General features: G+C 43.5%; 3 protein-coding genes across 6 annotated transcripts; 2 read left to right on the forward strand and 1 right to left on the reverse strand.

Moving 5' to 3' along the window:
- The first annotated feature begins 2,632 nt into the window (after positions 1 to 2,632).
- On the forward strand, positions 2,633 to 6,335 carry LOC121531381 (coiled-coil domain-containing protein 34). Of its 3 annotated transcripts, none has more exons than XM_041836617.2 (7): positions 2,633 to 2,713; positions 3,801 to 4,065; positions 4,321 to 4,483; positions 4,672 to 4,779; positions 4,920 to 5,078; positions 5,477 to 5,603; positions 5,783 to 6,335. In XM_041836617.2, exons 2-7 carry the CDS (start codon positions 3,809 to 3,811, stop codon positions 5,989 to 5,991), a joined length of 1,023 nt encoding a protein of 340 aa, XP_041692551.1. In that variant the 5' UTR covers positions 2,633 to 2,713; positions 3,801 to 3,808; the 3' UTR covers positions 5,992 to 6,335. The 3 variants fall into 3 exon arrangements, with proteins under 3 accessions (XP_041692551.1, XP_041692553.1, XP_041692552.1); XM_041836619.2 differs by having other exon boundaries at positions 4,342 to 4,483; XM_041836618.2 differs by having other exon boundaries at positions 2,643 to 2,697.
- Positions 6,336 to 10,355: 4,020 nt separating this feature from the next.
- On the forward strand, positions 10,356 to 14,189 carry LOC121532060 (ras-related protein Rab-19). 2 transcript variants are annotated; one of them, XM_041837723.2, is made up of 5 exons: positions 10,356 to 10,467; positions 10,881 to 10,967; positions 11,746 to 11,934; positions 12,645 to 12,828; positions 13,079 to 14,189. In XM_041837723.2, exons 2-5 carry the CDS (start codon positions 10,917 to 10,919, stop codon positions 13,342 to 13,344), a joined length of 690 nt encoding a protein of 229 aa, XP_041693657.1. In that variant the 5' UTR covers positions 10,356 to 10,467; positions 10,881 to 10,916; the 3' UTR covers positions 13,345 to 14,189. The 2 variants fall into 2 exon arrangements, with proteins under 2 accessions (XP_041693657.1, XP_041693659.1); XM_041837725.2 differs by lacking the exon at positions 10,356 to 10,467 and having other exon boundaries at positions 10,679 to 10,967; positions 11,611 to 11,934.
- Positions 14,190 to 37,106: 22,917 nt separating this feature from the next.
- On the reverse strand, positions 37,107 to 40,687 carry LOC121531200 (coiled-coil domain-containing protein 77). The gene is made up of 11 exons (XM_041836464.1): positions 40,646 to 40,687; positions 40,220 to 40,362; positions 40,021 to 40,117; positions 39,822 to 39,869; positions 39,607 to 39,679; positions 39,404 to 39,495; positions 39,145 to 39,293; positions 38,541 to 38,802; positions 38,259 to 38,384; positions 37,857 to 38,009; positions 37,107 to 37,760 (listed from the first exon to the last, which is right to left on the reverse strand). The coding sequence occupies exons 1-11, from the start codon at positions 40,685 to 40,687 to the stop codon at positions 37,614 to 37,616; spliced, it is 1,332 nt and encodes a 443-aa protein (XP_041692398.1). The 3' UTR covers positions 37,107 to 37,613.
- Positions 40,688 to 51,124: the final 10,437 nt, after the last annotated feature.

Here is a 51,124-nt window from a genome sequence, read left to right on the forward strand (position 1 = left end):
ACCCGTTACTGAAATGGTTGTTCCAATTTAAATGGTTAAGATAGACTCCATACATTAGAAAATGTAAGTCGCTTTGGATAAAAGCGTCTGCTAAATGGCATATTATTGTTATTATTAATATTTCAAACCCTGATAGTCTTTCTGAATGCAGGTTGTGGGTGATTAAAAATTCTAACTGTTGGATGTCCTGGCTGGTTTCCAGTTGGTATAACCCATCATTTTGTAAACCAGCATAATGTGATTTGCAGGCCTGGTGTGCCCTGTAAACCAGGAACTTCCTAACACAGCTATGTTAGGGTAAAACTTGGCCATCAAAGTAAGGTCTTATGATATGTAATTTCATAAACAATTTGATAATGAAAATATTGGCCTACAGTAGGAACTCACTTTGTGAAGTCCACTGGATTGAAAGTGAATGATTTTCAACAATGATGTCTCTATCACTAACAAATACAGTCATGGGTTGTAACTATAATTCACTTGAAAAGGCAAGGCACACTGGGAAATTATTGGAGGTGTGGCTTAGTATTTTTTCCTAGCGTTATAAATACTATATGAGATGTTATTGGATAACACTAAAAGTGTTAATTCCCTACCACTTGCAAAGTGTACTAAGCATAGTGTTAATTTAACACTCAAAATTGTGAACTTGTAAAGACACTGGCCCAGTGTTAAATTTAACACTGTCAGTGTTGATTTAACACTTTTTGTTGTTGTTGTTGGATTATGTGTGTATTGTTATTGTATTGCTAGATATTACTGCACTGTTGGAGCTAGAAACATAAGCATTTTGCTGCACCTGTGATAACATTTGCAAATCTGTGTACGCAACCAATAAACTTTGATTTTGTGTATCTTATCACAGCACTGGCAAATTTATGGTTGACCAACTCCCTGACCAAAATGGCTGACCTTTATAAGCTACAGACCCCCTGGTTCGATTCCAGGCTGTATCACAACCGGCCGTGATTGGGAGTCCCATAGGGCAGCACACAATTGGCCCAGCGTCGTCCGGGTTTGGCCGGTGTAGGCCGTCATTGTAAGAATTTGTTCTTAACTGACTTGCCTAGTTAAATAAAGGTCAAATAAAAAAAGAATAAAAAATGTCCATTCTAGTATTCTAATTCCTAATTCTGTCTTCCTCCATCAACTTTTTAATGTCTCTCCTCTTGTCACTAGTTACCACAGCCACAAAGTCAAAATTGGCTATATCATAAACATAAAAAAATTGTTTGCTTGAACGTTAGGGTTAGGCATAAGGTTAGCAGTGTGGTTAGGTTTAAGGTTTTATTTATTAATTAAGGATCTATCCGGGATCCTTGGGACGTCCGTCCCTACACTAAACCCTAACCCTAACCTTAACCCCTACCCTTACCCTAACCTTCACCCTAACCTTAACCGTTTTAAATTTCAACTTCAATTGGGTAATGTCAGAGTTTGGGAGTCCTAAGGGTCCCATTTAGATTTTTTTTAATAAAAGCCATAATTAGGACTTTGTGGCGTTGGTTCTGGGGCTCTGTTCACAAACACAAACAGACCCCACAGAACCCCAGGACAGCAACACAATTACACCCAACCAAATTATGAGAAAACTAAAACTATTTGACACACTGGAAAGAATCAACCAAAAAACAGAGCAAACTGGAATGCTATCTGTCCCTAAACAGAGAATACACATACCAGAATACCTGACCACTGTGACGGACCCAAAATTAAGAAAATCCTTGACTATGTACAGACTCAGTAAGCATAGCCTTGCTATTGAGAGAGGCTGCCATAGGCAGACCTGGCTCTCAAGAGAAGAAAGGCTATGTGCCCACTGCCCACAAAATGAGGTGGAAACTGAGCTGCACTTCCTTACCTCCTGCCAAAGGTATGACAATATTAGAGACACATATTTCTCACAGATCACACAGACTCACAAAGAATTTGAAAACAAATCAAAAATTGATAAACTCCCATATCTGTTAGGCGAAATATCGCAATATGCAATCACATTTGTCAGTGACCCGTTGCCATGAAAACAGGGCAACCAGTGGAGCACAAACAACATTGTAAATACAACCAATATGTATCTGTTTACTTATCTTCCCCTACTATTCCTACTACAACTATTTGCACATTGTTAAAAACACTATAGCTGATAATATAACAATTGAAATGTCTTTACTTTTTTGAAACCTTTTTGAGTGCAATGTTTACTGTTAATTTATAATTGTTATTTTGTTTATGTTGTTTTTTGTTTCTTGTTTATTTCACTTGCTTTTGCAATGTAAATATATTTCCCATACCAATAAAGCCCCTTTGAATTTAACTATATAGTTATGAACGGTCACGGCTAGAAGGGATCCAGCTTTTGTCAAATTAACATTAAAATTATATATTTTTTGCATTTTAGATAACCCTAACCCTTTTTTTAACCTTAACCTAATTATCCTAACATGCTACGTTAATCCTAACCTGCTGCGTAAATTCTCTTCACCTACTACGAAAAGTCAAATCTGACATTAATTTGACAAAAACTGGATCTAATTTAGCCATGACCGTGACTACCCTCTTCTCCATGATGTCGCCATGGTTACCGCCCAGCGTCTACTAGGAGCGTCGCGTTCGGTTGGTGATTGGCGAGAGATGTGTGGTGTATCATGGGAAAATAAAGTTGTTTGCAATCACAACCAAGTAAACAGAAGGAAAGAGGTGCGTGAAGACCTAGGTAAAAATATTAATATAAGCTAAATGTTTATTGAATTGCTAATAATAAGCAAAGCAGAAAATTGCATGAGAATCTAACGTTAGCTAGCTAACAAACAAGCTAGTAACTAGCTAATTTGCTGTCTAACAGCTACTTCATACAGTGCTACGTAACGCGTTAGCTAGCTAGTGCCAAGGGAGGCTATTGCCAGAGGATTAGCTAGCTGTCTTGGCCTTTTAACGTAATTGATCTGAGCTGCAATAACAGTCTGCTAGGCTTGCTAGGGCTGCTCGGCCTTGCAAATAGCTAGGATAACTTCGAACCAGTATCTAACGCCCAGAAAGCTCCGATTCAAACTCCCATTCACCACCTGTGCAAGCGTTATAATGTCAAAATACGTTCGTTGATCACGAAATATCGAGTTTCGCTTTGCAACTATCGTCATTTAGTCCCGTTACGGCCGGTATGTACTTCCCAAAAAGGTCTAAATACAAAATGTACAAGCAACTGAAAAAATGCTTATTCGGCACCTCCAACGTAAATCACTCTTTACTGCCACGCACAGGTCAGAAGTCTACAACAGCTCAATACAGTACATTGGAGGTGCCGAAGAGGCATTTTTTTTCGGTTACTTGTACATTTTTATTTATACCTTTTTTGGAAGTACATACTGGGCGATACGGGAGTAAATGAAGATAGTTGCTTAGCGAAACTTCATAAATGGAGATCAACGAACGTATTCTGACGCTTGCAGAACTGGTGAATAGGAGTTAGAATCGGAGCTTCATGGGCGTTCGAGAGGTATCTAACGCACAGATACTGGTTCACGATAACTTTAGTAAAGTGTGGTCAAGCTGGTGGGTCTTCGCAGCTCTGCGTTGGTTGTCTGGAGTCAGACCTTCAGTAGCCGTGCATGTTTATCATAATGCTTGTTCATCATAATGCTTGCTCATCATAATGCTCGCTAGATAGCTAGATAGGTACTGCTGTTCAACGCTGACTCAATTCCTTCTTTGTGACTGCACAATACGTCAGTGTTAGTATCCACAAAATAAAAAATGGCTTGTGCTCGTTTTTAAACTTAATTCACATGTTTGTATGATAACAGGGGGAAAGATGTCAAGCTTTCCTGCCTCCGCCTCCAAGAGTTTCAGCTCGACTCCTCTGAAGACGTACCAGGACAGCGGCAGGGAACTGCACCGATCCAAGAGTGTGGACTATGACTCAACAGGCGACTCCACCTACTCTCTGCTCTCCCCCATCTACCATGACAGCTACGAGAGTGATGAGGACCTGGCTGCAGCTCACCACGTACATCAGATAGACACCTCAGCCACACAGAGTGATGACGCCAGACCCCTCTCACCCATCAGGTATGGTTGGTGTACAAGAGCAGTGTTACCCAACTGGATTCAGCAGACAGTGGAGCAACATTTGTGTTAGCGCCACTTGCTGTTTAGTTAGGGTCCCCTCATCAACAAGCAATTAAAAAGGGTTGATGAAGCTCAAATTTGATTAGACTGTTTCAATGGAAGTGCCACAGACTAAATTAAATATATGAATGAAGGATACACAAAATTAGCTCTAGTAGGCCTAACTGTAGGGGTCGTGCTCAATGTTGTGCTCAGAGTTGAGCATGTGTGTTTCAGAGATGATCCACCACAGAAGCCCCCAGAGAGGACAGCAGTAACTGAGGCGGAGGATCCAGAGGCATCTCTTTCTGCCTGGGAGAGGTGGCTGGTCTGCAAAGCCAAAGAGGAGAGACTCAGAATAGAAAAGAAAGCAGAGGAGGTGCGCTGCCATTTCTCTTTTTTGTTTCTTCTTCGGTTTGGCAACTCCTGTTTGTATGAGTCAGAATGTGATCATTTAGTTGTTGTTTTTCTAACATTGATATTTTCCCTTCTGTAAATTAGGGTTGCAAATGTCTCTACATGAAGCAATTGAGGATGACTGTGGGACTGACAAGTGTTATTTGATAGGAGCGCCTACTGAGGGAGAGGAATGAGGAACAGGAGAGAGAGCAGCAGAAGAAGAAGATGGTAGTGGAGGAGAAGATCCATTTGTGGCTGCAGATGAAGAAAGAACAGGTTAAGAACCCCCTTCTTTTGACTCTGTTATTAACAAAGTCCCAGAGAGGAACCGTGCAGTTTGAATGATTTCTCATGCGTACGGTATCTCTGCACCTAAAGGGGTAAGTAAGGTTTGTGTGATTGTTTGTCATCTCCAGGAGAAGCAGGAGAAATTGCTGAAGGAGAGCAAGGAGCAGGAGGAGATGCAGAGGCAGCAGCAGAAGCAGAGGGAGATTGAACAGAAAGCAGAGGAGAAATACAGAGAGTGGCTACGGAGGAAGAATCTGGAGAAAATGGAGAGAGAGAGGAGAGCGAAGGTAGGTTCTTTAACAGTAGGCTTGTGGAATTATTCCGAGATTTATTCAGGACAGTAAACAAATTAAAATCTCTGAAATGTTTTGTTGCTTTTCTCTCTACATTAGAGTGCAGTTGGAAGAGATCGACATACTAGCCATTTGCTAAATATTCCTGTGCACTCTCTCTTCTCTTATTGCTAACTAATCAGCAACAACACACAACTAAACCATGTAATTGAATTATACAGCAGTTTGTTACTCTGAATACAAGTTCATGTGAGCAAGTTCATGTGGCAAATTCCTGTAAATGTCAATTTGAACATGAGTTTCAATGTTTCTGACAATGACGGCTTTGGTTTAGCTGGAAACTAGTTGTGAGGTGTTCAGGTGCTGAGATTGGGGCAATTGTGTTGTAACAGGAGGAGGCAGCCAGCAGAGAGGCTCAGGAGAGGGAGCGCAGACAGAGAGCAGAGGAGAACTTTAAGGAATGGCTTCGTGCCCAGGACAAGAGCCGACCCAGTCCCAATGCAACCGGCTGCCCACAAGGTAACATAACGGTCTTCACCTTGTTGTTTAATCTCATATTCACCTTCTGGAAAATGGCAATAAAAAAATTAAACAATACTATTTTTTATTGTCACACACATGTAGTTGTACAGTCGTGCATGTATATTTAAAGCAAGTTTTGATATTATAAAGTAATTGTATTTTGTTTCTTTTCCCAGGTGGCTATGACAATGTAACGTACCCATCTCCCAGCTTCTACAACCCAATCCCATGGAAGCCCATCCACGTTCCGCCACCAGAGAAACCACCAGTGAAGAAGACTTCCCGCAGGAAACAGCCGAGTCAGCCCAAGTACCAGAACAGCCCCAGCATCCCATTCAGACTCCGAGACACTGTAAGCTCAGCAGCTCGCCTGCAGAGGAGATGACCGCTCCAGTAGAGGTTCACCTTGGACACAGATCTAGGTTCAGATCTACAGTACTATCCTCAGATCTAACCTCGGGGGAAACCACAAAACTGACCTTAGATCAGTGTTTAGGAGCTTCAAGGTACTGTGAGAGGACACAGGGGAGGTGATTATTCTACTGTACATACCAGGGATCATCAACTAGATTCAGCCGCAGGCCGTTTTTCTTTTTTTCTTGAGTGGATGGTCAGGGGGCCGGAATATAATGACAAATAATTTGGAGACTGCAAACTGACCGCAAGAAGCCCAAACAGATATAACATTTGACTAAAAACATAATAATTTACATTTACATTTACATTTTAGTCATTTAGCAGACGCTCATATCCAGAGGGACTTACAGTTAGTGAGTGCATACATTTTTTTCATACTGGCCCCCCATGGGAAACGAACCCACAACCCTGGCGTTGCAAGCGCCATGCTCTACCAACTTGCTTCCAGTTGTATTCGATCACATACAGTATATCTCTCTTTTATGCGTGGGAATACTTTGAAACAGATTTCCAAAATTAAAATCAGTTGGAGCTGATTTGCTGATGTTTTTAGTCTTTTATGTACAACAATAATAAAATAATCTGCGGGCTGCCAGTTGGGGAACCCTGGTATACAGTGCATTCAGAAAGTATTCAGACCCCTTGACTTTTTCCACATTTTGTTAAGTTAGTCTTATTCTAAAATTGATTAAATCGTTTTTTTCCCTCATCAATCTACACACAATACCCCATAATGACAAAGCAAAAATAGGTTTTTATAATTTTTTAGCAAATTTATATGAAAGAAAATACTGAAATATTACATTTACATAATAAGTATTCAGACCCTTTACTCAGTACTTTGTTGAAGCACCTTCGGCAGCGATTACAGCCTCAAGTCTTCTTGGGTATGATGCTACAAGCTTGGCACACCTGTACAGTGGCTTGCGAAAGTATTCACCCCCGTTGGCATGTTTCCTATTTTGTTGCCTTACAACCTGGAATTAAAATGGATTTTGGGGGGGTTTGTATCATTTGATTTACACAACATGCCTACCACTTTGAAGATGCAAATTATTTTTTTACAATAAATAAAACAAAAAAACAGAACTTGAGCGTGCATAACTATTCACCCCCCCAAAGTCAATACTTTGTAGAGCCACCTTTTGTAGCAATTACAGCTGCAAGTCTCTTGGGGTATGTCTCTATAAGCTTGGCACATCTAGCCACTGGGATTTTTGCCCATTCTTCAAGGCAAAACTGCTCCAGCTCCTTCAAGTTGGATGGGTTCCACTGGAGTACAGCAATCTTTAAGTCATACCACATATTCTCAATTGGATTGAAGTCTGGGCTTTGACTAGGCCATTCCAAGACATTTAAATGTTTCCCCTTAAACCACTTGAGTGTTGCTTTAGCAGTATGCTAAGGGTCATTGTCCTGCTGGAAGGTGAACCGCCGTCCCAGTCTCAAATCTCTGCAAGACTGAAACAGGTATCCCTCAAGAATTTCCATGTATTTAGCGCCATCCATCATTCCTTCAATTCTGACCAGTTTCCCAGTCCCTGCTGAGGAAAAACATCCCCACAGCATGATGCTGCCACCACCATGCTTCACTGTGGGGATGGTGTTCTAGCAGTGATGAGAGGTGTTGGGTTTGCGCCAGACATAGCGTTTTCCTTGATGGCCAAAATGCTAAATTTTAGTCTCATCTGACCAGAGTACCTTCTTCCATATGTTTGGGGAGTCTCCCATATGCTTTTTGGTGAACACCAAACGTGTTTGCTTATTTTTGTCTTTAAGCAATGGCTTTTTTCTGGCCACTCTTCAGTAAAGCCCAGCTCTGTGGAGTGTACGGCTTAAAGTGGTCCTATGGACAGATACTCCAATCTCCGCTGTGGAGCTTTGTAGCTCCTTCAGGGTTATCTTTGGTCTCTTTGTTGCCTCTCTGATTAATGCCCTCCTTGCCTGGTCCGTGAGTTTTGGTGGGCGGCCCTCTCTTGGCAGGTTTTTTGTGGTGCCATATTATTTTCATTTTTTAATAATGGATTTAATGGTGCTCCATGGGATGTTAAAAGTTTCAGATATTTTTTTATAACCCAAACCTGATCTGTACTTCTCCATAACTTTGTCCCTGACCTGTTTGGAGAGCTCCTTGGTCTTCATGGTGCTGCTTGCTTGGTGGTGCCCCTTGCTTAGTGGTGTTGCAAACTCTGGGGCCTTTCAGAACATGTGTGTATATATACTGAGATCATGTGACAGATTGCACACAGGTGGACTTTATTGAACTAATTTTGGTACTTCTGAAGGTAATTGGTTGTACCAGATCTTATTTAGGGGTTTCATAGCAAAGGGGGTGAATACATATGCACACACCCCTTTTACGTTATTTATTTTTTAGAATTTTTTTAAACAAGTAATTTTTTTCATTTCACTTTTGGACTATTTTGTGTATGTCCATTACATGAAATCCAAATAATAATCCATTTAAATTACAGGTTGTAATGCAACAAAATAGGAAAAAAGCCAAGGGGGATTAATACTTTTGCAAGGCACTGTATTTGGGGAGTTTCTCCCATTCTTCTCTGCAGATCCTCTCAAGCTCTATCAGGTTGGATGGGGAGCGTCGCTGCACAGCTATTTTCAGGTCTCTCCAGAGATGTTCGATTGGGTTCAAGTCCGGGCTCTGGCTGGGCCACTCAAGGACATTCAGAGACTTGTCCCGAAGCCACTCCTACGTTGTCTTGGCTGTGTGCTTAGGGTCATTGTCCTGTTGGAAGGTAAACCGTCGACCCAGTCTGAGTTCCTGAGCGCTCTGGAGCAGGTTTTCATTCAGGATCTCTCTGTACTTTGCTCTGTTAATCTTTCCCTCGATCCTGACTAGATGCTGCCACCACCATGCTTCACCGTATGGATTGTGGCAGATTTCCTCCAGATGTGAGGGTTATGGGTTATTGTGTGTAGATTGATGAGGATTTTTATTTAATCCGTTTTACAATAAGGCTGTAACGTAACAAAATGTTGAAAAAGTGAAGAGGTCTGAATACTTTCCGAATGCACTGTAGGTATGGGATTTCCGAGACTAGCTGAGCGTCGTTCCGTAGCACATGCACAGAAAGTACGGGGTTTAGCTATTGGGAAGAGGTATCCAGAGAGTGGTCACGCAGCCACTCTGCCAAAACAGACTAAAACATGCTCCCTTGCCACATTGAAAAGGGTTAGATTAGCAGCCACAGGTGATCATTCTGAGAAGACGATTATCTCTGGTTTAATGAAATGAAACTTCAGCACACTGATGATCTTAATGCTACACAGATTAAGGATTTTATACCAATTTGGTCCTAATGTACCTTCAACAGGATTTTTTGTTGTTGATTTCTTACATTGTGACATCATGAGAATGGCAGCAAGTGTTCAGATAATCTTGAGATACCCTTTTTTCATCCTATTTATTGAATATCAGTTATTGGTGGAATTATCGACCAATATAGCGTTAAAATGCCAATATCCGATATGTAAATAAGGTATTTCATTATGTTTTTTGCAAAAATGTCTAAAAACCTGTTTTCGCTTTGTAATAGTGGGGTATTGTGTGTAGATTGATGAGGAACATTTTTATTTAATCCAATTTAGAACAAGGTTGTAACGTAACAAAATGTGGAAAAGGGGAAGGGGTCTGAATACTTTCTGAATGCACTGTGTACTGTGTAGACTCAGCTGCACTAGTCCATTGACTGTATGTTTTTATGTATTTCCTATCTAAAAGACATGTTGTGGTGGCGTCTGTTTTTTTTTATTGATGCCAGATTTGTATAGGTTCTTAATTCTGAAAGAATATGTGAAGAAAAATATATAGAAAAATCTGTTACTTTCACTGACAACAATTTTCTAATGACTTGTACATTTTTGCATAGTTCAGGATGTCAATAAAAACTGTTTATTGTACTGTTTAGTTGTGGTTATTTATATTATGGCTATGGGCTGGATATTTTTATTCATTTTAGATTTATCAACCTAAATGGATAGCAGACAAAGACATTATGCCCAACTATTTCTCAGATACAGTAAAAAATGCTAACATAACATGATGACATCAGTAGAGAGCTGTAGATTATAAGTCAATAACAGGAGATATGGTGTCAGTGGGTGAAAGATAAACATTCCTCAGGCTACAGTGCTTAATGTGGAACCGTCATGTGACCACACACCCACACACTCAGAGGAAGAACATGGTGGCTGGGGCCAGAGATAGGCCAGCCCTGGTGCACAGCGCCACTCACACTCACACACATTGTTCTGTGTCCAGCTGTGCCTTGTGCCTCTGTGGGCTGAGATGACGACAAACCAGTGTGTGGGTGGAGTGAGAGAAATGAAAAAAGAGAGGGAGAAGAGGGGGTCTCTGACTTCCAGAACAGTAGACTCTTCACTTCACTTTATCTCCTTGATAGGTCAATGTATGGCGCCTGAGGTAAAAATGGATTCATTACACAGTAAATTAAATTAACCCTCATTAACAAGATGTTTACTGAGAAATGCTTAAGCGTTGTCTTGTGTTTTTGCCTGCTCTATATTTAGCTGTGATTTTGAATGCACTGGAATGTGTTAGTTGACGGCAGTCAGGAGGTGGCAAATAGTGAGAGAGGGGCAGCCGTCTGTGTGTCTTCATGTGCTTGTTTCTGAGGATTTATATGTAGCTCTCTGGGGTCCAAAGGCCACCTGTCAAGACAAAAGTCTTGTGTTTACATTTCGCCACGAGCAGCTTAACTATAGGAGTGGCTCCCTCTATTGACTTAAGGAAGTGTACCTAGTGAGCCTTGCAAGCACCTAGAGACAAGTCTTAAATGTGACCGCTGCGACTGATCCCTCCTCCTGTCCTCACAGACCCTGGATCTTGCCTAGAAAACTACAATTCCCAAGATGCAGTGGTGCAGGTGGGCAGGCAACTGGAAATCACACCTGCCAGGAAAGGTAAGGGGTGTGCCTTAGCTGTCTGTGAACGAATGAGAGTGGGGAGAACAACAGAGTAGAGAGAGGAATATGGTATAAAGGGCATAAGTACACTAACTGTGCAGGGAAACAGTTGGAGGTTTGTGGACAAAGAATGGGAGTGATTTGATATATACAACCTATCAAAAAGGGTAAATAGGACTTGAAACGTGGCCTTCCAGAAGACCTTTAATTGTGATATTGTTCCTACTGTGATGTAATCTGTTGGAGGACGTTTTTGTGTGTGTAATGAGCTCACTTTGGGAGATGGACACCTGAGAAAATACCTGAAGAGGGGCTGAGTAGAGAACACCTGTAGAGGTAGAGGATATAGCCTATTAAAGCCTTATCTTCAATACATCTTCTGACAAGGAAAAATAATGAAGAAGAAACAGGCTCTGGTTATAAACAGGGGACTAACCAGCTGTGATACTCTCATTTTGGGCAGCAATTTCTTTTCTGCATAGCAACCCGTTTTTTAAAATTAAGTTCCTGACCTTTCCCAAGACAATCTGCATAGAAGGGACACGGTTTTAGTAGGAAATGGTCATGTACTTCTTTAGCTCCTCATGAGGAAGAGTTCTCTCCGTGTTTCTGACTAGGATGTGACCATCTCTGTCAACAGTTTCAACTGTTATTGACGCAGCTAACAACTTACACAGTAGAGAACCAGTTATATCGCTGCTGCAGGGCGTCTCAGCCTGGCCCTAGTATAGTGTTGTCGCTCAGACTCTCCCTGTGTTGACCCCTCACCATGCAGTCCTCTGGGCCGGAGCAGGACGACTCCTTCGACTTCCTCTTTAAGATCATCCTGGTGGGAGACTCAGACGTGGGGAAGACCTGCGTAGTCCAGAGCTTTAAGTCTGGTATCTTCATGGAGAAACAACAGAACACTATCGGCGTGGACTTCACCGTCCGAACCATGGACATTGATGGCAGGAAGGTCAAGGTAAGGAAATATGTGTACATTTCAGGGATGATTGTTTATCAAATGTTTCTATGATAACCAGTGTTAAGTACAGGACATTTTGTCTTTGTTCTTTCCGGTATTTAATTATTGTCAATAGGCCTAGCTAGCTCAATTGTGTCTTTACATAGTGTAAATCCTTCTGCCTCTGCTGTCTTCAAAAGCAAAGAATATTCAGCACTTTTTTGTTTGTTTTAAGGAACAGGAGTGTTCTTACTCTAACTTTGGATTGCCCCGCTGTGAATGTGTGTGTTTTCTGGGTGTGTATCAAGTGACTGTATAATTGTATGGACAGTATAAGTGTGTTTTCCTAGGTACATGTTTGTCTGTGGAGGGGTTGGATGTTCTTGGACCACCCTTAAAAACGTCTCATCCATAAATGTAATAAATGAAAACCTCCCTGTACCGGTTTCTCCTCCACAGGGATGCATAGACGTCCAACCCACAGTCCCTTCCCCTTTAGCGACTGGATAGTTGTAAACATATGGTGATGTCTCCAGCTAGCCTTTCAATGTGCTTAGGGGAACGTTCTCCATGTTTACACTTATCTTGTTCTACCAAAGGGTTGGTGAAAAGGCTACAGGTGGTTTTTCAACTGACCCTTTGTTATCCTGGCCTGAGAGTGTGTGTGAAAGAAATTGGTGTAGTGTGTGTACTCCAGCTAAAGTGTGTGTCGTTTCTTGTCTCCTCAGATGCAGGTGTGGGACACGGCTGGACAGGAGCGTTTCCGCACAATCACCCAGAGTTATTACCGCAGCGCCCACGGCGCCATAGTGGCCTACGACATCACACGGCGCCCAACCTTTGAATCTGTGACACACTGGATCCAGGAAGTGGAGCAGTATGGGGCTGCTAGCGTTGTTCTCATCCTCATTGGTGGGTGGGAGAGACACAGGCAACACGTGGCTTTAGTCAAACACTGTTATAAAGCCTACTGAACAGTTGTAATAATGACATAACAGATGTGGTGCTCATTGTCACTGGTGGGTGAGAGAAAATTGTCTGACACTTATCTTGAACTTGGAAATAGATTCTTCCAAACAATTAACATTCATCTATTTATCAAAATAAACTCAAATAGAAATAACAATTTCCTTCTCTAACTTTCTCTGCTCTTCTCTCCTAGGGAACAAATCGGACCTGCAGTCGGAGAGACAGGTGCTGTTTGAGGATGCCTGTACTCTGGCTGAGGGGAAGGGTGCGCTGGCCGCCATGGAAACCTCGGCCAAGGAGGCCCAGAATGTGGAGGCAGCCTTTATGCTGATGGCCCGGGAGCTGATGGTTAGGAACGGCCTGACCATCACAGACGAACACTCACAGGCCTCCCAACACTTCCCAAACTCCCATCCAATCCATGGCTCCGATTCCACGGACAGGAAATCATGTTGTTGAGAGAATTGATGGGCAAGGTGGGCGAGAGGTTGTTGTGCTGATGGAGCTGATAATTATATAATTAATCTATAGATAAACTATAATTGTCTGGAATCAACGTTGCCTACACACTATCCCTTGACACTTCCCCTTGTAGATGCTAAGCCACAAAGCCTGCTAGTTTTAGACTGCTACATCTAAAGGTGCTGTCAAGAAGTGTCTTGGGGTAGAGGCTAGGGGTTGGGGATGTGTGTGCATACTATATTGTGCGGTGGTGGGGATGGAATAGATACAAGTACTGTAGTGATGATTGATTGCCACTGAAAAGTGTTCAAATGTTTTACTTTCACAAGTCCCACTCCAGCTGTTTTCCCATTGAAAAACAATATTTCAACTATAAATACAGTACACACCTTTTTTTACACAATTGTGAAATTCAAGGGTTTGCCAATTCAAGGAGTTGGTCTGATGGTGCACTCTGATGTCATCGGCCTTCCCCCTTGCTTGAGGGAACAATAGAGGAGAAATTGAGGACAAAAGGGAAAGGCCTACACCCCCCCCTTTGTGCCTTGTCAGAGGACACCTAAACCACCTACTGAGATAATTGAGGTTCTAGGGAGGCTGGAGTGGGTCTTTAACTGTAGTTTTAAACTTGGCTGCCAGTAGTCACACGTACCTGTCCTCATCGTACTTAACATACTACTATTGTTTAAACATAACCAGTATTTAATAACCAAATGTGGTAAAAGTACCCTCTGGCCACCTGTGGTCTATTGCATGTGGCAAAATGACTGGTTTGATCTTTTACCTTTTTTGTTTATTATTGTCCTCCAGTTTGTCAAATACAGTGTTGCATTATGACAATTCCACAGTCTCACACTTCTTTCCCTTAAAACCATTGGCCAAATTGTACAAATGTTGACATCCCTGCATAAAACATTCAAGAACAATTTCCATAAAAATATAAATAATAATTCAGAAAACATCATAAAATGCTTACATCCCCCAATAGCATGTCTTCACATACAGTGAGGGAAAAAAGTATTTGATCCCCTGCTGATTTTGTACGTTTGCCCACTGACAAAGACATGAGCAGTCTATAATTTTAATGGTAGGTTTATTTGAACAGTGAGAGACAGAATAACAACAACAAAAATCCAGAAAAATGCATGTCAAAAATGTTATAAATTGATTTGCATTTTAATGAGGGAAATAAGTATTTGACCCCTCTGCAAAACATGACTTAGTACTTGGTGGCAAAACCGTTGTTGGCAAACACAGAGGTCAGACGTTTCTTGTAGTTGGCCACCAGGTTTGCACACATCTCAGGAGGGATTTTGTTCCACTCCTCTTTGCAGATCTTCTCCAAGTCATTAAGGTTTCGAGGCTGACGTTTGGCAACTCGAACCTTCAGCTCCCTCCACAGATTTTCTATGGGATTAAGGTCTGGAGACTGGCTAGGCCACTCCAGGACCTTAATGTGCTTCTTCTTGAGCCACTCCTTTGTTGCCTTGGCTGAGTGTTTTGGGTCATTGTCATGCTGGAATCCCCATCCACGACCCATTTTCAATGCCCTGGCTGAGGGAAGGAGGTTCTCACCCAAGATTTGACGGGTCCCGTCCATCGTCCCTTTGATGCGGTGAAGTTGTCCTGTCCCCTTAGCAGAAAAACACCCCCAAAGCATAATGTTTCCACCTCCATGTTTGACGGTGGGGATGGTGTTCTTGGGGTCATAGGCAGCATTCCTCCTCCTCCAAACACAGCGAGTTGAGTTGATGGCAAAGAGCTCCATTTTGGTCTCATCTGACCACAACACTTTCACCCAGTTCTCCTCTGAATCATTCAGATGTTCATTGGCAAACTTCAGACGGGCCTGTATATGTGCTTTCTTGAGCAGGGGGACCTTGCGGGCGCTGCAAGATTTCAGTCCTTCACGGCGTAGTGTGTTACCAATTGTTTTCTTGGTGACTATGGTCCAAGCTGCCTTGAGATCATTGACAAGATCCTCCCGTGTAGTTCTGGGCTGATTCCTCACCATTCTCATGATCATTGCAACTCCACGAGGTGAGATCTTGCATGGAGTCCCAGGCCGAGGGAGATTGACAGTTATTTTGTGTTTCTTCCATTTGCGAATAATCGCACCAACTGTTGTCACCTTCTCACCAAGCTGCTTGGCGATGGTCTTGTAGCCCATTCCAGCCTTGTGTAGGTCTACAATCTTGTCCCTGACATCCTTGGAGAGCTCTTTGGTCTTGGCCATGGTGGAGAGTTTGGAATCTCATTGATTGATTGCTTCTGTGGACAGGTGTCTTTTATACAGGTAACAAGCTGAGATTAGGAGCACTCCCTTTAAGAGTGTGCTCCTAATCTCAGCTCGTTACCTGTATAAAAGACACCTGGGAGCCAGAAATCTTTCTGATTGAGAGGGGGTCAAATACTTATTTCCCTAAAATGCAAATCAATTTATAACATTTTTGACATGCGTTTTTCTGGATTTTGTTGTTGTTATTCTGTCTCTCACTGTTCAAATAAACGTACCATTAAAAATATAGACTGATCATGTCTTTGTCAGTGGGCAAACACAAAACCAGCAGGGGATCAAATACTTTTTTCCCCTCACTGTACTATTGGCTCTGGTAAGGCTCCAACCCTTAATTGAACACAACCGGATATGTAGGACTAGTTTAGTTAATGGTAAATTGAACAACTAGTCTTGCATCAATTGTGGAGACCATCAACGAACATTCCTTGACTTAAACTAGTCACTTGCATGAAGATGTTACTCTGAAACTGTAACAAGCCTGGAAAACACTGGCCTATCAAACCACCCCTAATGCTGTTTCAAGTAGACTAAGAAGAATTTTAGTCGCTAAGCATTTCACTATACTTGTGCATGTGCCCCTAATAAACCCCTGACACCCCTCCCATCTTGGCACAGGTCATTTTGTGGGTATCCTCCAGGGGTTGGCTCTGGGGCTCCCCTCCTCCGATCCCTTTAAGCTGCATCTGGACCCGGACGTGGCGGCAGGCCTGTAGGTAGAGGTTGTAGAGGTTGGCACCATAAATGTCACTGTGAGGGAGTGGGAAGGCAGCGACTTAAGGGGGCTTGAGTTAAATAGTCAAGCTGGAATGCACAGATGTGATAGCCTGGCTGACGCGACCCACGTGACTACACAGCGAAGAGCTGTGACCCACTTGGTCTGGGCAGGAGGCCATGTAAAATGCAATATTTGCTCAGAATTTGAGAAAACGTTTTGATTGCTTCTCATAGGCACACAATTTCCTCATAAATGTGCTACTCCCCCTAGAGAGGTAAACATGCCAAGCTGTGGGGAGAATAACTCAGTGATGGAACTTTCTGAAAAGGAGATAGAGAGATGACACTGCCACATAGTAACAGCCAATTAAGGAATTAAGATAGGAGCAACTTGAAGCATTTCAAGATGTATTGACGGTCTTGCCAATGGGTTTGGGGAAAAGCCTCATTTTACCAGCTAGCTAGTTCTAGTCTTTAAGCTAGGAAAATAGCCTCTAATTCTGACAGTCGTGTACCCGCTAAAGGCTGTGGTGGACGGACTACCAAATCCGCGAGGCAACAGCCCTGGATCTCAGATCGGTGGTTGTGGAGGAAGACAAGAACGCTATATGGGAGGGTGCATGCGACCTTGTCTTCGGAAGTCCGGAGAGCTGGTTGGAGAAGACCGGGAGAGATGTTTTGTCCTCAGTCCTGTACAGATCCAAAATCGTCAGAGTCATTGTGGATTAAGTCCATTTGGCCTACAAATGGTATGTACAATGAGCTAGAACTGTACTTCGATGGTATAGAATGGCACTGGTGGGCAATAGCGATGGATGAAATGTCTAAATGGAAATTATAGTGATGACACACCAGTGAATGATTGTTTGAAAGTTGTGTATTTGTACAATCGTAATGAGTAAGAAGTATTTGTTTGCATAACATGTTTGCATGATAGGCCTATAAGATATTGAGTAGGCTAAATAAAGTAATAGAACTGCATCATAAATGACTGGGTGACAGGCAGCATAAGGGCTGAACGAGGCACTACATACTGGATTAAACTATGGGAACTCCACACATTGCTTATGCAAGACTACTAGAATAGTAATCAAATATGCTTTAATGACTTTATATTGTTACCAATGTTACATTTAGTCTGAATGAGGATGGGAATTAAGAATCTATAGCAACAACATTATCATCTTTCTGTAAGGGTCAGGGCTCAAAATAAAGACCTACCTTTTGGGAGAGTTTCAACAAGCTTGGAGAACTGCATTCTTTGGTGAAAGAAGGTGATATTACTATATATGAGCACATGATGTTCAAAAGTGGAATCATGCAACAGTATTTGAGTGACAGAGAGAGGTAAACATGAGGATCCATGTTGAGAAGGCATCACTTACACTATAGATTATAGCCCATGTCGACTGTCTACTTTACTAGGGGCCCTCACCACTCATAGATAGTGTCTTCAAAGTGAAACACAATGTAAAACAAAGAGCTCTAGGTCTGTTAATGAGGTGTTCATTTTGTGTCATTTCCCAATGCCAACATATAATACTGTTGGGAAAGGATGTCTTCTTAATGCCAGCATGACCTAGTGACATAGAGAGAGAGAGAGAGAGAGAGAGAGAGAGAGAGAGAGAGAGAGAGAGTCTCAACACTATCTAGTCTGGTTTAGGAAGGGCATGTCTTTGGAATGGTGTAGGGAAGTACTGCTAGAAGTAGTGGCTGTTGGACACAGAGAAGAAGGTAGTAACTGTAAGAGGGTGTTGTGGATGACGACAGACCATGGAAGAATTCAGGGAAGCCAGCCATCTGCTACTGCCATATGAGGTGTGCCACTATGCTGGCTAGGCTACCTAGACCTTATATGTTGATAAGGTTTGTATCACAACTAAAGTGGCCAAATAACTTCTTAAAATTAAGCACATTAATCCGCTTTACAACCGGTGTAACTGGCATACATAGGCGGCGCGTGAGTTTCAAGTTTGGGGAAGATAAGTTTCACCATAGAAATTCACCTTTATAATATAGCATGACATGCGTAATCACATTTGTGGTCACTTTTGAGAATGGTGTTTTCCCGCTATTGATTGCATTTTGGAACGTTCATGCTTATAGCCTACTGTCGTGTGCACATTGCTGCGCTTATAATGTGAAGAAATAGCCTAATAGTTTATTGACATTTTACGCTAAACGTCTGATCTGTTGCATCAGCCTCATTGCTTTTAAAAGGTTTTTTGATGCGAGGGGTTGTATTAATTTGGGATCTATCGCATCCCACAACTGTCCCAGAGTATGTTTGGAATATTTATTTCTCGCACAGAATGACAAGTTTACCAGTAGAATATGTCAACTTTTAAACTATGGGTGTTCTGATAACTGTACTTCTGTACAAAGTATTAGATTGTCCTATGTTTCCATCTAGTGGTGAAATTGGGTACTTGTTATGTATGGTACGACGTGCTGTACGTCGTACTGTACGTTGTTATGGTTTACGACAGTGTGCTGCGTTACGGATGAATGGGTTGTCAGAATGCGTGGCACATGTCATTAAACGACAGAGTGATGTTCAATGTGAAACTGTGCAGATGTCCGTTCTTCTACAACTAGGCTAGATATAACATTGGCGACGAAGATGGCTGAATTCAGTTTACCACCGCCAGCACCATTCCTCACCGTGCCTGGCGAACCTCCAGTCCCGTGGAATAACTGGCTTGATAGTTTTAACACTTATCTAGAAGCTATGGACATTTCTACAATCTCCGACAAGCGGAGGACAGCACTGCTCCGTCACTGCCTTGGTACAGAGGGACAGAGGATTTTCAGAGCGCTTGGATCGGCTCCTACATTCACTGCTGCAGTCAGCCTCTTACGGAACCACTTCGCCGGGAAAGAGCGAGTGCTCCTCCGACGCTACCGGCTACGGAAGAGACACCAACGGCCGGGTGAGTCCATTCAAAGCTGCGTGGCTAATCTGAGGGATTTGGCTAGCTCTTGTAACTACGGGACACTTCAGGACGAGATCATCAGGGATCAGTTGATAGAGGGGACGTTATGTGAAAAGACAAGGGAGAAACTGCTTTTGGAATCGGATAATTTACAACTAGATGGAGCTATTAAGATAGCACTCCAGGTTGAAGCGGCGTTGGAATGCTCTTCTATGCTAACAGACAGCTCTGCAGCATACACTCGGCCCCCAGCCATTCTCACACAGCAGCTTCAGCCCGAGCAGGCGCACTACAACGATCACGCGCTGCGCACGCCCTCCCGCGTCGATAGCTGCATGGACACAGACACCGACATGCCCGTGCAGCAGGCACACATACAAACAAACAGAACTAGCTGTGGCAACTGTGGGGCTATCTCTCACAATTCAAGGGCTTCAAACTGCCCAGCCCGTGGGAAAATATGCAAGAACTGTTCAAAATACAATCACTTTGCGAAAGTGTGTCGTTCTGCCCCTGCTACTAGCTCCACCCAGAACAGGCCCTTCGTTTCATCTCACTCTCAACATGAACACACGGAAATCCGAACCGTCTCCACCAACCATGTGTCATTCAGGACATGCACTGTGCAGCTGGGTGAGGTGGGTTTGCCTTTGCTGCTGGATACTGGCGCTGCGGTGTCGTTGCTCAACGTTGCCACTTACTACAAGTTTTTCAGTCACCTACCACTCCAACAGCCCTCCACTGCCCTGTGTGGGTACGGTAGATCTAAGATAGACATTGTAGGCACCCTCCAGGTCCCAGTACACTACGGCACCAAACATCTGCCATCATTCACATTTCATGTTGCAAAGCGGGGTGCCAACCTCCTGGGCCTCGACCTCTTCACAGGCTTGGGATTCACACTGAGAGATGACAGTGGGTCAGCTATCTACCAGGTTACCTGCACATGGCAACAGAACTGGCCGACTCTGTTTGATGGACTGGGCTGCCTCACAGCCTTTACTCACAGGCCCCTAGTGAATCCGGAAGTGACCCCAGTCATGCAGCCCCTGCGGCGCATTCCCTTTGCACTGCGTGATGACGTCACAAAAGATCTCCAGTCACAGTTGGATGCAGGCATCATTGAGCCAGTCAACGCTGCCCCCTGGATTTCAAACTTGGTCATTGCAACCAAAAAGTCAGGTGGAATCCGGACCTGTGTGGATCTCCGTGCTGTGAACAAGGCCGTTGTCCCGGATAAGTACCCCTTGCCTACAGCTGAGGAGCTGACCGCACAATTCCATGGCTCCACGATCTTCACGAAGCTTGACCTTCGTCAGGGTTATCTTCAGGTACCCCTCCATGCAGCTAGCAGAGACCTCACGGCCTTTGTCACACATGCTGGCGTGTTCAGATATACACGCATGCCTTTTGGACTTAGCTCCGCCCCCAGCTGCTTCCAGAAGGTGATGAGCACCATCCTCGCTGGAATACCTGGGGTGGCGGTCTATCTGGATGACATCGTGGTCCACGGCCCTGACCTCCACATCCATGATTATCGACTCCACAGAGTATTCAGTGCTCTACTGCGGAACAACCTGACCCTGAACGGTGGAAAGTGCACCTTTGCAGCTCCAGCCGTCGAGTTTGTGGGCTTCCGCCTGTCGGCCAAAGGCATTGCCCCACTCATGTCGAACATTGAAGCCGTCCACCGGATCCCGGAACCGACCTCAGCCTCTCAGGTGGCCTCATTCTTGGGCATGACAGCTTACTACCTCCGGTTTCTGCCCCACTACTCTCAGACCACAGCGCCCCTTCGCCAGCTCCTCAAGAAGGATGAGCCATGGGCCTGGACGGCAGCCTGCTCAGACGCGGTCCGCTCACTGAAGAGTCAGCTCACCACAGCCCCAGTCTTGGCTCACTTTGACCCCGTCTGCCACACCATTGTCACATGTGACGCCTCAGCTGGAGCACTAGGAGCTGTCCTCTCACAGCTGCAGAATGGCATTGAGAGGCCCGTCGCCTTCGCCTCAAGGGCCCTGAGCCCCACAGAACAACGGTACTCTGTGGGCGAACGAGAAGCACTGGCCTGTGTCTGGGCGTGCGAAAGGTGGCATCTCTACCTATATGGCCGTCTGTTCACACTCCGAACCGACCACCAGTCCCTCACAACGCTACTGTCAGCATCAGGAACTGGCCACAAGCCACTTCGGCTGCACAGATGGGCCGACCGCCTCAGACAGTATGACTATCAGCTGAAGTTCACTCCGGGGAGGGATAACGTGGTGGCAGACCTCCTCTCACGCTCCTTTGACGCTCCTACTCCGACCGTCTTGCCAGACGACAACGAAACAGAGCTTGTACAAATGCTCTACGCTCCTCTTCAGTCAGTCGTCTCACTGGAGGAGCTGAAGCAAGCATCGGAACAGGATCCCACACTGTCTACCCTGCGCACCTACATACGCACTGGATGGCCAGCACATGTGCCGGAAGAGCTGGCGACTTTCGCCAGAGTGAAGCACGAACTTTCTTGCTGGGAAGAAGTCTGTGTCTCTCGAGGGTTTTGCACTGTGGTCCCGAGTGGCCTGCGTGCGCATGTTCTATCCATGGCGCACGAGGGTCACTTGGGCATAGTCAAGGTCAAACAGCGATGTCGAGACCTTGTGTGGTGGCCAGGCATCGACCACGACATTGAAGCCCTGGTCAGGGATTGTGCTGCATGCCTCCTCAGTGGGAAAACAGGACAGTCCGCCCCACCCCCCTGCAGCCTCTCGCATGGCCGTCCCACCCTGGGAGCACATCCAACTGGACATCTGTGGCGAGATCCATGGACACGCAGTCCCTCACCATCAGCGCTTCCTGGTGGTGGTGTATGACCTCCACTCTAAGTGGCCAGAAGTGGTTCCTGTCGGAACTGTCACAGCACAGGCCATCGTGGACATCCTAGACAGCCTGTTCACAAGGTGGGGCCTACCCCTCACCCTTACCACGGACAATGGGCCCCAGCTAACCTCTGCCGAGTTCTCCTCATATCTCAGCAACAAGGGAATCAAACACATCCGCACGGCCTACTACAACCCACAAGCTAACGGAGGGGTGGAACGCTTCAACCAAACGCTGAAGAACGGCATCAGAGCGCACCTGGTCCAGGGGTGCACGTTCCAAACTGCTTTGAATCAAACGCTAATGCACTACAGAGCAAGCAAACACACAACAACACAGGTCTCCCCGGCATCCCTCATGCTAGGTCGTGAGATGGAACTGCCACTGGACAGACTCAGAACACAGAGAGTAGCAGAACCGGCGACTAGGCGCACCCAAGAACAGCAGGCAGTGACCAGGCACCAAAGAGCAATGAAACAGCGTTTTGACAAGGCACACAGGGTGAAGAAGTCGATCATTCAAGTGTCAGACTGGGTCCGAGCCCGATGGCCTCAGCGGTGCAACAAAATGGCCTCATTCTGGTCGGACCCCTTTCAGGTCAGTCGACAACTGGGGCCCGCCACATTCATGATGAGCAATGGATCACGCTGGCACGCCAGCCGCCTCTGAAAAGTCCCTGCCCCTCAAGGAACACGAAGGCACACAAAACAGACATGCAGGCCAGAGACGCCACCGGATGGACCTCCTCCACCACTACCACCTGAGCCCCAGCCTCTGTGGGTTCCCCAAGGGCCGGAGCCACAGGCGGTGGCGGTGGAAGAAAGGCCTATGCGGGCACGAACTCGCCCTGCTTATCTGGGGGACTACTTAACCTCTTTTCATTCTTAGGCTCCGTTAGGTGTCTTAGTCAACCTCCAGGTTAATGGACTGAACTGGCTAGTTTGGAGAGTCCATCCGTTTAAGGGTTAATGTTTATTTCTTACAGGTATCACTCTAGGTTCTTGCCCTATGGACATTTTATATATGGTACCAGTCCCTGGTTTTGGAAAGGGGGGGGAAATGTTATGTATGGTACGACGTGCTGTACGTCGTACTGTACGTTGTTATGGTTTACGACAGTGTGCTGCGTTACGGATGAATGGGTTGTCAGAATGCGTGGCACATGTCATTAAACGACAGAGTGATGTTCAATGTGAAACTGTGCAGATGTCCGTTCTTCTACAACTAGGCTAGATATAACAGTACTGTCGCTAATAATTATTATATTCAGCCCAAGGATACAATGGCCACTTTGGCCGCAAAAGGCATGGATTTTTTAAGGGACATTTTGTCCACACAAGGGGGATGCTGCCAGGAAATTCGAGGCCTGGTGAAAATATTATCAAGTGCTTGTCAAATTGTGAATGAGAGACTGATGAAGTGTGAAGCCTGCACAAGAAACAAAGCAGAGCTCATGCCTTTCATGCTACTTTTTTCAAATCATAATTAGAGACGTATCATTCAGCCTTAGAATGTTTTAAAATTCAAAACATACAGCCCAACGTTTGTATCACAACTAAAGTTGCATGAATAACTCTAAATTAGGCATATAGGTGGATCTGTTTCTTTTTAAACCGCTCAACACAGACTAGTCTCATGTGCGTACTCCCTCGGAAATCGTTTGGAGAAAATATCCTTTCTATTTTATTCAGCTATGTTCAATTGTATTCTTCATAAAGTAATGCCACGGAATTCTAAGCAAATCTTGTCTGCTAAATGAGCTAGTGTAGCCCACAGCCATATGGCATCGCCAGATCAGGGCCTAACATAAGGACAACTCAGAGTATGCTATTCTGTTCTTCTGAAATAGACTACAATTTCTTCATATCATGTTTCTTTAGACCTGTATAAAATAAATAATGGATTTATTGTGTAGGCTATATTAAATTGATTTATTATACTTTTTTTAATGTAGATGTTCCAAAGGTCTGCATCAGTGGCTTGTAGGCTATGCGTGCAAGTCAGGAGATGCGAAACATTTTTATGTTAATTAATGGTCAATTACCGTGAGACCGGCAGATATTTGCTTGACAATCACTGGCTGACAGAATTACAGCCCTAGTCTCAAGTTGGAAAAACTCATAGCCCTCTGAGTGTTTTCCAATGTTATGGTTGAAAAACTGTACCATAGATATTAAAAAGATGCTTTCACTATTTACAGGCGTTCAGCTATCCAGAATCAGAACCAGAGTCATGCTACTCTGAGGCTGAACCAGGGTACCAAGTGGGACATCTTCTCTCTACATCTTCTCCGGGTCTAAACCTTCACATTTCACTAAGTCATTCCACATTTGCTTCATGCATTATATCATCCTGTAAAATAAAGTGCATTTTGTACATGCTCTCTGTTTTTTTTATATCTTTACGTTAGTAAATGTTGCATTAGATAGACATTTTAGGGTGACTTCATGAAAGATGATTCATATCTCTTTTGGTTTTGTTGGTCATACTTGCTGTAGTCTGATCTTTTTGGGCCAGACTATAATCTATTAATGTTCAGGTTACTACGTGCATTGCCAAAATGAGGGGGCAGGGAGGAAACTTTCTACAGCAGTAGTAGCTACTGTAGAATGCATGGTTGATTCACATTGTACTATGTAAACAGAGGACATCCAAGAAGGAAAATCCAAGAAGGAAAATTAATACCTTCAGTGGAGTAAGGAAATATTCAGCCTATAATTAGCTAACTAGTAAGCTATCTACTAAATGTATAACCAAAGACAGTACAGTATGAACATAGGCAGAAACTGCTTCTCCAACAGAAATTCCTGATCACACTTGTAGGCGATGTCATGGCGACTTTGGCTTGCTAAGCTCATGCGCAGAAACGTCATCCGGTCTAATGGTCGCCTCGCGCCTAACTGCGCATGTGCAGGCCGTCAAATCAAGGTTACTCCGTCGCTATAAAGTTGTTTTTAACTTAAATGAAAATGTGTCTGTTTGTCCATTTCACAAGGTTGGAGTAATAACATGTTCAACTACTTAAGACATTGGCTCGTATGTAGGTTGTGCCTTTAGATTTCAAGAAAATAAACAACTAAGGAACAATTTTTCACTTCACTCATTTACTTCTCAAACCCCAAACCCCGGCCTGGTCTGCTTGGTCTGTTTCGCAAGCGTTCCCAGAAGTCTCACGATGTTGCGCCTCTGGGTTTATAAACTCTGTGGTATAACTAAAACACACATTTGATTAGCTAGCTGATTTCAAGTTGATAGAAAGCAAGCTAAAGTTATAGCTGGCTGGCTTTGGGCTTAACATTGCTAGCTAGCTATGCTAGCGTACGTTAGTTGTTACTTGCTAGCCACAAGATTGTAACATTTTACAGATTGTATTTGTCTAATATGTCACTCATTTTAGTGTAAAAGGGTTGTTTTAACATTCAGAAAATAATAATAATAATATGCCATTTAGCAGACGCTTTTATCCAAAGCGACTTACAGTCATGCGTACATACATTTGTTTTTGTGTATGGGTGGTCCCGGGGATCGAACCCACTACCTTGGCGTTACAAGCGCCGTGCTCTACCAGCTGAGCTACAGAGGACCACATGTGTATGATGATTTATGCGCCCTTCATGTCTATAGCCATGAAGTGCTTTGAAAGGATGGTCATGGCTCACATCAACACCATTATCCCAGAAACCCTAGACCCACTCCAATTTGCATACCGCCCCAACAGATCCACAGATGATGCAATCTCTATTGCACTCCACACTGCCCTTTCCCACCTGAACAAGAGGAACACCTACGTGAGAATGCTATTCATTGACTACAGCTCAGCATTCAACACCATAGTGCCCTCAAAGCTCATCACTAAGCTAAGGATCCTGGGACTAAACACCTCCCTCTGCAACTGGATCCTGGACTTCCTGACGGGCCGCCCCCAGGTGGTAAGGGTAGGTAACAACACATCTGCCACACTGATCCTCAACACGGGGGCCCCTCAGGGGTGCGTGCTCAGTCCCCTCCTGTACTCCCTGTTCACCCATGACTGCATGGCCAGGCACGATTCCAACACCATCATTAAGTTTGCCGACGACACAACAGTGGTAGGCCTGATTACCGACAACGATGAGACAGCCTATAGGGAGGAGGTCAGAGACCTGGCCATGTGGTGCCAGGATAACAACCTCTCCCTCAATGTGACCAAGACAAAGGAGATGATTGTGGACTACAGGGAAAAAAAAGAGGACTGAGCATGTCCCCATTCTCATCGATGGGGCTGTAGTGGAACAGGTTGAGAGCTTCAAGTTCCTTGGTGTCCACATCACCAACAAACTATCATGGTCCAAACACACCAAGACAGTCGTGAAGAGGGCACGACAAAGCCTATTCCCCCTCAGGAGACTGAAAAGATTTGTCATGGGTCCTCAGATCCTCAAAAAATTATACAGCTGCACCATCGAGAGCATCCTGACTGGTTGCATCACCGCCTGGTATGGCAACTGCTCGGCCTCCGACCACAAGACACTACAGAGGGTAGTGCGTACGGCCCAGTACATCACTGTGGCCAAGCTTCCTGCCATCCAGGACCTCTATACCGGGCAGTGTCAGAGGAAGGCCCTCAAAATTGTCAAAGACTCCAGCCACCCTAGTCATAGACTGTTCTCTCTGCTACCGCACGGCAAGCAGTACCGGAGTGCCAAGTCTAGGTCCAAAATACTTCTCAACAGCTTCTACCCCCAAGCCATAAGACTCCTGAACAGCTAATCATGGCTACCCAAACAAAAGTTTCTCAATACTTTGTTATATACCCTTTGTTGGCAATGACACAGGTTAAACGTTTTCTGTAAGTCTTCACAAGGTTTTCACACACTGTTGCTGGTATTTTGGCCCATTCCTCCATGCAGATCTCCTCTAGAGCAGTGATGTTTTGGGGCTGTCGCTGGGCAACACGGACTTTCAACTCCCTCCAAAGATTTTCTATGGGGCTGAGATCTGGAGACTGGCTAGGCCACTCCAGGATCCTTGAAATGCTTCTTACGAAGCCACTCCTTTGTTGCCCGGGCGGTGTGTTTGGGATCATTGTCATGCTGAAAGACCCAGCCACGTTTCATCTTCAATGCCCTTGCTGATGGAAGGAGGTTTTCACTCAAAATCTCACGATACATGGCCCCATTCATTCTTTCCTTTACACGGATCAGTCGTCCTGGTCCCTTTGCAGAAAAACAGCCCCAAAGCATGATGTTTCCACCCCCATGCTTCACAGTAGGTATGGTGTTCTTTGGATGCAACTCAGCATTCTTTGTCCTCCAAACACGACGAGTTGAGTTTTTACCAAAAAGTTCTATTTTGGTTTCATCTGACCATATGACATTCTCCCAATCCTCTTCTGGATCATCCAAATGCACTCTAGCAAACTTCAGACGGGCCTGGACATGTACTGGCTTAAGCAGGGGGACACGTCTAGCACTGCAGGATTTGAGTCCCTGGCGGCGTAGTGTGTTACTGATGGTAGGCTTTGTTACTTTGGTCCCAGCTCTCTGCAGGTCATTCACTAGGTCCCCCCGTGTGGTTCTGGGATCTTTGCTCACCGTTCTTGTGATCATTTTGACCCCACGGGGTGAGATCTTGCGTGGAGCCCCAGATCGAGGGAGATTATCAGTGTTCTTGTATGTCTTCCATTTCCTAATAATTGCTCCCACAGTTGATTTCTTCAAACCAAGCTGCTTACCTATTGCAGATTCAGTCTTCCCAGCCTGGTGCAGGTCTACAATTTTGTTTCTGGTGTCCTTTGACAGCTCTTTGGTCTTGGCCATAGTGGAGTTTGGAGTGTGACTGTTTGAGGTTGTGGACAGGTGTCTTTTATACTGATAACAAGTTCAAACAGGTGCCATTAATACAGGTAACGAGTGGAGGACAGAGGAGCCTCTTAAAGAAGAAGTTACAGGTCTGTGAGAGCCAGAAATCTTGCTTGTTTGTAGGTGACCAAATACTTATTTTCCACCATAATTTGCAAATAAATTCATAAAAAATCCTACAATGTGATTTTCTGGATTTTTTTTCTCAATTTGTCTGTCATAGTTGACGTGTACCTATGATGAAAATTACAGGCCTCTCTCATCTTTTTAAGTGGGAGAACTTGCACAATTGGTGGCTGACTAAATACTTTTTTTCCCCACTGTACATATTACCTCAACTTCCTCAACTAGCCGGTGCCCCCGCACATTGTCTCTGCACCGGTACCCCCCTGTATATATAGCCTCCCTACTGTTATTTTGTTTTTGTTTTTTGTTGTTGTTTTATTTTTATTTTTATAAATGCATTGTTGGTTAAGGGCTGTAAGTAAGCATTTCACTGTAATGTCTACACCTGTTGTATTCGGCGCATGTGGCCAATAAAATTTGATTTGATTTGATTTGATTTATTCATGATAAGTGTCCGAAGTGTTGTGCTAGCTAGCTAGCTACTGTGTTTGTTAACCTGGAAGGGCTGGCTGGCTGGAGGAAGCGGAAAGGCTGGGGCGGTCCTATCCAACCAGCGTAGGGTGCCTTCTTGAAGTCTGAGGGCACATCCCCTTCATTATCAACGCTTCTTGCCGGCACATCAAAGCAGCATTTCCAGACTCTCAAGTCAGTTACATTTCTCCAGCCCCATCCCTCAGCTGTTTACGGAAAGTGGCATGGTAACTGCTTTGTTATTGTTTGAACAGCAGATTGCCCCTTTAAACTGTCCTACAGTTGAGGCCAAAATAACATAAAATATTTATTGTCTTATTGAATTGCTCAGGAAAACGAATGTGTGCCCAATAGAGGTCTTATATTGTATTTACGTCTGTGTACATTTTACATAATTGGCTGTGAAAGGATATTATTTTGAAGACAATATAGACGTATTAATCTATAGTCTATTGCTATTCACCACCTTTAAATGACTGAAAGGTTATGTCTAGACATCTCACACAGAGTCACTGCTGCTCTGTTGTGTAGATTACTTTTAAAGTAATCTATCTCTCTTCATATGTCATGGAGAGTCACCGACTCCTTGATCACTGCTCTGCCTGGAGATTAGTAAGGATACTTGTGAGCCACCTCCAGCACTGGGCCCTGGCCTGACACCAGCACACACATTGTGATACTGACTGAACATACACAAAGGACTGTGGGACAGCATCACCTGGTCTGGAGGCACCTGCAGGGGAAAACACAAACAAAACAATCAGTGAAGCACAAAGCCAGTTAGTGCAGGATTGTTGGGTGCAATATAACAGTATGACCAAGATGCATCCCTCACCTCCACCTCCAGCAAGTGAGACAGTTGTTCAGCGTTTGGCTGCCTTATGGAGTTTCCTGCATTGGTCACAAACATCACGGGCACCTTGTACTTTCCCTTCCTGTCCACCAGGTTCCTGAAGATCTGTTTGTCTGCAGGGATGGGTGTGTGGCCCCGCACCAGCACACCATCAATGTCCAAGAGGAGCCTGAAACAGCTTTGGCCCTGTGGGTACAGAAGGATGAATGGCTAAGTGCAGTAGGGCCAGGGGACATGTGGACTCTATTATTTGTGGAATTTGAGAATGTATGGTATATGGTGTATATGTGTACGCCTTGCATATGTGTAGGCCTTAGGTTCTACATGCCAGAACACCCTTCCTTTCTTTATGGTAGGTCTTTAAGGCTGGTGAAACTGCTATGTCCATTTGGGATATTACAACAACAAAGAAGTTACTGCAAACAACAAACAACGTTTTTTCCCTCAGACATCATTGCACACGCGATGATGTACCAATTTATTTTTCACCACAGCTTGATGCACCTCACCTCTGTTTCGTCCACAAAACAAAAACAACAGCAGAAGTGCTGGTGCGAACAGTGGCACCGTTTCCCCTAATGTCAATTCCATCATTAAGATGTGTTAGTTAGTGGGATTAGTCTGCATTGATACAGTGACCTGACCAGTCACAACTCAAACAGTCATGTCTTGAACTGGTCCCATTCTGTGTGAGGAGAGGGGCTTGTCCAAGCCAAGGTACAGACAGACAGTGCATACTTTATCATGGTGGTGTGTACTACATTCACTATGTTCTGTGTCTTTCAATCAGTATCAAACCACACCCACCCAGCTCTTTCAAGTTTCAGCCAGTGGGCAGTGGTATTTTTAGTGCACAGCCTTGGCAGGGACTGTGGCTAATTAATAATAGGCAAGTGTGAAGGTAACACCAAGGTTGTTATAGTTTTGTGATTTAATATGAGTTTTTATTTCTGTTTGTTTTTATATATACAGTGCTATGAAAAAGTATTTGCCCCCTTTCTAATTTTCTCTACTTTTGCATATTTGTGATACTGAATGTTATTAGATCTTCAACCAAAACCTAATATTAGATAAAGGGAACATAAGTGAACAAATAACACAACAATTATATATTTATTTCATAAACAAAGTTATGCAACACCCAATTCCCCTGTGTGAAAAAGTAATTGCCCCCTTACACTCAATAACTGGTTGTGCCACCTTTAGCTGCAATGACTCCAACCAAATGCTTCCTGTAGTTGTTGATCAGTCTCTCACGTCGGTGTGGAGGAATTTTGGCCCACTCTTCCATGCAGAACTGCTTTAACTCAGTGACGTGTGGGTTTCAATCTCAATTGGGATTAGGTCTGGACTACGACTAGGCCATTCCAAAACTTCAAATGTGTTGCTTTTTAGCAATTTTCATGTAGACTTGATTGTGTGTTTTGGATCATTGTCTTGCTGCATGACCCAGCTGCGCTTCAGCTTCAGCTCACAGACGGATGGTCTGACATTCTCCTGTAGAATTCTCTGATACAGAGCAGAATTCATGGCTCCTTCTATTAAGGCAAGTCATCCAGGTCCTGAGGCAGCAAAGCATCCTCAAACCATCACACCACTACCACCATGCTTGACCTTTGGTATGATGTTCTTATAGTCTTTCTGGATAAGTCTCTAAGCTTTGCACAGCTGGATTGTACAATATTTGCACATTATTCTTAAAAACATTCTTCAAGCTCTGCCAAGTTGGTTGTTGATCATTGATAGACAGCCATTTTCAAGTCTTGCCATAGACTTTCAAGCCGATTTAAGTCAAAACTGTAACTAGGCCACTAAGGAACATTCAATGTCATCTTGGTAAGCAACTCCAGCGTATATTTAGCCTTGTCTTTTAGATTATAGTCCTGCTGAAAGGTGAATTTGTCTCCCAGTGTCTGTTGGTGTCACATCTGCTCCTGCAACGCCCTCTACTGCTCATCCTGTGTCTCCTTGACCTACCGCCACTCCCCCAGTACTCTCTGCCTCTCCCTCTCTCTCTCTCTCTCTCTGTGTGTGTGTGATTGTGTGTGTGGAGACAGGTGTGCTGGAGTCAGAGCAGATCCCCACCAGCTGCAACCTGTTCCATAATCAAGACCTCTACAAATACTCAGTCCTGCCACTTCCACACTGCCAGATCGTAATCTCTGCTCAGTCAGTCTACGGTTCTAGCCGTTTGTTACTATTCAGATCCTGTTTTCCTTGCCTGACGCTGTTTTCCTCTCCGCTACAGTTCTGCCCGCTCTGACTCTGGTCCCTGTCTCCAGTCCCACGTCTCATCATCCTGCTACTCTGTCCTGGATTCCCCACTCTACTACTCCCTTGGATTCCCCTCCGGACCTGCTCACCCTGTCTCAACCCCCCTCGCTCCACCCGCAGCCTCCGCACCTGGTTTCCAGCAGTTTCCCCTGACCTGCACTCCATCTCCCCATGTGTCTCAATAAATACCTTGGTTACTTCATCCCAGTCTCCTCGTCTGAGTCTGCTCTTGGGTTCCCCTGTTCCACTCCGCATAACAGTTGGAAAGCAGACTGAAGCAGGTTTTCCTCTAGGATTTTGCCTGTGATAAGCTCTATTCCGTTTCTTTTTATCCTAAAAATAACTCCATAGTCCTTGCCGATGACAAGCATACTCTACATGATGCAGCCACTGATGGAGATCTTTTAGTGGACTATGAGATAAAACTGGGTTAATCATGAACATAGTTAGAATTCTTTGTTGCTAGGCAAATAACTTAATTGGGTCATTTCACTGTGTGTGTGGGTGAAGTGGGAATCTGACCTAGGGTCGAATGGCTCGCTCTTATTCAAATCCATGGCTGTCCTACTTTATCAGAGACTGAAACCAGACTGTGCCCTTTTGCCTCTCTCCTCAAACAAAGTGGAAAGAGCGGCCAGGGTTGGACAGAGTTCAGGCTAAACCTTTGTCTCTCATGGGCTATCTTCTTGATTGATTACAGCATGATCGGGTGGGGTTTGTGTATGTTTGAAAGATTTAAGTATGGACCTGTCATGTTCAACAATCAGTCTTCAGGTCAAGCCCGGGAGAGCTTAAACTAAACCTGAGTGTTTTTGCAAGATAAGGGATTGATTGATTGTATTACTATTGATTCTGAACTGAATGAAAGTCGAATTTAGCCGCCATCATAGACAAAGGAAGTGGGCGGAGCGATAAAGAGCGGGAAACTGAAGAGGGAGGGATTTTAAGCTAGGGTGTGTGTGAAGGAGACTATATAGCTAGGGAAGAGAGAGAGAGAGGGGGCCTAATCTGCAGATTAGCCTGGCTTTGTTGAAATTGTAATAAAGTAATTCTTGATTCTACAAAAACTCTGGAAGAACTTTGATTTTTGATAAAGTATAGTGATTATTTTCCACAACACCACCACCATGCTTGAAAATATTATGAGTAGTACTCAATGATGTGTTATGTTTGCCACAAACATAAGGCTTTGTATTCAGGACATAAAGTTAGTTTCTTTGCCACATTTTTTGCCGTTTTACTTTAGTGCCTTGTTGCAAACAGGATGCGTGCTTTTCAATATTTGTATTCCGTACAGGCTTCCTTCTTTTCACTCTGTCATTTAGGTTAGTGTTGTGGAGTAACTACAATGTTGTTGATCCATCCTCAGTTTTCTCCTATTACAGCCATTAAACTCTGTAACTGTTTTAAAGTCACCATTGGCCTCATGGTGTAATCCCTGAGCGGTTTCCTTCCTTTCTGGCAACTGAGTTAGGAAGGACGCCTGTATCTTTGTAGTGACTGGGTATATTGATACACCATCCAAATTGTAATTAATAACTTCACCATTGCTCAAAGGGATATTCAATGTCTGCTTTTTATTTGTTTACCCATCTAGGTCCCTTCTTTGCGAGGCATTGGAAAACCTTCCTGGTTTTTATGGTTGAATCTGTGTTTGAAATTCACTGCTCGACTGAGGGACCTTACAGATAATTGTACTGTATGTGTGGGGTACAGAGATGAGGTAGTCATTCAAAAATCATGTTAAACACTATTATTGCACACAGAGTGAGTCCATGCAACTTATTATGTGACATGTTAAGCACATTTCTACTCCTGAAACTTATTTAGACTTGCCATAACAAAGGCGTTGAATACTTATTGACTCAATACATTTCAGCTTTTCATTTTTTATTAATTTGCCAAATCTCTAAAAACATAATTCCACTTTGGGATTATGGGTTATTGTGTGTAGTCCAGTGAAACAAAATCTCAATTTAATCCATTTTAAATTCAGGCTGTAACACAACAAAATGTGGAAAGAGTTAAGGGGGGTGAGTACTTTCTGAAGGCACTGTATCTACAGCATTTTTACATTCTAAGAGTATGGATTATTTGTAATCGTGACTGAATGTATCCTCTCATTTATTTGCAAAATAACAAGAACTTTCTGTTAAAATGTTTAGCATTTGCTTTCCTCTGTAGCTCAATTGGTAGAGCATGGCGCTTGTAACGCCAGGGTAGTGGGTTTGATCCCCGGGACCACCCATACGTAAAAATGTATGCGCACATGACTGTAAGTCACTTTGGATAAAAGTGTCTGCTAAATGGCATATTATTATTATTATGTGAGAGTTGGTTCTTTTCCCCCATTTTCCAAAGTCAACAGAGGCTACTGCAAATTAGCTGTAAACCTAAAGCCCAGCTTAAACTCTTTCAATCAATGTGTTCACAATTCATCACAAAGATGGGAAGCAAGGCGTTATTGGGTAATGTCCAAAGCCATGGACATTAGTGGAGAGTGAGACAGTCGGAATGGCCCGGCTCTCCAGATGGTTCTCCTTCAACATAGACTTTGATAGAGATAACATCTCTGTATCTCTGTATCTGTGTCATGATGAACACCTCTAAAACTAAGAGCATTGTATTTGGTACAAATCATTCCCTAAGTTCTAGACCTCAGCTGAATCTGTTAATGAATGGTGTGGCTGTTGAACAAGTTGAGGAGACTAAATTACTTGGCGTTACCTTAGATTGTAAACTCATGGTTAAATGGTTGTAAAATTGGGAGAGGTCTGTCCGTAATAAAGATATGCTCTGCTTTTTTGACACCACACTCCACAAAGCAAGTCCTGCAGGCTCTAGTTTTATCTTATCTTGATTATTGTCCAGTCATATGTTCAAGTGCTGCAAATAAAGACCTAGTTAAGCTGCAGCTGGTCCAGAACAGAGTGGCACGTTTTGCTCATCATTGTAATCAGAGGGCTAATATTAACACTTTGCATGCCAGTCTCTTGGCTAATAGTTGAGGAAATACTTTTTTTTAATAAGAAACATTAATGTTTTGGAAATTCCAAATTGTTTGCATAGTCAACTTACGCACAGCACTGACACAGACACTTACCCCACCAGACATGCCACCAGGGGTCTTTTCACAGTCCCCAGGTCCAGAACAAATTCAAGGAAACGTACAGTATTATACAGAGCCATGAGTGCATGGAACTCCTTTCCATCTTACAGTATATAGCTCAAGCTCTGGTGTTCAACCTTCCCAAGTTCTCTCATGTCACCCCGCTCCTCCGCACACTCCACTGGCTTCCAGTTGAGGCTTGCATCTACTATAAGACAATGGTGCTTGCCTACGGAGCTGTGAGGGGAACGGCACCTCCTTACCTTCAGGCTCTGATCAGACCCTACACCCAAACAAGGGCACTACGTTCATCCACCTCTGGCCTGCTAGCCCCCCTACCTCTACGGAAGCACAGTTCCCGCTCAGCCCAGTCAAAGCTATTCGCTGCTCTGGCACCCCAATGGTGGAACAAGCTCCCCCACAACGCCAGGACAGTGGAGTCACTGACCACCTTCCGGAGACACTTGAAACCCTACCTCTTTAAGGAATACCTGGAATAGTATAAAAGTAATCCTTCTACCCACCCCCCCATAAAAAAAAAAAAAGTGGTTGTCCCACTGGCTATCATAAGTTGAATGCACCAATTTGTAAGTCGCTCTAGATAAGAGCATCTGCTAAATGACGTAAATGTAAATGTAAGTGAACAGCAAACCTGGTTTCAAAAAACAAATAAAGCAACACTTTGCCTCTCCCCCATGTGACCTACTTGTTGTGTGTATGTACTGACATGTATGTGTAACTGATAGATGCACACACACACACACTACATGTTAATGTTTTAAATGTATGTCAATTGTAAAGTATTTTGTCTGTAATGTATTTGTAATTATGTGTCGGACCCCAGTAAGACTAGCTGTCGCCATTGGCGTCGGGGATCCTAATAAATCAAATCAAAGATGGTGTCTGTGAGAGCATGGGCTGCGCCATTGAAGCCATCTCCATCTTGAAATAGTCTGTTTTTCTTCTTCACAAGTAAAATTCATTGGCTGATCCCTCCTGATGACCCCCCTGTCAAGACTCCAAACGGGTCATCAGGAGGGATCAGCCAATGAAGTTGGAAGCCCCACCCAGTTGACTAAATCAAAATGGCGAAAGTCCTCAATGGTGTTGCCATGCTAGCACAGGCTTTTGGCCACTAGAGGACTCCATACAACTCCATGGCCAGGACATAGGTTCGGTGAGGTTTAAATTATAAATCAATATTAATGTGACTTGGATTTAAAGGATAAGCGCCTAGACTAGTGCAAGAAATATGGGTGGAATGAAACTCTCTTGTCCATGTTTCAACCAATCCAATGCTTTTTTAAACTTTAGTAGTAGATGTAAGAATAATCAATTACCTTTACCTGACAGAAAGAGGAAAAAACAACTGAAGTAATGCAGAAACATTCTACATGTTATGTTTTTTTACATTTAAGTCATTTAACAGACACTCTTTCCAGAGCGACTTACACTAGTGAGTGCATCCATGTTCATACTGTTTATGTAATATTAAACATGAATCACTGAATAACCCCTTCAAATAGGGTTAATAAAAACAGCTGCAACAGCAAAAACATAAGCAATACAACTCTTCTTCACAAAACTATCAGTTCAGAGCTAGCCAGCTTCTCTCTGTCTGTCTGTGTGTGTCTGTGTGTGTGTTCAACCAAACAAGATTTTCTGGTTTATCTTCAAGAAGACTCTGCATTCCAGAGGTGGTCATTCGGTTTCTCAAGCCTGATGACAGTTGTCCACAGACAGAGAACATTCTCTCCATGAACGCGTGGGCTGCAGGGGCAGAAACCAGATCCAGTGCCACAGGGCACAGCTTTGGATAAACAGCTATCCTTGCCTGCCAGAACTGGAGAGGTGGCTCTGTAAACATGCCCCCCTTTACCTCTTCCAGGTATTTCCGCAGCGCATACGTGTTACTTAATGCCCAGCCAGGTTGACCCTCTTGGTGGACAGTGACCTCAAGACACAATCTTAGATGTGAGGAAGCTATATTTCTGAAGCACTGTGGATTCATCGTGCTGGCATCTTCCTGGGGTCCTGCTGCTCTACGGCTGTACTCTCTGATTTGCTGAGGTACAAAAGACTGCATACCTACTTTATGGAAGTGATGATGTCTACATTGATTTGAGTCAATGGGCTCTTTTTCTAAACAACATTTTTGATTTACAGAGATTTTGATTGGGGTCTGTTTCTGTTCAGAGGAAACATCAAACATGTTTTATGTAACTAGCCCACGTTATTGTGCATTTTACATCTAGTTATTACAATGACCAGTTAATTAATGATAAAATACATATTTATTGATAAAAATGAAACATCCAGTAGTTTTTTCATAGCAACACACAATAGACAAATCAGTAGTAGAAAACCAGTGTGTAGGACGCATGTGCACGACTTATGCACACTGTTCAAGTTGTTCTGTTTGTATTTGATTACAGTATCAATGTAAAATGACATTTTAATACATGTCATACACAACTTGTCTGTCAATGACCATACACACCTAGGTCTCCTTGGCCTAAAACCTGACAAACTAATTCGTGAGACATTCTAGATAGGCACATGTGCATCTCATATCATCAGGTGTCAGAAAGTCAAACTTAAACTTAGCATGTCAAAGGGGAATACAGGGTTGTGATCAGTAGACACGAAAGAGGTTTTGAAAAGGAGGTTGTACTTCCTGAACTTGTCCAATAACAATGCTCAATTTCTGTTTCAAAGCGTTTCCTGTTTCGCGCCTACTGAACGGTACCCAGGTCTCCAGTGGGCCAGTCTGGGCTGTATCTCAGCTGTAGCGGAGGTCGTTCTCCAGCCCGTAGATCTTGGCCTTCAGGGTCTTCAGCTCCCCCTGGACCTTCCTGGTCCGAGCGTTGGTCTGACACACCTCGTGTAGGATGGCCAGGTCCTGGTTCGGACCCACGTTCAGGGTCACCTGAAACACACAGGTAGCCCACGTGAGCCTACATATACAAGTAAAAACATACAACAGGTAACACACACAGGTATATGACATTTGTCCCATGCTCACCTTGAAGAGCTGTTTCTCCACGTCTTTGAGTTTCTGTCTGAGGTATTTGATGTCGGTCTTGAAGCCCTCCACCTCAATGGCCCTCCTCTTCTCCAGGGCCTCGTACCGCTGGGTCATCATCTGAAGACGCTTTGCTATCTTGTCAGACCGGTCCTACACACAAAGGTGAGCAAAACACAGTGGCGTAAATTCACACACAAATACAACACAAACACAAGGTATACCAACACACTGTTTTATATTTTGTTTTATATGTGCCTTAAATGGTGTTTGGACCCCAGGAAGAGTAGTGGGAATCCCTAATAAATACAAATACAAAAAAATACACAAAATCATTTTTATTTAGCTAAATATATACGAAAGTCTGAATTATTCCCCCCAGATAAGGATGTGGCTACGCACCTTGAATATCTCCCTGCCCACGTCCCCCTCCTCTCTGATCTGAGCCAGGTCTGTCTCCAGGGTAACACACTGCTCCCTGTACATCTCAGTCAGGCAGTTGGCCTGCTTCAGCTCCTCCTGCATTGCCTGGGGCACAGGAAATAACAGGGCACAACAACGCTCTTAACACCACTTATTCAACAACAAAAAACTTCAAAGAAGAAACCTTACTTTATTTGAGGTGTTGGGTATGATCCCAATGATGTAAGACCTCTCATCTGAAGCGTGTGCACCACTACCCACCCTGAGCTCTTCCCTGTGGACGTGCTGTGTGTCAGGCTGGGGCTGGGTGAGGAGCAGGGCCATGCTGCTGGGTCCTCTGGATCCTGACTGCTCCCTCCCGTGGCTGTCTTTGGCCTCCCCCAGTCGGTCCTGGTTTGAGTTCAGCTCCTGCAGCAGCTGGTCTTTCTCCACCATCCAGCCCTTCTCGTGGGCCCGCGTCTCTAACTTCAGCTGCAGGAAGTCCCTGGTGCTCTCGTACATCAGGTTCTGGGTCCGCTCCAGCCTGGGAGGGAGAAGAAGGGACAGATGGAGTAAGAAAATCATAAAGGCTGGATAGTGGCATGTAGGGTTGCAAAATTCCTGGAACTTTCAATAAATTCCCTGGTTTTCCCAAAATCCTGGTTGGAGTATTCCCGGAATCAGGAGCAAATAAGCAGGATATTCATAATCCTTCAACAAGGATTTCTGGAAAACCAGGGAATTTATTGAAAGTTCCAGGAACTTTGCAGCCCTAGTGGTATGTAATACCATTTGTCATTGGCGTTTAGTGGTATGTGGGGTAGAGTAGGAGGAATATGAGAGGCATGTGAGGTGTGTGGTAGAGTAAAGTAGATAGTGAACATACTTGTCAGTGAGTGCAGTGATGTGGTCCTGGTCTCTCTGGTGCTGGACCGGTCCCTCCTCCACGTGGATCCTCCTGTCCTCCAGCAGAGACTCCACCTGCTCTTTGGACAGACGTGTCTGTTCCTCCATCTGAGCCTGCAGCGCCTCCACCTGCATAGGTAGGCACATTACACCAGTTCAACTTTCAGCAAGAGTGTTCAAAGAGATAAATTAGTTGCTTTTGTGTGTGTGTGTGTGTGTGTGTGTATATACGTTACTACCTGTAGTAGTAAGGTCTGGTTGTCTCTTCTGTACTGCTCTGGGCTTCCTCTATTCACCACTCCCTCCTCTGATCTAGATGCCCGGTTACCCTCTGCACACAGACAGAAGCAGCACAGTAAGGGAAATATTGCACTCCAAAAACAGATTATTCCACATTTCTGTAAGCTGATTTGTGCTAAGAGCCCACTGTAATCCTACTTACCTAATGAGACTTTAGCAGCTCCCCTCCTTAGGCTTCGGTTGATCTTAAATAGGTAAAATCTTCCAACTCTTAGCTAGGTAGTTTGAGAACATTTTAACCAAATGCCATCTAGAATGATTTTACCTATAAACCTTCTACAACAGCATAACAGATAAAATATATATATCAAGTCATGAAAAATAATTTAAAAAATAAAAATAAATTAACTTTTATACATCCAGTTCTTGATTTTGTGGTCTTCCGATGATCCAGAATCCTCGGCTCTAGTTCCTTCTGGGCTATGGTAACCTACAGCACAGCAGACAGACAGACAGACTATAGTTATGCAAGTGGCCAACTAGATATCGCTCCCTGTCCGAAGTCATGTAATGTGACAATGGGGTAGAATAGATCCTGGAGACTGTGACCTCCCACCTTGTGTGGAGGGTCGCGGTGGAAGTAGGTTATCTCCCCAGCGTCTGGCCCCACCAGGGCTAACAAATGCTGGATCTTCTTCCTGTCCTCCAGCTCTCTACACACAAAGACAATAGAAAACATTTATGTCTCAGAAATGTAAAGCTGGAAATGTCAATTGCAATTGTTAAATGTAATTGTGAATCAAATGAGAGCTCACCTGATCTTGAGTCTGTCGTTCTCTGCGTACAGGCGCAGTGCCTGTTCCCTCTCCTGGAAGAGGTATACCTGCATGTCGCTCAGAGCCTTCTGCAGTTCAGAGATCTCCCCCTTGTGCTGGTGCACCTCCCACTGCAGCTTGTGCTGGGAGGGCAGGGAGAGACAGGGGGATTAAAGCCCAAATCGTGCGTGAATGAGCGTGCACGCTGGAATTACACTGAACAAAAATATAAACGCAACATGTAAAGTAGACTAAAGATGTAGTTTAAAGATGTAGTTTTAAATGTATTGGGCAGTAAGCTAAGGTTTATCAGTCAAATAGGCTACATATTTGAAAACAACTGCAGCCTACCTGTGTTTATTATGGATTCTCATGACAATTAAGTTGGCATACGCTACGCAGTGTATGTGAATTGACTCGCTCTACTCTCGCGCCCAAATCTTGACCCCGTTGACGGCGTCTCGCCATGTGATTTCGGCTTATCACACACACACCCTCCTGGTTGCTCTGTACTTCTCCAGATGAATGCCTGCTGCATGTCGCACGCACACACACACCATTTACCTGGTCTTCTGTGGTGTCCTCTGTCTTCTGTACTTCTCCAACATCTGCAGCAGGTCCTCGTGTTCTCCATCAAACTGGGCCATCTTCTCCCTGTAGAACTCCAGCAGCTCTCTGGAGGGGCGCAGGTACGCCAGGCGCTCCGTGATGGGGGCAGGGGAGAGTCCTCCACCCCAGGGGTGCGGCCCGTCGGCCTGGAAGGAAAGACAACCCAGAAGGGAGGAGATGATCCCACTAAGCTAACACATATAAACCCAATCTAGGAACAATTCCTTAGTCAGATTAGAGTAGGAGCGGTAGGGGAATTAGACACAATAATGTTGATTATTCTGAGATTACAGTTAGTAGAAGGAGGTTGGTCACTAATGATGAGAGCTGGTCGCTAATGATGCCCTCTGGGGCAGTGGTAGAGGAAACATAGCTAGCTATACAATAGGTAGCTTTTCCTTACCAGTCTGTAACATGGTCTCTTGTTGGAGGTGATTCCATCATGTTGACCTAAAACAGATTTAAATTGTACATACATATATTGTTCAATTTGAATCTATCTACAGGTAAGTGCCAAAATAAAGGAAACACCAACATAAAGTGTCTTAATAGGGCGTTGGGCCACCAGGAGCTGACAGAACAGCTTCAATGCGCCTTGGCATAGATTCTACAAGTGTCTGGTACTCTATTGGAGGGATGCAATGCCATTCTTGCCTAATTAACTCAGGAACCACACCTGTGTGGAAGCACCTACTTTCAATATACTTTGTATCCAAGGGTTCCGGTTCCGGTGGCATGCATTGAAACACACGGCTTTCTCGTGGCTTTCTTTAGCAAAATAACTATGAATTAACAGATTTATTTTCAAATAACTGTCATCATATAACATCACCTTAAGGTGTGGGACGTTCGCTGTATTACAAGGAACAATAGCAGGTCAATTTCGCGCCAGCAGCTGGCATATTCTGTCCTTTCACAATTCACCTGTGGGAACATGGTGGCTCAACACCCGACAACAGAAAGAATTGCAATTAAAACCGATAAATGAATCTCTTGCACTGCTCACTTCTAAAGTGGATACCCACTCAACTAAAGTGGAACGTTTGGAGACAGTGGCCAATGTGACAGAGGGGTGACTCCATGACCTGGAAACAGAGTGAACTAAGTTAGAAGGGGAAATCAATCTCCTAAAAAATAAAACAGAATCACTCGAAAATCAATCCCATAAATTCAATGTGCGGGTCACAGGACTTGAAATTGGTGTGGAAGCAGGCAAACGAATTTCATTCATAAACAATCTGATCTATTAACTGTTTGGGCAGGAGAAGCTGGGTCCCATGCCGCTGATAAACATTGCACACGGCAGTGTTTCCGTTAGCTGTTAACCTTTTGGCCGATACATTTTTTTAAACTGCTGACCGGGAGAAAATGACAGGGAGAAAAAAAATCCCATTGCAAAATAATGCTTTTTATTAATTGATGGATATACAAGTTGATTTAAATACATTTGACCATCATGCTTATCGGTCTATATGTTAATTTGCATAATTTAGTGGAATTAAATTGGCGTGTGTATTTTTGTTAGTCATCATGTATCTTATTTATCCAACACCACTATCACATGCGCACAGCATACAGAGCCTATTTTGAGAGGGATTTCTGCTGCAGATCCTCAGCTGGTTGCTGCTGGTGTAAAACATTTGCTTTTATAAGCCCATTCATTGTGCAACAATTATAAATGCAATCGCGTGTTAAAAACAGTTTTGGTGAACGATTAAAAATAGCTACTCTTTTTATTTCTCAACTGGTAATTGAAGTGTGCCTCCCATTCACAATTCAAGTGCAGGCAACAGGCTGTCAGCGAGTCACCCACCACTTTACAATGTGAGCTGGAGGCAGTATGCATTTTGAAAACATACTTAATTGTTTGAAACCTGAATGTCTATTTCATATTATGCGGCATGGCTTACCTTGCTTCAAAGTAGCTTATTGGCAAAATACGACAATGGAAAACTGGAGGCAATTATTTTATAAAGACTTCATAGGTTGCGCGTGGTTTCAAGTTTGGGGAAGCTTACAATTTATCCTACCATTTATAATGTGCTGCATTCCAGTTTCGTTGAACAGTTTCATTTCAATAATAATAATTTTGTTTCTCAAAATCATTTTTGTCACGTGGTTAATCATACAAATCGGAAATAAAATGATACAAATCGGAAAGTTTCAAATCAACTAATGCGAGATCACCAGCCTCTGCCATATGGACACATTGATACACCATGGTCCATTGGCGGCTAAAGAAATTAGCGCATGGAACTCCTAGCCTATAGGCCAATGCGGCAGTAGGCCTGTAACTTCCATTGCTCTTTCACACCGAGGATTGGTGATTATCGAGGGGGAGATTGTTGGAAAGATTTTTCAAATAGCTTACTGTGAGGAACTATAGTTGTAACATACTGTATTATAATTTGCACCCCAAAAATTTTTTTCCTACATTTCCGCGCAGCAGGCCAGATAGAAATAGCCTATGTGTGCTCAGGCGCGAAAGCTGCCTCAACACTATCAGGACAGAGAAACCAGACACATGCTCATTGCTCACATTTTAAATTATACTCAAGAAGAATTATCTTCACACAAACACTGAGTGTACAAAACATTAAGAACACCTGCTCTTTCCATGACAAACTGACCAGATGAATCCAGGTGAAAGCTATGATCCCTTAAGTGATGTCACTTGTTAAATCCACTTCAAATCAGTGTAGATGAAGGGGAGGAGACAGGTTAAAGAAGGATTCTTAAGCCTTGAGACATGATTGTGTGCCATTCAGAGGGTGAATGGGCAAGACAAAAGATTTAAGTGCCTTTGAACGGGGTATGGTAGTAGATGCCAGGCACACCGGTTTGTGTCAAGAACTGCAATGCTGCTGGGGTTTTCACGCTCAACAGTTTCCTGTGTGTTTCAAGAATGGTCCACCACCCAAAGGACATCCAGCCAACTTGAAAACTGTGGGAAGCACTGGAGTCAACATGGGCCAGCATCTGAGGCAGTTCTGAGGGCAAAAGGGGTTGCAACTCAATATTAGGAAGGTGTTCCTAATGTTTTGTACACTCAGTGTATTTTAGATGCTTTTCACTGACAGCCGCAACTAGGCCTATTGCCACACGCACTTCCCAAATTGCAGGCTTCCCAAATAGGAGTCAGACAGGAGTAATTATATAACTTTGGCAAATTTATTTTTGTTTACTTCCCTATTGGACCCACTGCTATGCCATTTCTCTCCTGTTCTATTGGTTTTCATATCAACTTTCTTTCATTGTCCAGAAGCCAAAGGAACAATCCTAGTTATAATAGCAACCCATCCTAGTTGTTGCATCTTTAGATTCCCCCTATTTCTAAGTTTCTAACAGAGATGTTAATCTCTGTCACATATGGAACCGCTATCAGGTGCGCTGTTTAGAATAGTGTTTTCCCACGAATTGCATTTTGGCAAATGTTTGAAATTGATGTTTTATAGGCTGCTTCATTACATGAGTTGCATGTTCTGTACATTTCTCAAATCGCAGGTAAATTAAAATCTTCCCGGTCACGTTGTCCAGCGCCACTACGGAAACGCTGGCGTCCTCTCTGGAACGGATCTCGGTGTATGATTGTACGACTCCATGGTTTTGAAGTCAAAGGGCAATTTATTTGCCTCACAGCAGAATCGGGGGCTCTGACCTATGACGAGAAAAGGATCGGCATCTACCCAGATCTGAGTGCCAAACTGCTGAAACAGAGGGTGACCTACAACGAGGTGAGATCCCAGCTACGCAAGCTAAACCTGAGATGCGGCAAAACTCATCCTGACCTTTCAGAATACAACACACATGTTTTCCACTGCCGAGGCGGCTCAAGACTTCTTCGAAAAGCCCTAAACGAGCCGACAGGTCTAGGCTAACCACAATTTGACTGGCTCAATATTCAGGTATGCTATCCAAGCACAATCACGCAGCCTAGCCTATGTCTGTGATGCTGCCCTCAGCATTAGATAATATTGAGGACACCCCCTCAATTGGGTAAAATAAACACTATTATTATTATTATTATTGCTGAACATTGGACTTCGTTATTATTATATTGCCTATGGTCGAGGACACTTAGAAAATTACTCCACGCCAGGGTTTCCGTTAGCTAGTAAATGCCAGCTTTTGGCCCCAGAAATTAAATAAAATACAATAAATAAAATTGTTGCCGGGAGAAGAAAAATAATATTTTGCAAAGTAATTATTTTAATTAATTGATCAAAATACTATTTATTAACCTAATCCAGTAGAACTGTAAAAAGACTGATATAATTTGAGTTTGGTCAATGAAAATGTTTCTGGTCACGTTGTACGGCGCCAAATTTTCCTAACGGAAACCCTGTTCCACGCTGAACTGTTTAGGATAGATGGCCAGTCCCATATGGGCTACCACAAAATTCCTTTTCTTAATTTTTATTTTATTTTTATGGCTGTCCCCTCCGTTTATGCTACTGAATTTATCATCCAGGGAGGACTTGGCTACAGGCCTGATTAATTATTGTGAAGATCTAGATTAGTTTTTCATTTATTTTGTACATAGTATAGAGCACATACAGTACATGCTTAATACAAATTGAGGGTACATAATATTTAAGGTCATTTAAACCATATTGCTAATAATAATAATAATAATAATACTAATGAGGATAATGGATCAAGAGCTATTGCTCCTACAGCCATCCTATTGGACTGTTTAGGCTTGCATTTCTGTTATATTTAGAAAACTTTTTTTTCCTTCATTACCCACCCTAACTCATTAAGTCTGCAAACTTAAATGTAAAGGTCTGCAGGGGTACATTTTGATATAGCAATGCCCAAGAAACACACCTGCTCCAAAATGACTTAATAGAGAACCATTTGTACTAACTGGCTGCTTTTTCATCAGCCCCAAACAAAACTAAGGGTGTAATCATAATGATACATCAGAAACTCAAAATTACCATCTTGGGTAAAGGCGAAGACCAGGAAGGCAGAATCACTTTCCTTAGATGTATCCATAATTGAAAGAAAATTGCCTTTAATAATGTGTATGCTCCAAATTCCTATGATCCTATGATTTTTGATTCTCTGAACAGCATAGTGTTAGAATAAACTGAATTCCATCTGGTCAAATCTAATGAGACCAACTACAATCCACACGCAACCAAGGCTCTCCAGCATATACTCTCTGATTACAACTACATTGATGCCTGGCGAGCAGGGCTCGAATTTCCCGGCGGCATCGGCAGGCCATGGCCGTAATGCCTTCTAATAAATGTCATGCCTTGTGGCCGTTGTGCCCTTGGGCTGAATATAATAATTATAATTCCATTCTCTTGGCTGCCAATCACCATAGCCTACTCCAAAGCACCTCTCACTCACATGGCTCTCTCAGATATCTCAATTCTTATTAGCCAATGTCCGTCACATGATCGGGTCCTTCTCACAGGCATCGCAGCTCTGAAGTAGGCTACAAGTGAAGACAGACACATCGGGGATGCAACGGCGCACGTCCTTCTTATCGAATTCCGAGGTGCATATTGAAGATGTTAGAACTGTCCACATTTACTTTTCGTCAGCCAACAAGATGAGTAGGCCTAACGAACTAGCCTATGTCAATCTACTATCCCCCATAGTACAAAAGTTGACCTATTCTATTGGTCAGCTTGTCCTTCTGTGCAATAAATGAATATTCCAAACATACTCTGGGACAGTTGTGGGACGCGATAGATCCCAAATTAATACAACCACTATAAATCAAACAAACTTTTAAAAGCAATGAAGCTGAGGCAACAGATCAGAACGTTTAGCTTAAAATGCTGATAAACTGTTAGGCTATTTCTTCACATTATAAACGCAGCAATGTAGCCTATAGTAGCCTATAAGCGCGAATGTTACAAAATGCAATTCGCAGGAAAACACTGTTCTCAAAAGTGCACTGCAAATGTGCACAGTTTCATGACAGAGATGAAAATATCCTTCAGAAATGTTGAAAGAAGGAAGATCTGAAGACACAACAACATGGATGGGTTGTTAATATGACTAGGCTGCCGGACAACGAAAGAAAGTTGAGAACTTGAGAGAAATACTGGTTTCAATGGCATGTGAGGAAGTGTTAAAAAAATTATCCACTTAACATTCCTATGGTCAGAACTAGGGCTATGGCGGTCACGAAATTTCGTCAGCCAGTGATTGTCAAGCAAATACCTGTCGGTCTCATGGTAATTGACCGTTAATTAACATAAACACATTTAGCATCTCCTGGTTTCCACACACAGCCTACAAGCCACTGATGCAGACCTTTGGAACATCTACATTTTAAAAAGTCTAATAAATCCATGTAATATAGCCTACACCTTCACAATAAATCCATTATTTATTTTAGACAGGTCTAAAGAAGCATGATATGAAGAAAATGTAGTCTATTTCAGAAGAACAGAATAGCATACTGAGTTGTCCTGACGTTAGGTCCTGATCTGGCTATGCCAAATGGCTGTGGGCTACATTAGTTCATTTAGCAGACAAGATTTGGTTAGAATTCTGTGGCATTATTTTATATATTATAGTATGAAGAACACAATTGAACAAAGCTGAATAAAATATTCATTATATAAATTCATCTATTCTGGGTTGAGCGGTTAACAAAGAAATAGGTACTCCTATATGCTTAATTTAGAGTTATTCATGTAACTTTAGTTGTGCTGCAAACGTTGGGCTATATGTTTTGATTTGTACTACATTGTAAGGCTGCATGATGAGACTAATTATGATTTGAAAAAAGTTGCTTGAAAGGCATGAGCTCTGTTTTGTTTTTTTTGCGCAGGCTGTACACACTTCATTAGTCTCTCATTCACAATTTGACAAGCACTTGATAATGCCTCGAATTTCACGGTGGCATCGCCTTTGTGGCCGTAATGCACCCTAAAAGAATCCATACCTTTTGCGGCCAGTGGCCGTTGTGCCATTTTCCGGATTGACTGACCTTCATGTCTTAAAGTAATGATGGACAGTCGTTTCTCTTTGCTTATTTGAGCTGTTCTTGCCATAATATGGACTTGGTCTTTTACCAAATAGGGCTATCTTCTGTATACCACCCCTACCTTGTCACAACACAACTGATTGGCTCAAACGCATTAAGGAAGGAAAGAAATTCCACAAATTAACTTTTAACAAGGCACACCTGTTAATTGAAATGCATTCCAGGTGACTACCTCATGAAGCTGGTTGTGAGAATGCTAAGAGTGTGCAAAGTTGTCATCAAGGCAAAGGGTGGCTACTTTGAAGAATCTCAAATATAAAATACATTTTGATTTGTTTAACACTTTTTTGGTTACTACATGATTCCATATGTGTTATTTCATAGTTTTGATGTCTTCACAATTATTCTACAATGTAGAAAATAGTAAAAATAAAGAAAAACCCTTGAATGAGTATGTGTGTCCAAACTTTTGACTGGTACTGTATATCTATCTATCTATCTATCTATATATATCTAAATCTATAAAAAACAACACTGAAATATTACATTTACATAAGTATTCAGACCCTTTACTCAGTACTTTGTTGAAGCACCTTTGGCAGCGATTACAGCCTTGAGTGTTCTTGGGTATGACGCTACAAGCTTGGCACACCTGTATTTAGGGAGTTTCTCCCATTCTTCTCTGCAGATCCTCTCAAGCTCTGTCAGGTTGGATGGGGAGCGTTGATGCACAGCTATTTTCAGGTCTCTCCAGAGATGCTCGATCTGGTTCAACTCTGGGCTATGGGTGGGCCACTCAAGGACATTCAGAGACTTGTCCCGAAGACATTCCTTCGTTGTCTTGGCTGTGTGCTTAGGGTCGTTTCCTCCAGACGTGACGCTTGGTATTCAGGCCAAAGAGTTCAATCTTGGTTTCATCAGACCAGAGAATCTTGTTTCTCATGGTCTGAGAGTTCTCCAAGTGGGCTGTCATGTGTATTTTACTGAGGAGTGGCTTCCGTCTGGCCATTCTACCATAAAGGCCTGATTGGTGGTGCTGCAGAGATGGTTGTCATTCTGGAAGGTTCTCCCATCTCCACAGAGGAACTCCGGAGCTCTGTCAGAGTGACCATCGGGTTCTTGGTCACCTCCCTGACCAAAGCCCTTCTCCCCCGATTGCTCAGTTTGGCCAGGCGGCCAGCTCTAGGAAGAGTCTTGGTGGTTCCAAACTTCTTCCATTTAAGAAAGATGGAGGCCACTATGTTCTTAGGGACCTTCAATGCTGCAGCCATTTTTTTGTACCCTTCCCCAGATCTGTGCCTCGACACTATCCTGTCTCATAGCTCTACGGACAATTCCTTCGACCTCATGGCTTGGTCTTTGCTCTGACATGCACTGTCAACTGTGGAACCTTATATAGAAGGTGTGTGCCTTTCCAAATCATGTCCAATCAAGCACAGGTGGACTCCAATCAAGTTGTAGAAACATCATGGATGATCAATGGAAACAGGATACACCTGAGCTCAATTTCGAGTCTCATAGCAAAGTATCTGAATACTTATGTAAATAAGGTAGCAGTATTTTTATTTGTAATACATTTGCAAAAGTGTCTAAAAACCTGTTTTGGTTTTGTCATTATGGGGTATTGTGTGTAGATTGATGAGGTAAAATGTTGTTTGATCAATTTTAGAATAAGGCTGTAATGTAACAAAATGTGGAAAAAGTCAAGGGGTCTGAATACTTTCCGAATGCACTGTGTGTGTGTGTGTGTGTGTGTATATATATATATATATATATATATATATATATATATATATATATATACACACACACACACACACATATACACACAGTATTTGATACACTGCCGATTTTGCAGGTTTTCCTACTTACAAAGCATGTAGAGGTCTGTAATTTTTATCATAGGTACACTTCAACTGTGAGAGACGGAATCTAAAACAAAAATCCAGAAAATCACATTGTATGATTTTTAAGTAATTAATTTGCATTTTATTGCATGACATAAGTATTTGATCACCTACCAACCAGTAAGAATTCCGGCTCTCACATACCTGTTAGTTTTTCTTTAAGAAGCCCTCCTGTTCTCCACTCATTACCTGTATTAACTGCACCTGTTTGAACCTGTTACCTGTATAAAAGACACCTGTCCACACACTCAATAAAACAGACTCCAACCTCTCCACAATGGCCAAGACCAGAGAGCTGTGTAAGGACATCAGGGATAAAATTGTAGACCTGCACAAGGCTGGGATGGGCTACAGGACAATAGGCAAGCAGCTTGGTGAGAAGGCAACAACTGTTGGCACAATTATTAGAAAATGGAAGAAGTTCAAGATGACGGTCAATTACCCTCGGTCTGGGGCTCCATGCAAGATCTCACTTCGTGGGGCATCAATGATCATGAGGAAGGTGAGGGATCAGCCCAGAACTACACGGCAGGACCTGGTCAACGACCTGAAGAGAGCTGGGACCACAGTCTCAAAGAAAACCATTAGTAACACCCTATGCCGTCATGGATTAAAATCCTGCAGCGCACACAAGGTCCCCCTGCTCAAGCCAGCGCATGTGCAGGCCCGTCTGAAGTTTGCCAATGACCATCTGGATGATCCAGAGGAGGAATGGGAGAAGGTCATGTGGTCTGATGAGACAAAAATAGAGCTTTTTGGTCTAAACTCCACTCGCCGTGTTTGGAGGAAGAAGAAGGATGAGTACAACCCCAAGAACACCATCCCAACCGTGAAGCATGGAGGTGGAAACATCATTCTTTGGGGATGCTTTTCTGCAAAGGGGACAGGACGACTGCACCGTATTGAGGGGAGGATGGATGGGGTCATGTATCGCAAGATCTTGGCCAACAACCTCCTTCCCTCAGTAAGAGCATTGAAGATGGGTTGTGGCTGGGTCTTCCAGCATGACAACGACCCGACACACACAGCCAGGGAAACTAAGGAGTGGCTCCGTAAGAAGCATCTCAAGGTCCTGGAGTGGCCTAGCCAGTCTCCAGACCTGAACCCAATAGAAAATCTTTGGAGGGAGCTGAAAGTCCATATTGCCCAGCGACAGCCCCGAAACCTGAAGGATCTGGAGAAGGTCTGTATGGAGGAGTGGGCCAAAATCCCTGCTGCAGTGTGTGCAAACCTGGTCAAGACCTACAGGAAACGTATGATCTCTGTAATTGCAAACAAAGGTTTCTGTACCAAATATTAAGTTCTGCTTTTCTGATGTATCAAATACTTATGTCATGCAATAAAATGCAAATTAATTACTTAAAAATCATACAATGTGATTTTCTCGATTTTTGTTTTAGATTCCGTCTCTCACAGTTGAAGTGTACC

This window comes from Coregonus clupeaformis, chromosome 19 (genome assembly GCF_020615455.1).
Source record: "Coregonus clupeaformis isolate EN_2021a chromosome 19, ASM2061545v1, whole genome shotgun sequence".
NCBI classification, from domain to species: Eukaryota; Metazoa; Chordata; class Actinopteri; order Salmoniformes; family Salmonidae; genus Coregonus; species Coregonus clupeaformis.

What these genes read in the sequence shown, in the direction of transcription:
- LOC121531200 (XM_041836464.1), bottom strand. Translation starts at nt 40,687, where the DNA reads ATGGCGAGACGCCGTCAACGGGGTCAAGATTTGGGCGCGAGA. An exon ending in GTCAAGATTTGGGCGCGAGA is followed by an intron (nt 40,363 to 40,645) that starts GTAGAGCGAGTC and finishes CTGCCCTCCCAG; the next exon opens with CACAAGCTGCAGTGGGAGGT. An exon ending in CACAAAATCAAGAACTGGAT is followed by an intron (nt 39,680 to 39,821) that starts GTATAAAAGTTA and finishes CAAACTACCTAG; the next exon opens with CTAAGAGTTGGAAGATTTTA.
- LOC121532060 (XM_041837723.2), top strand. Translation starts at nt 10,917, where the DNA reads ATGCAGTGGTGCAGGTGGGCAGGCAACTGGAAATCACACCTGCCAGGA. An exon ending in AATCACACCTGCCAGGAAAG is followed by an intron (nt 10,968 to 11,745) that starts GTAAGGGGTGTG and finishes CTCACCATGCAG; the next exon opens with TCCTCTGGGCCGGAGCAGGA. An exon ending in TTGATGGCAGGAAGGTCAAG is followed by an intron (nt 11,935 to 12,644) that starts GTAAGGAAATAT and finishes TTGTCTCCTCAG; the next exon opens with ATGCAGGTGTGGGACACGGC.
- LOC121531381 (XM_041836617.2), top strand. Translation starts at nt 3,809, where the DNA reads ATGTCAAGCTTTCCTGCCTCCGCCTCCAAGAGTTTCAGCTCGACTCCT. An exon ending in TAGAAAAGAAAGCAGAGGAG is followed by an intron (nt 4,484 to 4,671) that starts GTGCGCTGCCAT and finishes GTTATTTGATAG; the next exon opens with GAGCGCCTACTGAGGGAGAG. An exon ending in AGAGAGAGAGGAGAGCGAAG is followed by an intron (nt 5,079 to 5,476) that starts GTAGGTTCTTTA and finishes GTGTTGTAACAG; the next exon opens with GAGGAGGCAGCCAGCAGAGA.